Here is a 72,089-nt window from a genome sequence, read left to right on the forward strand (position 1 = left end):
GGGTGGTTTTGTATGCTCTTCATCAGGTTGTGGAAGTTCTCTTCTGTTCAGAGTTAGTTGAGTGTTTCTATCATGGAAGGGTGTTATAAAATGCCTTTTCTACTTCTATTGATATGACTGTGGTTTTTAACTTATATTCTTTTGTTAGGGTGTATTAATTTTTGGGTGTTAAACTAACTTGTCTTGTGATATGTTTTTCTGGTTTTGGCATCAGGATATGTGTTGTGAAGTATTCCCTCCTTTGCTAGTTTTAGAAGAGTTTGCAAAGAATTTGTGTTTATTCTTCTTTAAATGTTTGGTAGAAATCAGCAGTAAAACCCTCTGAGTCTGGGTTTTTCTTTGCAGGTAACTTTTGATACTAATTCAATCTCTATTTTTGTGTCTATTCATAGTGTTGATTTCTTCTTGAACCAGTTTTGATAGTTTGTGTCTTTCTAGGAACCTGTCCATTTTATCTAAGTTATATAATTTATTGGCATACACTTGTTCACAGTATTCCTTTATAATCATTTTTTATTTCTGTGAGTTTGATAGTAATTCCCCTTCTTCCATTTCAAAGTCTAGTAATTTGAGTCTTCTTGCTTTTTGGCCAAACTAGCTAAAAGCTTGTCAATTTTTTGGTCACTTTTTAAAACAAAAATACTTTCACCTATATTTTCTTCATGTTCCTCTTTCTTTGTGTTCCTCTTCATGTGTGTATAAATGTGTGTATACATGCTTTACACTTTTAAATTTAATAAATTAATTTTAGTATATAATATGAGGGATAAATCTCACTTTTTATTTTAAAATAGTCAACCAACAATTCTAGCACCACTAATTAAATAATTTATTTCTCTCTGTCAATTTGAAATGCCATTTAATTATAAGCTACATTTTTATATACACTATGGGTTATTTCTAGGCTTTCTATTCTTTTGTATAATTATATCTATCAATTCTTATAACAGATATCACATTACTTATTTTGCTTATGATTTTAGCATTATAAAAACCTCTACTAGTTGGAAGAGAAGCTTCTCATTCTTTAAAATTTTTTTGTTGACTATTACTACCAATTTATTATTCCAGCTGACCATTAGAACCACTTTGTCACATGATCTCTGCTCCCCTCTCCAAGGTTTTTTTAGGGGGGAGATTTTATTTGTTATAAAATGAATTTATATAATATTCTGAGAAGGATTGACATTTTTCAATATTGAATCTATACTACATCTTGAGTACTCTCCTAACTTTTAGCCTATTTTTATCCTTGCTGGTCACTAGATTTCTGAGCTTCCTGAATGTGGCCATGTAATTTTCCTTGAATTTTTCCTATGGCAATATTTCTCAGATAGTCTCTTTCTCCTTCCCCTCCTCCCCAATAGAGCTTTATCTCTAAATAATCTTTCTTGACAACCTATTTCCTTCTCCTTCATGCTTTTCATGTTAGAATGATTATCTTTGTTTTGATCATATCAGTTTCCTTCTTTGAAGCCATGGTGACTCCCAATTTAATTGTCATCCAAGATATCTGCCTCATCCACACCTCCCACCCCAAGCCCACATACTATTCCCCCAGCCCCAAATTTGTATTCCTCTCCTACAACCTATCAGTTTATAATTTCTCCTTTATTGCAGAAATTAAATAGTAGAAATAAACAAAACTATTTATATTTCTGTTTTTAGTGGAGCACAATTCATTGCCATATAAAATTCACCAGTGTTTACTTGCAGATGATCATACTGATATAATGTTTTATAGTATTTATTACTCATGTCCATAAAAAAGCATATTCCCTCCATCTTCTAAACTCTTGGTCAAAATACATCTCAGAAAGGAAGTTTTTCCATTTTAATGTAACTTGCAATCATTCCAGCTGCTTTTTATGATTATATCTATCCAGTTGTAATTGATTGTACAAGAGATGCCTTATTTAAGAGAGTACAATGTACAAGCATGTATAATGTATATGATTGCATTTATAAATTTGATTCACCAGTGAATCATAAATTTGATTCATTTAAATGTTAGCTTATATTTTCTGTAAGCTATAAAAGTTTAAACTAGGAAATATTGTTTCTAAGAGTGAAGTCTCTATGTACTTATAAATCAATGATTATAAATAAATAAAATGAACTTCCTCAAAGACATATGGAAGAATATAAACTTTGGTATAATTTAATCCCAAAATTAATTTTTTCATGCTTTGATAACGTATCTTCTTTATAAAGCTATTCTTGGATATTCGTATTTGCTAAACACCTACTGTGGGTATAGTTTTAAAAAATCCTTCTGTTAATTCAGTCCATGCAGTTCATTCAGGGATAATGGATTAAAACTACTATGCCATTAGGAGACTTTCTGTCCTAAATTCACTGGGTATGTGTATTTACATAGATAAAACATTAAGAACAGAGAGGGACTGCTCTATCCTATAAGAATAAGGGCAGACTTCCAATAGATGACACTTATATTGAGTTTCAGAAATGAAAGTTAGGTAGACAGTGGGGTGGGAGAGGTGAGCATTTCAAAAACAGCAAAAAATGTATGTGGAGGGATCTGAAAAAAATATTGCACATGTGAGAAATTGCTAATATTAATTACTGCTGGAGCAAAGGATACACATGGGGTTATATGGGAGAAATGGCCAGAAAGCTGGGCTATGGCCAAGTCATGAAGAGCTTTGTAAGCTATACCAGGCATTTTGCCTTTATTATATAGGCAATGGGAACTTGCTTGCAGTTTATTTCCTATAAGTACATTTTGAAAGAAAGATCCCAAATCCTACTTCTTATATAATGGGCAAGATAACTACAAAAAAAGCTTTAGCTTCCTTCTTATGAGAAGAGTGTCAACAAATCAGGTTCATAACTGACTTCAATTTTTCTGGGATCCTTAGATTTTGTTCCTTTGAAAAGTACTTTTATCTCATTTTCAAAGATCCAAAGTATAGAATTGTAGTATAGAATTGTTTGTTTTCTAGCAGTTATTTTTCCCTTCACAGATTGTCCCTGTCTTAGAATGTGCCTTTTGAAATGGTGTTTTCCAATTTGATTCTCAGGAGTAAGTCGCCAAGCATGAAAAACATGCGTTTTTTTCTTAGAAGTAAGTGAATTTTCCTTCTTTCCTGATGCACACAGTTTCAGGATGTATCAACACTGAGAGCCATTTTCAGTCAAAAGTTTTTTTGATCTCTGGCAAGCCCCAGAAGGAAGAGGAGATTAATGTTACATGTCATTCCCAGCATCAGATTGGAGGAAGGATTTGTAACTGTGATGAATGTTTTAGTCTCAAATTTAAGTGAAAGCAGCACCTTGGGCTACATCTGTGAGTGTAACAGGGAGGACTGAGAAAGCAGGAAGGCCCTGAAGCTGGGGCTGGAGGCACACTGCTTGCCTCCTGGTGCAGTGGGGAAGGGAGCAGAGAGTGTTCCTGAATTCTTTAAATCCATGAAATGTTTATTAGTTATTTTGCATAAATGTAGAATTGTTTTCTGAGCTTTTTTAGGGCTGAGGGGTAGTGCAAAGTCAGGGAGACTAATAAGGAAGTTTTGTGGAAATGATACCAACTCTTGGAGAATGAGGGGTGGAAACTTAAGCTCCCGTGTCTTCATTGCTAGTGATGAGCTCTTCGTAGAAAATGAAGGTTGCACTGCACATCAAATCTGCAAATCATTCATTTGCTCAGAAGCTCTGGGTGGCTAACACTCTTAGCCCACACTGTGACAGAGAAGGGAATAAAGAGAAGAGGCAAGGCCAAGAGCAATTAAAGAGTGATTTTGTGCTTCAAACAGGTATGGAATGGGGTGTGCACTGGTGATGACTGAATGAATGGATTAGCTTTTGCAGGAGAGGAAATGCATACTTTGTAAAGTGGGACGTGCCTTTGGGATTTTTTAAAATTGTTTCTTTTAATTTTTACATAAGACTCTTTTCAAAATAGCAGCTTAATGTATCCTAAAGATGATGACGGAAAGATAATTTGTTTGAATTTAAATTTGGACCAGAATGTAAGAAGGGCAGTGATGTCTCCTCAGGGTCTTGGCATGGTAATGGTAATAGAAACCACAGTGAGCAAGTGCTAAGGAAGTGGTGAAGTTTCAGAAGTGAGTAAGGATCACTTGTACAGTCGTTATTTCCACCCAGAGACTCTCTCCTTGAGCTCTTTTTGGCTCAAAACTTGAAAGGATTTGTATTAATATGGGAGGCTATTTCCTTGGAAAAGCCTCTTAGGCCTTAAGTAATCTGCAAGACACTGTTTTGACAAGGTTCATGAAAATGGTGTCAGAAAAAGGAAATTACTTGCTTTAATAACTCTGCCATTATTGCTGCTAAGTGTTTTGCATTCTATTTGGTGATTTGCATACAGATGGGGCCAGATGGACTCAGAACTATGATCCTTTGTGTTTCTTCCCATTTCTACCACCACAAGAAAATGAGTTAGATATGCAGATCAGGTTGTCCTAAAATAGCCAGTGATTTTAATTAGTTTTGGGAAAGAAGTTAACCTAAATACAGCATTGGGATTAGATTTGGAAGGATATTATTCTGCTTATGGTTTTTTTTTTAAATTGTGAACTAGCAATGTTTTATGTTGCCATAGGATTTTAGAGCTGAAGGAGCTTAAAAATCATATAGGCCAGGTGGATGTGTTTTTCCAATACTGACTTTGAGTTAGCGTTTCCCACTATATTGTTCTTTCTCTCTTTACAAAATGTAAAGCACAGTGGCTATAAGTTTGGCTTCAGAAACTTAATAAGTAGATTCTCATGACAAAAGAAGCAATTTAGATTTCAGTTTTTCTATGGATGTTGCCATCAATTCACATGTTATTACATGAATGCAGAAATTGTTGCACTGGACATCTCAAAATTTCTCACTGTAGACTTGAGGACCCTTGAATCCTTGAAGGCTTTTAGGAACACATCTTGACATTTTAAGCATATGGATCAAGAACCACACCAAAGTTAATCTTTTTGAGGCTCAAACTCCTCTGTGTAAAACGGAGGATTAAATATTATCCTTTCCTCTTTGAAGATGCTGAGTTTTTTATTTGCCGCTTCACCTGTCTAGAATGCTCTCTGGTTCTTTTCCTCATCTTTCCTTCCTTGAAGACCCAGCTCAAATCTCTATATAGTTAACCAATTTCCTCAGCTTCCTTTATATTACTATTCAATTCTTTTGCAAGTAAAGTCACTACACAATAACTGTTTTTACGCTGGTTATTGCTTGTTATATAACTTTTAACTTTTTGATGCCTTATTTTAGGGTCTAGATTACAAACATTTAGAATGTGTAAACCATGACTTCTCCAACTTTACATTTCATAGAATACATTTCAGAGTGCTTGGTACAAATGATATGTTTAGTAAATAATTATGATTTTGATTTTGTATTGCCATAGGATTTTAGAGCAGAAGGAGTAAGACCAGTTGAATCTGGACTTTCAATCTACTGACTTTGAGTCACTGCTTTTCCCACTCAATGGTGCTTTCTTTCTTTACAAAAACATTTTTACAAAAGCTTAGCAAGTGAAGGCTTACATTAGGGCATTTATATTTGAAATACAGTTAATTATTTTTAACCAGATATCTTTTATTTCTTAATTTGAGCAAATATTTATATTACTTATATAAAATTAATATCTATAATATTAATTTACTTTGGGTTTTGTTTTGTTTTTGTTTTAGAGATAGAGTCTCATTCTGCCACTGAGGCTGGAGTTCAGTGGCTTGATCATAGCTCTCCGTGACCTCCAACTCCTAGGCTCAAGTGTTCCTTCAACCTCCACCTTCAGAATAGCTGGGGCTACAGGCATGCATTACTGTGCTCAGGTAATGTTTTTATTTTTTTGCAGGGACAGAATCTTGTTGTTTGCCCAGGCTGGTCTTGAACTCTTGGCCTCAAGTAATCCTCCTGCCTTGGCCTCCCAAAGTGTTGGGATTATAGATGTGAGCCACCATACCTGGTCTACTTTATGTTTTAAATAAACTCTAGTAATATAAAAACCCAATTAATTACTGTTTTGGGTGACAGTTTCCAAGCTCAAAATTTAAAGACCTCTTAAATCTGTGTTGAAATATAAAACTCTTTATATTAAAATTAAAATTCTGCTGACAATAACATGTCAACTCTCATGTAAATCAAAAAGAAGGTAAATGTATTTTTATTGAGGAGACTAGAAAGCAAGTCACTTCAAAAAAGGTCAAAATAATAGAACACATTGTTCTATACCCACTAGATAAAGTAATAAGTACTACAATTACTACAGAGGTCACTACTATTCATTAGGATTTAGGATCAAGGGAAACTTTACTCAGGTGATGGGCCCTAAACTTTTATGGGATTTATCTCTCAACCTCCGATTCACATGCATTTCATTAAGGCATGCAATATACTTGCTATTTTTTGCTTACTGGGTCCAATCAGCATAGTATCATCAGTGTAATGAACTAGTATATTCTTTTTTTATTGCTGCTGTAACAAATTACCACAGTGTTTTAAAACTATCTATTATCTTTGTTTTAGAGGTCAGAACACCTAACATCAAGTTGTTGGTAGGGCTACATTTTTTCTGGAGGCTTTAGGGGGAAACTCACTGTCTTGCTTTTTTTCTAACTTTTCTGGGCTACCTGAATTCCTTAGCTGGTGACCCCTTCCTTCATCTTCAAAGCCAACAAGATAGCATCTTCAAGTCTCTCTCCCACCCTTTCAACCTCTCACACTGACTTCTCATGCTATCTTCACATTCTATCATCACATCTCCTTCTCTGTCTCTCCGACTCTGACCTCTCTGCCTCCTTTTATAAGGACCCTTGTGATGACATTGAGCCCACCTGGATAATCTAGGATAATCTCCCCATCTCAATATCCTTCACTTAATCACATCTGCAAAATTTCTTTTGACTTGTAAGGTAATGTAGTCACAGGTTTTGGGGATTAGAATGTAGCATCTCCGTGGGACCATTATCCTGCCTACTACAACCAGTATGACATTGCTTGGAGTGTTAAGATGACCAGATCTCTGTAGATCATATTATGGCATTGACCAGAGGGAGTTGATGTAGTTCCGAGGTATACTGATATTCCTCACAAGTAAAAACAAACTCTTTTTTTCATGATATTTACAAATTTGTACACAGAAAAAGGCATTTACTAGGTCAGTGACTGCATTCCAGATACCGAAGTCTGTATAATTTGCTCCAATACAAATATTATTTTTGGAACAACAACTATAATGGAGTTACACCTGGTTAAGTTTATGATAATCCATGCCAGCTAATTCTCCAAGATTAATTCACCTTCTGCCCCAGCCAAACAGACTAATTAAATGAGGATGCTCCCTTCACATAGCATGCAGAGATCCGGCTCTAGAGATGGGTCTATTGACAATAAGGGACGGTGGCGATAATAGGCATACTCCTTGGGGGGATAAGCATTGAGCATAATGGGTACCCTGCCTGAGCAGCTGTTCTGGGTGAGGTTATTATACTGCTTTTAAGCAAGGGAAGGCTACTTTCCTTAGACTTAGATGAGAAAGCTGCGTCCACTGGCAAAAGAGACTCAGAGTTACCTGAGTATTCAAAATTCTCAGTTTTATTCCAGCCCAACCAGACGTCCCTGTTCGTCTTCTAAGCCCAAGCAGCATAACTTTCAAGAGACACTTTGAGTGACTGTGAATCCTGCAAATCACAAAATTATACTTAGTATTTGCTTTACAGCAGTACTGGTCATGTGGCTAAGAGAAATTAGATTCTTTTAGGGATGCCATGGAAGCTTTTTAGCTCTCTAACATGACTTGAAATGAGTATAAAAACCCAAGATTCTCCTTTTCTTTAAGCAAGCTGGTGCACTCAGAAGAATTTCTTCTAGTTATCTCTGTTACCATAATGGTGAAGTGCAGCAGCCACTTGGGCCACCAAGGTGCTCCATCACAATCATCCAGAGGTGATCACTTTGCTAACTGCAATGCCACTGCATGTTGTGGGCTATTTACATCCTATTTCCTTTTGGCTAGGAATTTATTAGTATTATAAGTCTAACGACATGATCCAAACCAAATCCTAGCAGTAGCTTCCACATTGCTTGAGAATTTGTTAAGGTGAAAAAATGAAACCCTGCCCCAGACACACCCAATCAGAATCTAGGAGTGGGGCCCAGGGATCTGTGATTCACAAGCCCTCTGGGTGATTCTGAGGCGTGACAAAGACTGAAGAACAGGACCACCCCTAAGGCTGAGTGCGCAAAGGGAGAAACGTAGAGGAGGAGACCTTGCAGAGCTGAAATTTAGACCCCTGGGAAAGAGGTGCTAGTTGGTGGTGCTGAGGTCTCTTAGTTCAGAGAAGGTTCTCCATGGGTTTGGGGTCCAGACCTCTGAAAGAAGTGGCACTCTCTAGATGGTGCTGATATCTCTCTGGGAGGAGGAGGTAATGAGGTTGGTTCTACAAATGTTGGAAAAACTGCAAAGTGATTCAGCTACTGCTACAGGAAGGAACTCCCACTGCTGAGGGGAGGAAGCATGGCTGGGTTGATGCTCACAGGAACTTAAGCCAACAAGTCCTTTCCTCCTCCTCTAGATCTGTGTTCTTTCTCTGGTGCTTTTATTAGAAGAGCCTAATGTATATCCTACCTGCAATGCAGAAATGTGGTTTGTAGAGTCTCAGCCCAGCATCGCAAAACAGATTATAGAAGAGTGGGTTTGAAGCTGAGAGACAATAACTTAATAACTGACACAGTTAATTGTTGGTGCTTCCTATCTAATTTACTCACAAGAAGAAACACAAGAAGTTCTTAGATATTAATAAAATTAAATTTTGAAAGGATAATTTCCTACCAGTATTCATTCAGCCAATAGATTAGTTTCATAAGTAAATAAATGATTGTTTCTTGAGACTTCTGCATGAGGCCCTATGCTATGTGTTTACCACCCCACAAGACAGAAAAGGGAAGGGGGATTTACTTTACTGGGAAGGGATTTTAGTTAATGTGTATTATGATACTGCAACTCAGTCATATCATCTATAATATCCTTATGTTTGAACTGTGATTTAAAAAATATTATATAGTAAAATAAAATGCAAAAATAAATTGGAAGAAGCTGATAAAATACTGTAACTGCTATCTTGATATCTATTATTTGTGACTATCAAAAGGATTGTAATATTCTTATTGATTTTAGTAAGTAAATGGTATAAATGTATACATATGAATAAATTTAGTAGTAAAATATTAAGAGTACAGCAGATGGCTGCTCTCCAGAGCATATCCAGCTATATGACTTCTCCGTTGATTGCCTGATACTTGTATCACTGAAATTCTTGTACAAATTCTTTGGTGAAGAACCAAAAACAGACTTGAAAATAAACAGCTCATTGCTCAAAATCCCTTCATTAAAAAGCTGGTGATATAATAAAATCATTTTATTTGTCTGGCAGATTCCCCAGTGAGAAAGAACAGGTTTTCTGAGGTTTCACTGGGTTCAGGAGGTGATTTCTGAGACTTTGTTTAGAAGTGGCTTCCCAGGGTTTGGCTTGAATTTACAATATATGTTTATTTGAAGCCTCCAAAGACAGATGTATATGAACATTTATCTGTCATCTTGTAATCAAGGGGGAAATGAGCTACAGATTTTCTGATTTTCTTTTTTTTTTTTTTTTTTTTGCCAGAGGCAGTAACTTTACACTAGCAACATAAACACAGATGCAATGAACCATTCCATCTAAACCTCTTCAAGAGTTCATGGATATTTTCCCTTGAGATGACTGTTCTGGAGTTCAGTTTGGGTTTAAAATATGTTTTTTTTTATGTATATCTCCCTCAATACAGTGAACTTGGTTCAATAGTAAAGTCAGCGTGGGCAATAAAAACTGGACTTTAACCTTCAGCTACAATGAACTGTAATACTATTACCTTAAAATGATAAAGTACTGTGATATTTAGAGCACATTTTCTTGCATTGTCTTTTTTTGATTATTAAGACCATCCTATATAATAGAAAGGGCAGCCATTATCACCATGGTTTCACACATGAAGAAAATGGACCTCCAATAGGTTAAGTGATTGACTAAGGACATAAAATGATATATGGTAGATTTAAAACTAGGTTACAGAACTAACTTTCTGAATACAATTTATGATTTGTAAGCATTTTGGAATGTATTTCTAATAAAAATAAGAAAAACTGAATAAGTTCTTTCCCCAAAATAGTATGGAATCAAGGAGAGAACATTGATCCAGAGACCTGTTTCCAATACTAGTTTTGCCACAGACTGATTTTGGACAAGCTGCTATTCTTTCAGGTCCTCAGTTTGATCATTTATACAAAGAGAGTTTGAACTAGATGATCTCCAGTATCTCTTGTCTCTTTCAGACCTAACATTGTATGAAAAAATTGCTGTTCAACTACCTAAATTCTAGATTTTTCTAAATGACTGATTCTTCTCCACCATTCCCTCTCTACTTTTACCTCCTGCCCCCTCGCCCCCCCCCCCCCCACTAACTGAGAAGGTAATTTCATACATTTGAATGTGCAGGCTTCAGAACCTCAACTATAAAACATATTTCCCCCATGAGCTTGCCACTGTGCTCCTTCTTATCTAACTCCACTGGAATTTCCCCCCAACAGAGGCTCTTTTCAGGGTTTAAGAGCAAGTTGGCAGATACCGTGTGTTAGTTTGCTAGGACTGCCATGACAGAATAACACAGACTGGGTGGCTTAAACAAGAGATATTTATTTTCTCATAGCTCTGGAGACTAGAAATGCAAGATCAAGGTGTTGACAGGTTTAGTTTCTTCCGAAGCCTCTCTCTTTGGCTTGCAGATGGCCAACACCTCACTGTGTCCTCACATGGTCAACCTTCAGTCCATGTGTTATTTGTGTCCAATCTCTTCCTCTTATAAAGACATTAGTCATACTGGGTTAGGGCACACCAGCACGACCTCATTTTAATCTTAATTACTTTTTTTAAACACCCTGTCATATTCTGAGGTACCAAGACTTAGGACTTCAACATATATCTTCCCAAAGGAAGACATAATGCAGCTTATAATGTACTGATTCTAGAATGTCTCCCCTAAAACATTCTCTAGGAATGAGGAAATAAAGCCATAATATAACCACCAAGATGGAGGGTAGATATAATTGGGGAAAATGTATGTAATATGGAATGCCAAGTTGCTGATGAAGTGGATTAGGACACTCAAAAGACAAACTTTGCTGAAAGTAGGCTTTGCTCTTGGATGTCCTGATAAAGGTGATGAATTAGATGGAAAGAAATGAACTTACCTTATTGATGTATCTCAAAACTAATTACTATCTTGTATTAATGCTTCAGAGGGATCCTTTCAGTAAAACGAGGCAATATTCTATTTTTATCCCTAGAATTTACTGTTTTTCCCATCCAAAATACATATACTTTAACCATGTTTTGTTTCAGAACCATAAGAAAACTTTTAGGTGAAGATTTCTCTTTGTCATAGAGACAGCCTAGACACTACCAAAATATTTTGCTCCTTTTTGCAATTACTGGGAATATTAGATTTTTTGCTATATATTTTTTCTATGTTCAATCTGAGTAAAAGATAATTCAGTTGTCTCAAATAGATTTGTGAAAGTTTTCAGTTTCTCATTCCAAACACAGACATATGTGTCATGACTCAAAAAATGGCTAGATTGTGCTGTCCAACATAGTAGCCATTGGCTACAAGTGGCTATTTAAATTTAAAGTTGCATTAACTAAAATTTAAAAAAATGGAAGTCTAGTTCCGCAGTTGCACTAGCCACATTTCAAGTGCTCAATAGTCATATGTGGCTACCACATTGCACAGTACAAGATAGAGCATTTCCATTACCACAGAAACTCTATTGACAACTCAGACCTTGATTGTTTTCCAGGTAGAAACCTATTGCTAAAACACCACCTCATTTAAAGGACCCAAAACTTGTACTGTAAAATATTTTGTTCCTGTATCAGTTAGCAATGCATTCAGCTATAAATAACAAAAAGCCAACTGTGATGCTTAAAGAAAGAAGAGTTTATTATTCCTGTCAGGTTCAGCTGCTCAGCAGTGTCAGGACCATGTCGCTGTGATTTTCTTGGCCTTTCCCTCAGTGTTGTAAGATGGCTCTTGGCTCAGGTCATTACATTTATATTTAAGGTAAGAAAGAAGAGGAAGGAAATGTGCAACATTGGTATTAAGAAAATGAAAAACTTTCCTAGAAATCTGTTAGCCAACATTGGCATATATCTTGGCTACAAGGGTTTCCCGTGCCCACTCGCAGATTGATGGTTAGGGTTAGTGGATTAGAAATCATAGTTGGAGCTGACAACAGACAAACAGTGTCTGCCACAACTTTCTAGCAGGATTTATGAAATTTCCCAAAACATCACAAGGGTATTAACAAGAAGCAAGAGAATATATCCTATTTATTCCTCTAAAGAGGACAAGTATTTAAGGTCTGTTCTTTTTGCTATTCAACAATTCACATTCTCATATGGACAAACTATTAATAGGAATAAGTAGCTAGCTACTTCCATCTGAATTACATATGCTGACTGTGATAGTGATTGTGACCACATAGAGCAGTTGCGAAACTTTGCTACTGGGAAGTAGTTTGATAAAGTGGAAAGTGGATATTTATTTCTCCTGTAGTTGAATTAGTAAGTTGAACAAGTCACTTATACTTAGTTTGGTCATCTATAGGATAGAGATTATTGTGAGCATCAAATAGACCAACATGTATAGAGTGTGTGGAGTAGCCACTTCACAAATGTTACTTCTGTTTCTTGCCTCTTCTCATATGTTATATATAGAGTGGTCCCAAACAAGCTCTCAGAAATTATCACAGTGAATGTTATAATATAGACTGTTCATACATACTCAAAAAAATAGATCTTAAGGTCTTAAGACCTTTTTTCATCTAATAATATCAAACTTATCACAATTGTTCTTTTATTTCCTTGAAGTAAAAAATTACTAAGAAGGACTAAAAATTTATTTTTTCCCCTCACATTTCTTTTATATACTTGACCTGTAGATCTGGACACAATTTACCATAGGTTTGACCTCCACTCAGGGAGCTTCAGAAATTCAATGGCTTCAGAGAGGAAGGAAGCACATGTGGAGGAGAAAGTGATAGCAGAGACAAATGTAGGGAATTATGACAGGCAGCCTTTCCTCATCATGGGCAACTTCACAAAAGAAAGAGACTGTCAAAAGAAACCAAATGGGCCCCAGAAAAAGCCTCTCTAGAGAGAGAGGACAGGGCTGATGAAGATTTACAGAAGAATAAAACCTTCCAATATTAACAGTAAGAGCCTTGGGGTCATACAACCACCTTTTTAGGGTCAGCAAAGAAGAGAGAAAAGTGGGTGGTTACAGGAATTATTTGAATTACTACTGTTTTTTTTTCCTTTGAACATAGTGGCCAATTGGGGCTGCAATCAGTTTGATTATACCTACATCAAAAGAAGTAGTACAAAGGGAACAGGTATCTGAGGAAAATCTACTGTAAATAGTTGCCCTCATGGAGAGGACTCTGAGAATCCACGGTTTCTCCTGTGAGATTTAATGCTTCACAAATTACAGGCTCTTGCAATATATCAAGGATTTTGAAGGTCGACAAAGGAGCTATTTCTTCTTTGTTCCTATTATTCAAATGTAAGTCTTCCCAAAGCCTGTCTTAGGCACCCTACTTCTCTGATGAGATTTTTACTTGAAACCCTTGGTACGTGTAGACAGCAAGAAGGAATTCACAGAAGGGTAAGTAGAATGACTGAATGAGATGAGATTAAGAGTAGTTTGAATAGACAGTGAAGAAGAAAATGGTAAGCATTTTGTTCTATATTTGGAAGGCAATAAACAGCAAGGGCCAAAGGGAATTATTTGCTGTGTTACTTGGGGCATAATGAAGTATAACAAGGTAAAGTGAAACTAAAGAGAATTTAGTGAGTATTTGAAATGTCTCCTGCCAGGAGCCACTACAGGTTAGCCTTCTTAGAGCAGGCCTCATTTAGCACAATGGGCTTTCTCTGTGATTGAATGCCGTCCATTACACTGTCGAATCCTTTCTTCCAGAAAGGCACTGTGAGCAGTTTAACTGGAGATTTAGGATTAATTTAGGCTGCTCCTAGAAATACTGTTGCAAAAAGCAATTTTCCATTGTTTTGCATATTCAACAGTTTAAACCTGCGTGGCTTTTCTTTTTTTCTTCTTTAACAAATACTGTCTTGGTTTGGGTACCCACAAAACCAGAGCTTGAAACAAGGATTTGGGTGTCTGTAAATTATTCAGGAAGTAAGAAGGAAGGGAGGAGAGTGAGACAGGGAGAATAAAAAGCCAATAAAGGCTGCATTATAAAAGTTCTTTACTACTGTGGGCGATGAGGGGCTCCACTTAAAGAATGCCTTCCAGAATTATGTCTCTTAAGCATGAGAAGAGGCTAGAGTATTTATTTATTCACTGGCTCTCATTGCCACTGGTTGAGGTTGCCCTCAGAGATGTTAACTTCAATAAGCAATTCCAGGGACTGATTTCCCACAGATTTGGCAAAAACCCCTAAGCAGAAAAGTAAAGGGTTCATGGAATAGGATGATTTCAAACTGCATGGAACTGTCCAGCACAACTGTGGCTAAAATCAGAGGTAGGCCAAGCAGTTGGGACTTACGCACTAGCAACATCTGCTACAAACCTAGTTTGCCTCCTTAAAGTCTTAACTTATCCTCCCCAGACTTGGCTCGGAGGAGGACCAAGCACTTTACAGGGTGACTTTGACTCTGCAATGTGAGACATAGTGCTCTTTTTCAAGGCCTGCCTTTTCCCACACTTGCAACATCTGCATACTCTTTCTTTTTTTTTCCTTTTCTGTGTCTTCTTTTTTATTTTATTTTATTTCATTATATTATGGGGGTACAAATATTGTTGGGGTTACATATATTGCCCCTGCCATTTCTCTCCCCGCCCCCCGCCTTACCAAAACATCAAGCGTGTCCTACCCCCAGTGCATACTCTTTCTTACAAAGCCCCCTTGGGACTTCATTAACTGCCAGACCAGTTTTCCAGTTTTATGCAGAAGTTATAATTCTGTTGTCATTAACGTTTTCAAACTTGTCTCATCTAATGCATTACCCAAAATGCAATTACTCCATGATTTTCAGAGCAACTGTATACCCAGTACAGTGATTTGCATCCAGTGTATATTAAATAAATGTGGGTTAATTAGTTTGTTTTTCATTTCTATCCATTTTAATTAAAAAAGCAATATGTGCACATGGTAAAAATTCAAGCAGTGCAGAAGTTTATACAATAAAAAGTCATTTTTCTTTTTACCCTTGACTTCCAGTCTGTTTTCCCTAAACCATTGTTAATAGTTATTTATTGTTCAAGAAGTTGTCTGTAGATATGTAAGCATACATATATATATATATATATATATCCATTAAAAATGCAAATGGGATCCTGTATACATGAGTACTTTATTTTTCACTGATGAAATATGTTGAAGATTGTTCGATATAGCACATACATCCCTACCTCATTTATTTTACTTTTTCTCTAGATTTTTTGAGGTGCAATTGACAAATAAAAGTTGTATATATTTCAGGTATTCAACATGATATTTCAATGTATACATACATTGTGAAGTGATTACCACAATCAAGCTAATCAACATATCCATCACCTCATATAGTTAGCATTTCTGTGCATGTGTTGAGAACATTTAAGATCTACTTTCCTAGCAAATTTCAAGCATACAATACACTACTATTAACTGTAGTTACCCTGCTGTACATTAGATCTCCAGAACTTAACATCTTATAACTCATGAAACTTAGGGAATTTTGTAACCTTTGGCAGAAATCCCTCATTCCTTCCCCTCTAGCCCCTAGCCCCTGGCAACCACTTTTCTACTCTCTGTGAGTTCAACTTGGTTAGATTCTATGCATAAATGCAGTCATCATGCAGTATCTGTCTTTCTGTGTCTGGTTTATTTCACTTAGTATAAGGTTCTTCAGGTTCATCCATGTGGTTATAAATGGCAGGATTTCCTTCTGTTTTTATTTATTCTCAACAGTTGCCTATAGAATAGTCACTTTTAAAATTTTATTTATTTATATTGATATATAATAAATGTAGATATTTTAGGAGTACAGGTGATATTTTGATACATTCATATAATGTGTGAAGATCAAATCAGGGTAATTGGGATGTCCAGCACCTTAAATATTTATCTTTTCTTTATGCTAGGAACAATTGAATTATTTTCTTCTAGCTATTTTGAAATGTGCAATAGAATATTGTTAGCTATATTTACCTTACTGATTTATTTAACACTAGGTCTTATTTTTTGTATCTAACTGTGTATTTATCGCCATTAATCAACCTCTTTTCATCTTCCCCTTCCCTCTTATCATTCTTGGTTTTTGGTAACCACCAATCTCCTTTTAATCTTCATGGGATCCATATTTTTAGCATCCTCAGGAGTGAGAACATATTTGTCTTTCTGTACTTGGCTTATTTCACTTAACATAAAGATCTCCAATTCTATCTATGTTGTTGCAAATGGCAGGATTTCCTTCTTTTTAAAGGATGAATAGTATTCCATTGTAATGTATACCATAATTTCTTTATCTATTCCTTTGTCAATACTTAGGTTGATTCCATATCTTGGCTATTGTGAATAGTGCTGCAATAAACCTGGAGGTGCAGACATCTCTTTGAGATACCAATTTCAATTCTTTGTATATATACTCAGAGGTGGGATTCATGAATCATGTGGTAGTTCTGTTTTTAGTTTTTTGAATACCTCATTTATTTAATAGCTACATGGTATTACATTGTACAGATGTGTTATTAATTAATATGATTTTTCTGCTTCCCAAAGTACTTCTAGAACTTTAATAATCACAACATAATAATTAATTTGCCCATTTTGTTAGTCAGGATAGACTCCATTATATTGTGATATAATAGTTTTTTATTGTGATGACAAATGACCACAAACTTAGCTGCTTAAAACAACAGAAATGTATTATCTCTCAGTTTCTGTGGGTCAGAATTCCGAGTATGGTTTACTGGGTCCTCTGCCCAGGTTCCCATCAAACTGAAAATCACGGTATCAGCATGAGCTGCAATATCTTCTGAGGCTCCTGCTTCTCTTCCAAGCTCATCGGTTGTTAGCAGAGATCATTGCTTTGCAGCTGTATAACTGAGGTCCCCATTTGTGGGGTGCAATGTGGGGCCGCCAGGAGATCAGCTACTTCTCCCTGCGAGATAACCAAGAAGCCTCCTGGAATGCATCTGCACTGGAGCTTTGAGAGCCCTCCCAAGGCAAGGCAGCCCTTGATATGTGAGCTAACCAGTTCACATATTCCTTCAGGGCAAAACCCTGCAAACTCCTGTTTCTGTCTTTAATATAGCAATATTGGGCGATACAATAAAATAATGGTCTTATGAGCCACATCCCATCAATTCCTCAATCATATTTCTAACACCCATTTTCTTGCTAGTTATCAGCTGGAGACCACTCTGAGCTCCTAAAGCTGCCCTCCTCTATTGGCAACTAATAACATGGCTATTTGCTTCTTCTAGACCAGGAGGAATGTCTGCTTGTGCTTTTTGAATATTTTAAGGGCTCATCTGATTAGGTCAAGCCCATGTAGGATAACCTCCCTTTTGATTAACTCATAGTCAACTGATTAGATTAGATCTTAATCATGCCTGCATAGTTTCTTTTGCCATATCATGGGGGTTGTATCCCACCATGTTCAAACATCTTGCCTACCCTCAAGAGGGGACCATGAGGCCCTTTGAAAATTCTGCTTACCACATGTAGTGACAAGTGCCTTCTCCAAAGTATCCATATTTTAAAACAAGGAGGGTGTATTTTTACTCAAGCTACATGTTCATCATGGGTTCTTAAAGGTGTTTTGCTCATTGCTGTCTTATAGGGACCTATACAGGTGGAATGCCTGCCCTTTGAACATGGTTGATGGTCAGGCCAGTGGGAAAGATAAATCTGGAGGGTCTTGCCTTGACAATTAGGTGCTTTACTCACAATTCATTGGCCAGAATTACATGACCCCATCCAGTCAAACATGGATCAGGAAGTATGATATTTTTATGTACCAAAGAAGATGAAATACCTGGTGAACCACTTTCATCTATTTATATGTTTAGGTTGTCACTCACAGGTGGGCTAATGTGGTGCTTAATCAGCTTCTTCTAGAAGATCCTCTTAAGCGTTTGGATTTGATAGCATTTGTGCTCCATTGTGAGACCTCTCATGACTAACTGGTGGTAGATTTCACAGATTATAAGGAAAGTGAAGTATTCTGGTTATGTTCAAAGAATGATCTATTTTCATTTGTGAAAGTTTCATGTTTGAGAAACTTGTCAGTTGAAGGCTGTTTGACAGTAATTACTTTCTTAGCTCCGGGGCTTACTATGTAAGTTTCTGTTGTGCAATTATTGACCTTGATGCAACCAAATCCCCAGGGAAGGGATGGGTGACCCAGAGAGAGCAGGTAGCAAGTAGGAGACATGGTGAGCAGGCAGCAAAACCTCTCAGGAGTGGAAGAGGCCAGGAGAGGTTATCATCTCTGAGTCTAGTTATCTTCTCTGAAAATATCTTTCTCTGAAAAACTTTACATAGTTTTTCTGATTTTCTTTCTAGAGTCAGAATCTTAGAAGGATCTGTAAAGACCAAAATTCTGTATAATATGTAATAATATTCTTTTTAAGTAGACATCTAGTCTCTGTGTGAACATATTAATAATACATTGCCTCAGGGTAATGAGGTCTCTGTTTTTAGATATTAATACTTTTAAGTAAAAATTTCAATTACATACAAATGTAGAAAGAATTGTAAAAGAAATCCTGCATAGTCATCATCCAGTTTAAGCAAGTATCAATGTTTTGCTTTTCTTATTTTATTAATAGCTTATCTTGCATCCAAATTGTCTTTGCTGTATTATTTTAAAGCAACTTCTACATATCGACTTATTTAACTCATATGTACTCTAGTGTGTGTATGTAATATATAAAGACTTCCTTTACCCATTACTTACCATACATTTAATTTTGATGTTTTAATTTCAATATATTTAGGGGGTACGAGTGGTTTTTTGTTATATGGATGAATCGTATAGTGGTGAAGTCTGGGCTTTTACTGTACCTGTCACCCAAAGAATGTACATTGTACCTGATAGGTAATTTTTGACCCCTCAGCCCACTCCCAACCTCCCCATTTCTGAGTCTCCAAAGTCCATTATACTATTCTGTATAATCATACATATTCATTGTTTAGATCTCACTTATAAGTAAGTACATGTAGTATTTGTTTATTAATTCCTGAGATATTTCACTTAGGATAATGGCTTCCAATTCCACCCGAGTTGCTATAAAAGGCATTGTTTTATTCTTTTTTATGGCTGAGTAGTACTCCATGGTATGTATATAGTTCTTTATCCACTCATCTATTGGTGGACACTTAGGTTTATTCCATATCTTTGTAACTGTGAATTATGCTGTGATAAACATACAAAGTACAGGTGTCTTTTTGATAGAATTACTTCCTTTCTTTTGGGTAAATACCCAGTAGTGTGATTGCTGGATCCAGTGGTAGATCTACTTTTACTTCCCAGAGGAATTGCCATTCTGTTTTCCATAGAGGAGCTACTAGCTTACATTCCCACAAACAGTGTATTAGCTATCTTTTTTCACCACATCCACACCAACATCTGTTGTTTTTTGACTTTTTTTTTTATTTTGGCATATTATGGGGGTACAGATTTTAAGGTTTCAATAAATGCCCATTTCCCCTCCTCCCCCCAAAAGTCTGAGTCTCCATCATGACCATCCCCCAGATGGTGCACATCTCACTCATTATGTATGTATATACCCGTCCCCCTCCCCCCTCCCACCTGCCCAATACCCTATTACTGTGGTACCTATGTGTCCACTTAGGTGCTACTCAGTTAATACCAGTTTGCTGGAGAATATATCTGGTGCTTGTTTTTCCATTCTTGGGATACTTCACTTAGTAGTATGGGTTCCAGCTCTAACCAGGAAAATATAAGATGTGCTATATCACCATTGTTTCTTAGAGCTGAATAGTACTCCATGGTATACATATACCACATTTTATTAATCCATTCTTGGATTGATGGGCACTTGGGCTGTTTCCACAGCCTTGCAATTATGAATTGTGCTGCTCTAAATATTCGAGTGCAGGTGTCTTTTCTGTAGAGTGTCATTGGATCATTTGGGTAGATGCCCAGCAATGGGATTGCTGGATCAAATGGTAGATTCACTTGTATCGCTTTAAGGTATCTCCATATTGCTTTCCACAGAGGTTGAACTAGTTTGCAGTCCCACCAGCAGTGTAGGAGTGTTCCTCTCTCTCCGCAACCACGCCAGCATTTATTGTTTGGAGATTTTTTGATAAAGGCCATTCTCACTGGGGTTAAGTGATATCTCATTGTGGTTTTGATTTGCATTTCTCTGATGATTAGAGATGTTGAGCATTTTTTCATATGTTTGTTGGCCATTCTTCTGTCTTCTTTAGAAAAATTTCTGTTCAAGTCCTTTGCCCACTTTTTAATGGGGTTATTTGATTTTTTCATCCTAATTTTCGTGAGTTCTAAGTATATTCTAGTTATCAGTCCCTTATCGGATGCATAGGATGCAAAAATTTTCTCCCATTCTGAAGGTTGTCTGTTTACTTTCATGACTATTTCTTTGGCTGTGCAGAAGCTTTGTAATTTGATCATGTCCCATTTATTTATTTTTGTTGCTGCTGTGATTGCCTTTGGGGACTTCTTCATAAACTCTTTGCCCAGGCCGATGTCTGGGAGAGTGTTTCCAACTTTTTCCTCTAGAGTTCTAATAGTTTCAGACCTTAGGTTTAAGTCTGTTATCCAGCGTGAGTTGGTTTTTGTGAGAGGTGAAAGGTGTGGGTCCTGTTTTAGCCTTCAACAGGTGGCTATCCAGTTTTCCCAGCACCATTTATTGAAGAGGGATTCTTTTCCCCAGCGTATGTTTTTGTCTGCTTTGTCAAAGATTAGATGGCTATATGAGGATGGTTTTATATCAGGATTCTCACATCTGTTCCACTGGTCAATATTCCTATTTTTGTGCCAATACCATATTGATTTAATTACTACAGCTTTGTAGTATAGTTTGATATCTGGCATATCAATGCCTCCCATTTTGGTTTTTTTTTTTTTTAATTTTTTTTTATTTTGGCATATTATGGGGGTACAGATTTTAAGGTTTCAATAAATGCCCATTTCCCCCCCTCCCCCCAAAAGTCTGAGTCTCCATCATGACCATCCCCCAGATGGTGCACATCTCACTCATTATGTATGTATATACCCACCCCCCTCCCCCCTCCCCATTTTGTTTTTGTTGCCTAGAATTGCTCTTGATATTCGGGGTCTTCTTTGGTTCCATACAAAGCCTAAAATTATTTTTTCTATATCTGTGAAGAATGCTGATGGGATTTTAATAGGTATTGCATTGAATCTGTAGATCAGTTTGGGTAGTATAGACATTTTGATGATATTGAGTCTGCCGATCCATGAGCATGGTATGGATTTCCATCTGTTTACATCCTCTGCTATTACCTTCCTCAGTGTTTCATAGTTCTCCCTGTAGAGATCTTTTACCTCCTTGGTTAAGTATATTCCTAGGTACTTTAATTTCTTTGTTGCTATTGTGAAGGGAATTGAGTCTTTGATTTGGTTCTCAATTAGATTGTTGTTGGCGTATATGAATGCCTCTGATTTCTGTGTATTGATTTTGTATCCTGAGACTTTACTAAATTCATTGATCAGTTCCAGGAGTTTCTTGGTTGAATCCTTGGGGTTTTCTAGATACAATATCATATCATCAGCAAACAGTGAAAGTTTGATCTCTTCTGCCCCTATTTGGATACCTTTGATTCCATTTTCCTGTCTGATTGCTGTAGCCAAGACTTCCAGCACTATGTTGAACAGAAGTGGAGATAGTGGGCAGCCTTGTCTGGTTCCAGTTCTAAGTGGGAATGATTTCAATTTTTCCCCATTCAGTATGATGTTGGCTATGGGTCTGTCATATATGGCTTGTATCATTTTTAGGTATGTCCCTTCTATGCCTATTTTCTTAAGTGTTCCTATCATGAAAGGGTGTTGAATTTTGTCAAAAGCTTTTTCTGCATCCATTGAAAGAATCATGTGGTCTTTGTTTTTGCTTCTGTTTATGTGGTGAATTGCATTTATAGATTTACGTATGTTGAACCATCCCTGCATCCCTGGGATGAAGCCCACTTGGTCGTGGTGGATTATTTTTTTGATAAGTATCTGGATTCGGTTAGCTAAGATTTTGTTGAAAATTTTTGCATCTATATTCATTAGGGATATTGGTCTGTAGTTTTCTTTTTTTGTTGCATCCTTTCCTGGTTTTGGTATCAGAGTAATATTCGCTTCATAAAAGGTGTCGGGGAGGTTTCCGTTCTTCTCGATGTTGTGGAATAGTTTCTGCAAGATAGGTACTAGTTCTTCTTTGTAAGTATGGTAAAATTCAGGTGTGAAGCCATCTGGATCGGGACTTTTCTTTTTAGGGAGATTTTTAATTGCTGTTTCTATTTCAGCTGTTGAGATTGGTCTGTTCAGGGAATCTATTTCTTCCTGGTTGAGCCTAGGGAGGCTGTGTGTTTCTAGAAATTTGTCCATTTCCTCCACATTTTCCAGTTTGTGTGCGTAAAGATTTTTGTAGTATTCATAAATTGTATCTTGTATCTCTTTGGGATCAGTTGTGATATCTCCTTTTTTATTCCTGATGGAGCTTATTAGAGATTTCTCTTTTCTGGTTTTCGTTAGCTTAGCCAATGGTGTGTCAATTTTGTTTATTTTTTTAAAGAACCAACTTTTTGTTTTATTAATCTCCTGAATAGCTTCCCTGTTTTCAATTTCGTTTAGTTCTAATTTGATCTTGTTGATTTCACTTCTTCTGCTGGGTTTGGGGTTGGTCTGTTCTTCTTTTTCCAGCTCTTTGAGTCGTTTCATTAGATTGTCTATTTGTGATCTTCTTGTCTTTTGGTTATAGGCGTTTATGGAGATAAACTTTCCTCTCAGAACTGCTTTAGCTGTGTCCCAGAGGAGTTGATAAGTTGTCTCTCCATTGTCGTTTTCTTCATAGAACTTTTTTATTTCCGTCTTGATTTCTTCATTTACGAAGTAATCATTTAGTAGGAGGTTGTTTAATTTCCACGTTTTTGTGTAGAAATGTGAGTTTCTGTTAGGGTTGATTTCTAGTTTTATTCCACTGTGATCTGAGAAGGTACATGGTATGATTTCTATTTTTTTAAATTTCTTGAGATTTTCTTTGTGTCCTAGGATATGGTCAATCTTAGAGAATGTCCCGTGAGCTGATGAGAAGAACGTATATTCAGTGGATTTTGGGTAGAATGTTCTGTAGATGTCTGTCAGACCCAATTGTTCTAGAGTTTTGTTTAAGTCCATTATTTCTTTATTAATTTTCTGTTTGGAGGATCTGTCTCGTGCCGTCAGTGGGGTGTTGAAATCTCCGGTGATTATGGAGTTGCTATTAATCCATTTGCTTAGCTCCAGTAAGGTTTGCTTTATGAATCTGGGTGCACCTAAGTTGGGTGCATATATATTTAAAATTGTTATCTCTTCTTGTTGGACTGTGCCCTTCACCATTATATAATGACCCTCTTTGTCTTTTACTGCTTTTGTTGTTTTAAAAATTAAATCGTCTGAAATTAGAACTGCCACACCAGCCTTCTTTTGGCTTCTATTTGCTTGGAATATTGATCTCCACCCTTTTATTTTTAGTCTATATGCATCCTTGCAGGTTAGATGTGTTTCCTGAAGACAGCATATACTTGGCCTGTATTTTCTTATCCATTCAGCCAGTCTATGTCTCTTGAGTGGAGAGTTTAAGCCATTCACATTTATTGAGAGAACTGATAGGTAAGGTAGATTACTGATCATTCTGTTGGGTTGGATGTTATTGCTATGATTTCTATCTTGAGCCATTATAATATCTGGCCTTTAATATCTTTGTGTTTTGGTTGTTTTTATATTCGTGGGTTATTATTATGATGTTCCTTGCGTAACGCTGTTTTAAGTACTTCTTGTAGGGCTGGTCTTGTCTTGGAAAATTCTCTGAGCCTTTGCTTGTCTGAGAATGTTTTTATTTCTCCTTCATATACGAAGCTTAGTTTTGCAGGGAATAATATTCTAGGCTGGGCATTGTTTTGTTTCAAAAGGGTGAGAATGGGGCCCCAGTCTCTCCTTGCTTGTAAAGTCTCATTAGAGTAGTCTGATGTTATTTGAATTGGCTTTCCCTTGTATGTTACTTGCTTCTTTTGTCTTACAGCTCTTAGAAGGGCCTCTTTAGTTGATACTTTGGTCAGTCTGATGACTGCATGTCGTGACGTCTTCCTGTTTGCATTGAATCTCCCAGGGGTCAGAGAGTTCAGAGCTTCTTGAACTTGTATATCAAGATTTTGAGCAAGGCCTGGGAAATTTTCCTCTATTATATCTTCAAACAGCTTGTCCAATCCTTGAGTGTTGTCTTCTTCCCCTTCTTGTAACCCTATGACCCTCACATTAGGTTTCTTCACATAATCCCACAGCTCTTGTAGGCTTTGCTCTTTTCTCTTGTTTCTCTGCTCTATTTCTGTGACTGATTTATTTAATTGGAGGGTGTTATCTTCAAGCTCTGAGATTCTTTCTTCTGTTTCTTCTACCCTGTTCTTGAGACTTTCCACTGTATTTTGTAGTTCCTTGAATTGATTCTTCATTTCCAGGAGTTCGGTTACACTTTTCTTCATTGTGTCTATTTCTTTTCCCATATCCTGGAGACTTTTTGTGGTTTCTTTGTGTTGGTTATTGAGTTGTTGTTGCAGCTGGGTGTGTGTTCTTATGATCCACATACGAAATTCCTCTTCTGTCATATTGGTTGCCTGATTTTGGTCGGTGTCCGTTTCTAGGGGGCTGGTGCTCCTCTTTGGTGGTGTGTTTTTTGTTTGGTTCTTCATATTTCCTGAGTTCTTTCACTGATTTCTTCCCATGTCGATCAGTTGTTGTTTCTTTCCTTAGGTTATTGTTTGGGTATTCACACACCTTGTTTAGTTTCTGAGGCGTTAGGTGGTGTTTGTGGGTGAAATTGGACCACTCCCTGTATATTGAGTCAGTGGGTGCCGTGGAAAGGCTGTGCAAGATGCTGTCCCTGTCAGTAGGTGGCGTTTGCTTGGAGGAACAGGCTATACTGTTGATTTTGTGTCCTGTTAACAGCTCTTGTTCTGGGCGGATTTGGGTTGGGTAAGCCTGCCCTCAGGCCATTAGCAGGGGTCAAAGTTCTGTTCTCTGCTTCCAGGGAAAGCTGTCAGGGCGGGGCTGGAATGGTCCCGCTCAGCCAGAAAGTCTGTGTGTGGGGGTGGGGCTGTCTGAGACCTGCAGTCTGGAGCAGGCCTCGCTTCTTTCCACCCTCCCCAACTCCGCAGCTACTCCTGGGCCTCTGCCAGCAGGCCAGACCACAAGCCACTAGGCCTCCCCGGACTGTGATGCCGGCGGGGAGGTTCCCTGCACAGGAACGCCACCTGGGTTGGGCTCACGGCCTCCTCCTGGGAGGAGGATTGCCCTCTAGGAAGCCAATCCGCCCCTAGAGGCACACACACCTCAGTAGGCTGTTCACGTATAACCCTTCTGTGTCCCGGGCAATGCTAGCCCTCGGTGCAGGGGATCTGGTCTGCAGGTCCGACCTCTGGGTCCCAGAGTTCAAACTGTATCCCCACCAGGGAGAGGATTTCCGGTCCCAATTCACCCACAGGGAGCCCAAGCTGGGTCTATGTCTCTCAGCCTCTGAGTCAGCACCGTTCTCCTGAGAACACGGTGCCAGCAGCACCTGGGAGGCAGGGCGGGTAGGGAGCTCACAGTCTTAGTTCCCCTGAGTCAGGTGTAGGGTCCCAAAAGGGAAGGTCCCGTTCCCTGGAGGTGCCTCTAGCTGGTGGCTCTATTGTCTCTCTGGGCAGCCACGCGTAGGGTCGGCGGAGGGGAGGAGGAGGCAATATGGTGCCTGCCGCGCGGCTCGGGTCTGTGCACATGGAGGTGCCCGGAGGAAGTTGGGAACCTGGTGCCACGTCTGCTACATGCTCACCCTTGGCAGGTGGCGAGGGTCTCTGGGCTGGTGTCCGCAGGTCTCTCTACCAGCTGGGGAGCCCACCAGCAGTCCCAAATGCAGGGGAGGGGAAACAGCAAATCCACCTACCCTTGCCGCTGGTCTCCGGGCTGCTCCGGTGGTCTCAGCCTCCAGTTTTCCTCTGCAGCCTCCTCCCGTGGAGTCTCCTGGGGTCTCAGGTACCCCTCCTTCCAGCCCTTGTCCGCTGTATGCTCGTCTTCTTGCTTCTTTCCTCTAATTTCTGCTAGAATCTGTCTTTTCTGCAGAGACACTCTGTCTAGCGGTGTCTTGCTCTGCCCCCCCCCCTTGTTTTTTTTGAGACAGAGTCTCACTTTGTTGCCCAGGCTAGAGTGAGTGCCATGGGTTCAGCCTAGCTCACAGCAACCTCAAACTCCTGGGCTCAAGTGATACTGCTGCCTCAGCCTCCCGAGTAGCTGAGACTACAGGCATGCGCCACCTAGCCTGGCTAATTTTTTCTATATGTATTAGTCGGCCGATTAATTTCTTTCTGTTTATAGTAGAGACGGGGTCTTGCTCTTGCTCAGGCTGGTTTCGAACTCCTGACCTCGAGCAATCCTCCCGCCTCGGCCTCCCAGAGTGCTAGGATTACAGGCGTGAGCCACCCCGCCTGGCCAGTTTTTCTTTTTTGTTGTATCTTTTCCCTGATATCCTGCTTTGATATCAGGGTGATACTGGTTTTATAGAATAAGTATATAATAAGTATCTTGTTCTCAATGTTGTGCCACAGTTTCAGTAGGATAGGTACTAGTTCTTTTTTGTATGTCTGGTAGAATTTGACTGTGAATTCATCTGGTTCTGGGGTTGTTTTAGTTGGAAGTTTTTATTTATTTATTTATTTATTTATTTATTTATTTAACTGATTCAATCTTGCCACTCATTATTGGTCTGTTCAGGATTTCTACTACTTCTTGATTCAAGCTTGGAAGGTTGCATGTTTCTAAAAATGTATCAATTTCCTATATATTTTTTAGTTTGTGTACATGGAGGTTTTCATAGTAGTCTCAGATGATATTTTGCATTTCTGTGGTATCAGCTACATTGTCTCCTTTTTCATTTCTGATGAGCTTCTTTGAATCCTTTCTCTTCTTTTGTCAATCTAGCTAGTGGTCTATCGATTTTATTTGTCTTTTCAAAGAAACAGCTTTTCATTTCATTGATTCTTTATAGTGTTTTTCTGGTGTCAATTTTATTTATTTCTGTTCTGATCCTTGTTATTTCTTGTCTTCCACTAGTTTTAGGCTTGGCTTTTTCTTGTTTTTCTAGTTCTTAAGGTGTGACATTAGGTTGTTAATTTATAATCTTTCTGTCTTTTTGATGTAGGCGTTTAGTGCTATGAACTTCCCTTGTAGCACTGCTTTTCCTGTATCCAAAATTTTGGTCGCTTGTGTCACCATTATCATTCAGTTAAAAAATATTTTTCATTTCCATCCTGATTTCATCATTAACCTAAAGATTGTTCAGCAGCAGGTTGTTCAGTTTTCATGTATTTGTATAGTTTTGAGAGGTTCTCCCGGAATTGATTACTAGCTTTATTCCACTGTGGTCTGAGAATATATGTTGTATGATTTTGATTTTTTAAAATTTGCTAAGGCTAGTTTTGTGGCCCAAAAAGGTCTACCTAGGAAAATGTTCCATGTGCTCATGAGAAGAGTGTATATTTTGCAGGTTTGAGGTGGAATGTTCTGTAAATGTCTTTTAGGTCCATTTCTTCTAGAGTCCTGCTAAGTCTAATATTTCTTTGTTGATTTTGTGCCTTGATGATCTGTCTAGTTCTCTCAGTGCAGTGTTGAAGTACCCATTATTATGTTGCTGTTTATTTCATTTCTTAGATTTAGTAGTATATGTGTATGAATCTGGGATCTCTGGTGTTAGGTGCATATGTATTTAGGGTTGTTTATATCTTCTTGTTGAATTGATCCCTTTATCATTATGTAATGATCATCTTTGTCTTTTTTTTACAGTTGTTGATTTAAAGTGTGTTTTATGTAATATAAGAATAGCTACTCCTGCTTGCTTTTGGTTTCCATTTCTGTGGAATATTTTTTCTCCCTCTTTACCTTAGTCTATTAGTCTCTTTATGAATTAAATGGGTTTCTTGGAGATAGCAATTATTTGGGTTGTGTTTTTTTTAAGCCATTTCATCAATCTATATCTTTTAATTGTGGCATTTAGATCTTTACATTCAATGTTAATATTGATAAGTGAGATACTGTTCCAATCATCATGTTGATTATAAACTAGCTGCTTTGTGTTCTCCCTTGTGTTACTGTTTTATAAGAGCTCTGAGTTTTTACTTATGAGTGCTTTTACACTGGTGACTATAGACCCTGCTTTTCAGTGTTTAGATCACTTTTGAGTATTTCTTATTAGGGCATGTCTAATGGTGACAAATTCCCTTAGTGTTCACTTGTCTAGGGAATGTTTTATTTCTCCTTCATTTGTGAAACTTAGTTTGGCAGGATATAAAGTTCTTGGTTGACAGTTATTCTGTTCAAGCAGACTAAAGATGTCATCCTAGTCCCTCTGGTTTATAAAGTTTCTGCTGAGAAGTTTGCTGTCAGTCTGATGGATGTTCCTTTGTAAGTTGCTTGATGCTTTTGTCTTACAGTTTGTAGGATTTTTTCCTTCATTTGATTTTGGCTAGAATGATGATTATGTGCTGTGGTGATGTCCGATTTGCAATGAATCTTTCAGGAGTTCAATGACCTTCTTGTATCTGGGTGTCTAAATCTCTAGCAAGACCAGGGAAGTTTTCCTCCATTATCCTTTCAAGTAGGTTTTTCATATTTTTTGCTATTCCTTCCTCTCCCTCAGGGAGACCTATGATTTTTATGTTTCTGTGTTTTACATAATCCCATATTTCTTGGGTACGCTATTCATTTCTCTTGATTTTTTTCTTTATTTTTGACTGGCTGAGTTAATTTGAGAGCCTTTTCTTAAGCTCTGCAATTGTTTCTTCTGCTTAGTCTAGTCTGTTGTTAAAACCTTCCACTGTATTTTGAAATTATCTAAGTGACTCTTTTATTTTCAGAAGTTCTGTTATAATTTTTTTAAAAAAATCACTAAATTCTCTTTAGTGAATTTTTTCCTTTACAAACTGAATTATTTTTTTCACTTGTTTGTGTTGGTTGTCAACTTTCTTATTGATCTCATTGAGCCTACTTGTGATCCATAGTTTTAAATCCATGTCTGATATTATAAAAATTTCCTTTTGGATATAGTCCATTGCTAGAGAGCTAGTGTGATCATTTGGGGGTGTTAAAACAGCTTGTTTTTCATATTGCCAGAGTTCCTTCTTATCTGGAACCTCTTCCAATTCTCCTGTTCTCCTGCTTGGAACTTTGCTGCTCAGTGCGGAGAGGGAGAGATACACTGCCTTTTGGCTCATGCAGGTAGATATCCACTGTGGTGTTGCTGGCAATTTGGGTCAGTTGGACCTCAGACCCTTGGGAGAGTATTCAGGTGCCAGAAGTGGTGAACTAGGTTAGGTAATTCCCAGTTCTCAGGCTCCAGGCTTGAGTCCTGAAGGGACCAGATCAAGATCAGGCTGCCAAACTTGCCCCAAGCCTCCTGAGTTCAGGCCCTGGCTGTGATAGTGAGGAGTGTGGTGATCTCCTTCTCCAGAAGAATGGTCAGACAAGAAAGAATGGATGTACTGTGAGGCTATCACAGGAAGGGAAGGCGTGTCTTGAGGAGACTGGCAGAGGCAGGCAGCTGTGAGACTCACCAGTTTCTCACACCTCCTCTTGGCAGTGACATCAGTCTCTGTCCTTTGAGGGCACAAAAGTGTTTAGATTCCCAGCTCCTACCCTGGCCCAGCTGCAGGAGAAGTGGTGGAGGCAGCTCACCCCACTGTGTGCAGGGCTACCAGACTGGACTGGTGTGGGCAATGGCTGAAATTCCCTGGCCGGGGGGGGGGGCTATAGTTGTGCCAGGGACTTGCTCCAGGGGTGGTAGGCTCCTCCCAGAAGAGACAGGCAGCTCAGGGAGAGGACTGCTAGCCCCATCGTCTCTCATGGGAGGCAATATTTTTTGTCACTGGGGCACACACAAGCACTTGCTATGGCTTTTTAGAGGGAAAGGAGTGAGCTCCAAGCTCAATGGAAGCGTAGGTGTGACAGGTAAGGTAGCCACTCCCAAGTGCCCTGGCTTAATTGTTCCCTGTTCAATTGTCACTGATCCCAAGTGGAAACAAGTATGGCAGGGGAGGGGAGGAGGTAGCAATAGACAGGGGACAGGAGGAGAAGGAGAAGGCCCCTGAGTGGTGGTGAGCTGGTGCCCTGGTCCCTTTTGTCCTAAGCAGTACTCTGGCATGTGCACTCTCCTCTCAGCTGGAAGCAGTCTGCCCTAAATGCCCAAGCTCCAGGACACCCACAGTTCCCCCAGGAGTCACCAATCCCCCAAGGCTGTTGTGGTTGTAGTGGGTGCTTGGGTATGCTGGCTGTGAATCCAGTGATGTAGAGACCCAGGAGCTGAGATTCCCAGGTCAGGGGAGCTGCAAAAATGTTGTCTGTCCATGAAAGGAGGGAAATGAGCCACATCCTCTGTGCAGAACTTGGGCATGGTGAGCAGAGTACTATTGGGGGTACACACCCCTGCAATCCTAGAACTCACTATCCCATAGCACAACTGCACCAAAAGCTTGTGCTTGGGAGAGAGTGGGCTATGTCTGTAGCATTAGGTGGTTGAAGGAGGGGAGGCCCTTGTCTCCATGTCCCTTCCTGGGATCCAGTGCTGCTTCTGCTCTGGGGTGGGGAGACTCTCCTACCTTACAGACTCCTCTCTGCACTTGCCTCTCCACTGGGAGGGGTGCACACAACTTAGGATCATGAGCTGGGGCTCACAGGTGCAGGAGAATGCATGTTCCACCTTCCTCGCTTCTAAAAAGTGTTGTGGTACCCCCTATCCCCTTGGGGCAGCCTACCCTATGGATTAGAACTCTGGGAATTCTGCTGCTCTCCTGTGTATCACCCTTTGTGCTCGTCACAGTCCAAGCAGGGGCTGGGGAATGCTTCTGTGGAATGCAATGGCAGGGAGAATGAGAGGCTGTGAGTTCCCTGGCAGGATAGAGGCCTTCAGCATGTGTGCATGCAATGTGGCACCCGCTGTCTTAGCCTGAGTCTGTGGTGGGAGGATGCAACTCTCTTCAGGCCCACAGCCCAGTGCCCTGCTCCCAAGAAACTCTCAAGTCACTGATGGCAGCAGTGCCTGGATGTGACAGGAGAGAAGGGCTCTCTGACTGATTGGGACCTGGCAGACTGCCACAGGTGTGAGGGGAGGAAAAGTAAACACTCCCACCTATACTTTCTGCTGAGCTTCCGAATCCCTCAGCGGTTGGTCTCTGCCAAAATCTTGCTCTTTCTTATTCTGCTCTGCAGCTTCCTTCTATGAGATCTCCAGTTAGAGTAAGTTCTGGCTCCTTTCCTTCAGTATTTCACCTGGGCTATGCTTTCTACCTGAAACTTTTTCTTCGTTTTGGGACAATCTGGTGACTAATGTCTCTGGTTGGCCATATTGCCCCTCTTCCCATTTTATTTTTTGATAACTCTACTGATAAGAAATTTCTTCCTTGAATATTATGCTAAAAGTTGGCTTTCTATAAATTTGGCTCATTGGCCCTGGTTTGGCTTTGGGACAATGTATATTAGCCTATCTGTCAATGAATATCTCATAATCAACAAATATTTTGTACAGATTACGATAGCTGCCTTTCCTGCCTGCCTATCCCCAAACTTTTTGCCATTATACATAATATATTTTATATAACCACCATGCCTATGATGAGATTTCTTCGTTTTTTTAGCCACGCTTCTCTGAATACATTCAAAATGGCCAATGTCTGTCTTAAAAAGAGATATCAGAATACAACTGAATCCTCTAGAGAAAGTCTGACCACTGAAAAGTATAGTGCTATTTTTCTTGGTCTGGATACACATACAAGGCAAATTTATTAATAGGAAATATAACTTGTTGATCTGTATTGAGCTTTTAGTCAACTAAAATAGCTTAGCATTTTTATATAAATTGTTACAAAAGGACTTCTTTTTATACCTAGGAAATTGATCTCACTGAATCTAATTGCAGGCTTAACAGTTCTATCCCTTTTGGAGTTTACCTTATTAGATTCTTCTTGTCTTGGTTCTGTTATCTAACAACGTAGCCAATTCTCTTGATTCTATGCTGTATACAAATTTAACAAACCTGACTTCTAGATCTACACATAGTTGATAAAGAAGCAAGGTAGCTGAGTGTAAATGAGCCTGGACTACCCTCAGGCAGCCTGGGGTAAATCTTGGCTCTATAATCACTAGCTGTGTATCTTGGGTGGGTGCCCTTACCTTTCTCACTTTCAATTTTTCATCTTTACAATGGAGAATATAATAGTAGGGTTTTTGTGAGGAATAGATCAGTTAGTGTGTGAAGGTCTTAAAATTCCTAGCCCTAGTCAAAACTAAGTATTTGATATATGTTAGCTTTTATTAATCAATTAAACATGTTGGAAAGAGCAGGTCAAGGGAAGATCCCAGAGGTCATAGATCTGTCTTATTTGGGAAGTCATTCAAATAGCCATGATTCCACCTAAATGTTTTATTTATATACTAAATATTTCTGTCTTTTATATAAGGCTACCATATGAGATGCTATAAAAATGCCTTGTTGATATCGATATATTATTTTTTTGAGTGTTTTAATTAATAACATTAATTAATTAGAACCCAAAAAGTAATTATTTAAATACACTTAATTAATTAATTTTGCTTAATCAATATGGTAGCTATAGCAAAATATTAAGTCAGTTGATTATGCCTTGTCTTTAGTGCACCCATAGTGACTCCAAGGTTCTCGATTCTTTTCTTAGAGCTCTTAAACTTATTTAATATGTTCTAGAATTTTACTTGAAATCTATGTTAAACTTGATGCTTCTTATCAATACTCCCTTCCTTCTGAAAATCAGATTGTAACGATGATATTGGGCCTGAAATAAACACAAATATCTTTTCAACCACTCCTTAGGCCCAAGCAACAGCATTTGGGGCATGTGATAGGGGAGAGAGGATGGTTGCTTTGGGAGTTTATATAGAAATATTATGAAATCAGTAGACAGAAATTAGGTGGTAAAAAAGTAGCTTAGACAAGTTCATAAGCCCAAACTGGTAAGTTTCTCCAAAAAGCAATAGTTGCCCCAACTAAGAAAGTGATATCCCAGGGAAGATGGTTTTTAAAAAAGCAGCATGGGACCCATGGAAGAAAATCTGTAGAATATGTTCCATGCAAAGAAGAATCAGACTAGCCCTGAATAGTCACACTGCTAAAGGTATCATTATATCCTTTTGACGGAATAATTATACTTTTATACCAGAACTCCAAATGCTTTGCAGTTTGAAATCAAATTAGATGTTTGTTGTCTGTTTTCACTTATTATGAGAAGAACTGTATGGTTTTCTGGCAAATATGTAGGATAACCATTCAATAACCATTATAAACATTGCAATTGTTTGACTTAACAGAGAGGCCAAACAGCATGCCAGAATTCACTTTTGGGAGAAAGAGGAGGTGGGAGATGGGGTAGATATAAGAAGCTTGTAACTGACAAGTAGGAGAGGCATTATTTTTTCTTTTTCACAGGTAAGTATAATACAGTCCAATTAGAGGGATGTTTGGTTTCCAGTTGAGAAAGACACACTATATCTCCTAAAAGCTATTTTTTTTTTTTTACAGATTCCTGGTACTTATGTCACTCCCTTCCCTCTTAGGCTCATGGCAGCTATTGACAAAGAAAACAGATGGTGAGCGCTATATTGATTATGATTCTGTTTTTGGACTTTTTTTCCCCCATTGATGAAGTTTGAAATGTAAAGCTGGTCTTAAATGTACATACTATTCCAATGATAAAATCAAGCTAGAAACAACAACAGATCAAAGAAATCATTATTAAGGGTATAACAACTCAAATCCAGATAATTGAAAAAACCTGACAACATTATAATCATCTGCATTTCAACAAGTTTTGGTGATAGCTTGGCTTTGGAGAATATCAAATCCACTGAACCTCTTTTCTTTCAAATATCTCCAGGTCCTAAAGAGAATCTGCTTTACTGTGACTATCAGGAAATCTAAAAGGCAGGTGGTAACACTGACTAATCATACTGCAGAGTGAGCTTTGTCTTATGTCCAGGATGAAGCAGCAGCATGGGTTTATTCATTTGTACTCTGATCAAAGAATGACAAATGGGCTGGGTGCGGTGGCTCACGCCCGTAATCCTAGCACTCTGGGAGGCCGAGACAGGCGGATTGCTCAAGGTCAGGAGTTCAAAACCAACCTGAGCGAGACCCTGTCTCTACTAAAAATAGAAAGAAATTAATTGACCAACTAAAGAAATGTATATAGAAAAAATTAGCCGGGCATGGTGGCGCATGCCTGTAGTCACAGCTATTGGGGAGGCTGAGGCAGGAGGATCTCTTGAGTCCAGGAGTTTGAGGTTGCTGTGAGCTAGGCTGACGCCATGGCACTCACTCTAGCCTGGACAACTAAGTGGGACTCTGTCTCCAAAAAAAAAGACAAATGTAGCAACCAAATAACGTATTACACAATTGAAAAATATTGCAACCCTGTATTACTATAATTACAGAAAAATTACCAACATTAGTTTTTAATTATTTCTATGAAACTTTATTTTAAAAGTGGTTAATGATTCTTTTATTCATAGCAGGTAACATAGCTAGTGTATATATAATGAGATGCATACAATTCTTATTTTTTTGTAAAATGTACCCATTTTCAATTAACTTTTATAGCATCTTAAATTTAAGGAACTCTCCAGTTATTGATATATAGCTAAATGAATTATGAACTCTCTTTGGTGCTTAAGACAACGTTCTGGTGCAGAGTGAGCAAACCAGGTAAGCAGTACCTCTTATTGAATTAACAATGTTTATTCTATGTGCTATGTAGATGAAGGACTCCTATCTTCCAATTCATTTCTCACTTTTCATGATTTCAAAAATTGCCATCAGACATTTTTTATCCTGTCTGATTTAATTCATTGGAAGCCAGGGGCTTGAGCTTCCTTATTATCCCTCAAATGTAATAGGTGGAAAGGGCATAAACCAAGATCCAGGAGATCAGAGTTCTATCCAAACATTCCTATTGATTTACTCCTGACTTTGAAGAAGACATTTAATCTCATAGATTCCTTATCTGTAAATTGAAAACATTCAACTGTATAATTTTTTGAGGCTCCTTCTAAAATCAAAACCCTACTTTAGTAGTTTTTGGTTTTTCTTTAACTGTATTTATTCTATTCTTTCCAGGTTGACAATTATTCTTTATGATGGCATAAAAGGAAGCAAAATAGTTGAATATTTCTATTTCATTTCTATCATCAGTTAAATGCTATACCATCTGCTCTAAGATTTAGGCCAAGCTCTACTAATTTTTTTCTCTTTGCTCTAAGCCTAGCTTTAACAAACAAAAAAAGGCTTTTTGGTGGCTTTATTATTTTTTGCTAAGCTTTGCTCAAAGGGTTTATGGAATCAGACAGAACCAGGGCTTGAATCCCAGTTCTGCCTTATGCTTGTTGTGTGAAGTAGGCAAGTCCATCAAATTCTCTACAATTCAGCTTCCTCATTTATTAAACTGCTACTTTATGTGATTGAGGGACATGAAAAATAGCATGGAAAGTGTTTATGCAATACCTGGCACAAAGAAACCCCTAGAGAAATGTTATCTGCTTTTCTTATTTTTACATGTTGCCATCATCATCATTATCATCATCATTGTCGTCATCATAATTGTTGTCATAATTACTCTGGATTTTATTTTTAAAATACTGTTACGGGTTTTTCATCACTTTCTATTAAAAAGCACCTGGATTTGGATGCAAGTCCGGCAAGCATTGCTTAAAAAGCCAGAGAGAGACAAGTGATAGGAAAAGCAGGTTTATTCAAGAGTGGGCACCCTGAGGATATGGTGGACTATTGCCACGATGACCATCTCAAATTCCGCAGGATGACTGAAGGATTTTAAAGGGGAAGGAGTTTGGGGAAACTATGTGCAGGAGCTGGCTATGCGCAGGTCAGCATGTCTTGTCCTGATGGTTATCGTGAGTAGTGGCCATTTGATGGTCTGGCCTGCATCAGCTAGACCACAACAGGGTCGAAGGTTGATTGACTGTTCAGCACTTTTTTCTGGGGGATGGGGTAAGTCCTGCAATCTTGGCTTCAGGGTTAGTTGTTTAAGGTCAGTTCCTGGGGGTTCTTAAGCAAGCACACAATTCTGCCTTGTATAATAAGAAAGAGTTATTAGTTAGCTTTACGTTGGAGTGACTGTTACTGTTACACTATGATACCTCATACATGTAGATAATTTCACAGTTTACAAGGTATGCTACATGTCTTATCTGATCTTTGCAATAATGCTCTGAGTTGAGAAGGATTCATATTTCCACATTACAGATAAGAGATCCTCAGAGTGGTTTAGTAACTTGTCAGCGGACTAACACAGAAGGCTTGTGTCTCTGTCTCCTTTTCTAACCCTACAGTGCTTAGCACAAGAAAGGAAGTAGGACGATGATAGATAGCATCGGGTGGCTTTGTGACAGAGTTGTTGGTGATGAACATTAGTACTGGAAAGATAAAAGCTATTTTAAAGAAAACTTTATGTTGTGAGAGGACACTGGTATTTTATTACAGAGCATACATTTCTTGAAAGAGAAACAGCATAAGTTTTTTTTCCTTCTATTATGTTGGCTTGTAAGTAGGGGGTTTCTCTCAAAATTTATTTATTGAGTAGCATAAATATGATACTTATTAAAAAGACAGTATTTAATATAGGGTTTTAGAGTTGTTCAGAAAGGTTCTGGAGGTGGTGGTTGGGAGGTAGGGAGGGGTCACAGGGCATAGAAAAGGCCTCAAATTGTGTCTGGGGACATTTTCTGGGGAAGGACACAGGCAGACTGGCATCAAAAGTCACACTGTGATTCATTTCTTGCACTTCCCTTCTTATTCGTCTTCCTTGAGTCAAGAGGAAAACAGTTATTCTTTTCCTCTAGGGCACTTTTCTATAAGAAAGTTTCCAGCAATTTAAAGAAAAAAATGAAAAAAAGAATCCCAATACAATGAGGTTTTCATAATATTAATTCTATGCTTTGACTTAAAAAAAATTAGTTAAGAACTTCCTATTGTTTTGTTGTTTAAAATGTTGTAAAAATGTCTTTTTCTGGCCGGGCGCTGTGGCTCACGCCTGTAATCCTAGCTCTTGGGAGGCCGAGGCGGGTGGATTGCTCAAGGTCAGGAGTTCAAAACCAGCCTGAGCAAGAGCGAGACCCCGTCTCTACTATAAATAGAAAGAAATTAATTGGCCAACTGATATATATATAAAAAAATTAGCCGGGCATAGTGGCGCATGCCTGTAGTCCCAGCTACTCGGGAGGCTGAGGCAGAAGGATCACTGCAGCCCAGGAGTTTGAGGTTGCTGTGAGCTAGGCTGACGCCACGGCACTCACTCTAGCCTGGGCAACAAAGCGAGACTCTGTCTCAAAAAAAAAAAAAAAAAATGTCTTTTTCTGAAATGACTATAATTTGCTAACTAGACCAAATAAAAAGTTGGTAAATATGGATTGGCTACCAACATTCTTTTAAAATTTTATTAGTTATTAGAATCCAAAACCCTGAGGTTTGAGACATCCAGGTAGAGGTGTAGCTCAGGCCAGGATTATCCATGCAGTGTAGGAGGCCTTTGGCATGCATTCAGCCAGAGCCCCTGCACTGACCACGCTCTCTTGGCTGCCATGCCCTCTGAATAAACATCCATCCGAGTGAGTGAATGGAATGCAATTTAGTTGAGTTGCTCCTGAAAAGCTGTCTGAGAGACTGTGAAATGTGACTGCTTTGATTGACGCTCCTATTTTCTCTCCCCCCAAAATAAGTTAGATTGGCAGTATTCAAATGAGACATAAAATTATCTATTATTGGCTGATTCAGCAATAAAGCCAGGAAGCAAAATTTGCCAAGTGGAAAATATTCTAAGGCTAGGAATGAGAGATTATGAGTATGAGGCAAGTCTTAACTAGCTGAGGAAATTTCTCCGTGCCTGCAGCTGATAAACTGCTTTTGTAACTGGATGCAAGGTTGGTCACACTCAGGACTCCATTGCCACAGACACTTTTAGACAGATAGCATTCAACCAGGACTCGTGCATACACCCTGAGTACAAAGATTTTCCAAGTAGTTACTGAGGCTTCGCCATTAGGGAATAACTCAATGATAATTTATCTTTGATATATTTGATTGCCACTTCCATTACATATTTATTTCAGATTTAAACATAAAAATCAAGTGAGCTAAAATTATCTGAAAAGAATTTTCTTGGTTCATTCCTTCCATTTTTTAATGGGATTGAAGCCATGCTAGCCTAAACCTCTAATCATATCAGGTGTACTTCAAAATTCTACAGAATTAAAAATAGGACTCTTTTTTTTTTTGTATCAACACCTTGCCTATCAAATAACTTTTATATTCTGGAACTGATTTGGGGAGTATCTGTCCTAGTTTTTTCTGCTTACATATTTTTTTCCTTATTGGAGGTGGCAACTTATAACTGCTTCTCCCTCTAATAACTGGAACTAAGAAATATGATGTGGAGGGAAGGTTTCAGGCATTCCCAAAGGGAAGTGACCTGGCATCTAGTCTATCCCATTCAGTTTCAAATGGCAGACATGTACCCTCCTTCCTCATCACCTAATAATAAAGCCAGACAGTACATCAAGGCCTCAGACAAAAGGCCCATTAGGCATGTCTGTGATTAAAGTTGATTAACTAGAAGTCATTGGGAATTTTGAGTCTAAGATCAGTGGTGAATCAGACCCAATTTGCATAAACTACGAGGCGCTTCATTAAGGCTAATCATATCCCTCTGTCCTTTGGTAATAAATCATCCTTCTATGGGGCTCATTTAGATTGAGCTTGAGAATTTTGCCTTCATAATTCTTCAATACTGTTAAGATCACTTTAGCTGTGCTCTTTGGCCTCATTTGCTAGGGTAGTACCTGTTGGAGCCCCACCTCAGTGCTGCATCCTTGAACAAGCTTCCTAGAAATCTAAACTATGATTCATCAGGGTCCACATGCCAATGGGCAAGACCCCTAAGGTAATGAAGCACCAGAAGAGCAAGTCATCCTTGTTTAAACTGACAAAGTACTCAGGCCACACAATGCTTCATGCTGAGCCAACTGGTCATTAAATAATTTTACATACCCTCCTTGAGAATGAGTCTGTTTAAATCTAGGAAATTGACCTGGGTTTAGCTTCCAGAGCTCTCATGTGGATTGTTCCTTCGGTGAAGTCACTTGTGAGAATGATGAGCTATTGCCTATTTGAACCAAAGGATTATGCTTGCTTATTTCCTGTCATTTGTATAATCTCCCCGTGTGCCTGGAATATGCTGCCCACTTTCCTTGTAGTCCCTTGTGTTTCTGGCTGTTGAAGCACTTATCACACTGCCATATAACTTCTTTGTTACTTAGTTGTCTCTTCCACTCCTTGAAAACAAAGATTCCATGCCTAGCACATAACAGATAATAAACATACATTCAAAAAAATGTTGTGAATTATGAGATGGTGGCTATAATGGCATATTATACAGCCTATGAAAAGGAGGATGTTGATCTCTATATATTGGCATGTAAAAGATGTCCATGTATTTCTTAATATAGTCAACAAAAAAAGTAAGATGAAAAACATTATGTACAGGATGATCCCAGTTTTGTTTTAAAAAAGTGCTTATATGTATATTCATAGAAAAAGTAAAAAAGTATAAATACTCAGAGTAAGACTTGTGGTGTAAAAGTAGGGCTTTTACTTTTGGCTTTATAAATTGCTATATTTTGATTTGTTATATTGAGTCTGTATTACTATTGAAAATTAGAAACCCAATAATCAATTTTAGAAAACCACAAGACTATAGATTCCAGTAGCAAATTATTACCAGTTGAAAACCACAGTACTAGTTTCCTAGGGCTACTGCAACAAATTACCACAAACTGGGTGGTTTATCCTTTCATAGTTCTGGAGGTGGAAAGTCTGAAAAGAAGGTTTTGGTAGAGCCTTGCTTCCTCCAAGGGCTCTAGGGAAGGATCCTCATTTGCTTCTTCTAGCCTCTGGTGGTTGCCAGAAATCCTTGGCATTCCTTGGCTTGTGGATGCTTCACTTTGATCTCTGCCTCTGTCTTCATGTGGTGTTCTTCTCTGTGTCTTCACAGAGCCTGCTTATAAGGACACCCGTCATTGGATTTAAGGTGGTCCATCCTAATCCAGTATGACTGTCATAACTTAACTCATTACATCTACAAAGACACTGTTTCCAAAGGTCACATTCTGAGGTTCTAGATGGGCATGAATTTTTGGGGGACATTCTTTACCCCAGCACATACACTTACTATAGAGCACTTACTAACAAGGGTCAGAATCAATGAGCTTTATGTGTCAAAAAGTCTTTTTTCTGAAGGCTGTCACCTGGTGGATATCTCACCATTGCAGTTCATGGTACCCAGTGGACTGGCACAGGATGGGTGGGGTGATATTGCTGTCACAGATTTGGAGAGCCTACCAAGCTTTAGGTCATCTCTCCTCCAGCCTTAGACGTGAACTCACTTTACTTCTACCACCCCAGGTTTGAGATGAAGCAGCTTTTAGTTCCTCTTCTGGTCTCTAGCTTTGCTTTTGGTATGAGGTTTTGTTTTGATAATAACAAGAGAGCTTTGGGACACATTTAATTCCCTTATTATATTCTTTTCACAAATATGAGCAGCACGTATTACCTACAAGGATACAGCATATATAAATGCTCTTTTAAAAACAATATGAAATCTTATGTTACCCAAGCAGGAGATCTGGATATCATTAAAAACCTATATAGCGGCAGTCCCCAACCTTTTTGGCACAAAGGATCAGTTTCATGGAAGACAATTTTTCCATGGATTGGGGGGTGGATGCCAGGGTGGGTAGTTAGGTGGGGTGGTGGTGCAGGCAATGGGGAGGGGAATGGCTGTAAATAAAGATGAAACTTCATTCGCTTGCTGCTCACCTTCTACTGTGTGCTTCTCCCACCCACCCCCAAAGTTTCATGGAAGACAGTTTTTCCAAAGACAGTGGAGTGGAGGGGTGGGAGTGGCAGAGCTCTGCACCTGGTCCCTAACAGGCCATGAACTGGTGTCAGGGGACTGCAGCTATATAGGCAAAGCATATGAGAGTCAGGGCAGAAGGAAAGATCGTGGACCTTAGTGTACAATGTTACCAACACTGTATTTTTCCCATTGGTAAGTTCCTCCCAAGAAACTGGATTCTTGAATTTATTATCAGTTAAACTACAGTATTTAAGGTGGAAAATTCATTTGTACCAATTTACTGTTTAGCTTTTCCCCAAGCCTCAAATTAGTTATTAATATTTAATAATCATGCTATTTGCACAGAGTACTCTTAGTATAATGCAAAAATGGAGAAAGGAAGAAAATGCAAGTGGAATTCTGAATTTAATTCATGAGTTGTAGTGGTTTTTTTTTCCTGTTACATACATAGTATTTGTGTCAGAGTCAGAAATAAGAGTTAAATTTGAAAATTCAACAGCTAAAAGAAAATTGGTTGTATGGCAAAGCTACTTCCCAGAAAATATGTAATTAAAGGACCTTCTTAAAATAGCAGCCATAATATTGACATTTCATGGGAGGCCACAGTTCATTACTGTTCTTTTTAGTGTGGTTCATCCCTGAGCACTGTTCTGAGAATGAGAATCTTTTGGCAGAATGAGCACATCACCCAAGGACTTTGCATCCTATTCTGCAGAAAGGTTCAGTACATTTCTGGAGTATGCAGAATAGTTGTATCATGTTAGGTGGAAGTATGACCTTGCTATTATCTTTATTTGAAGATTAAGTATGATTTAAGGAGATGTGTATTGGTACCAAGTTGAAAAGGGGTGGACCTGTGATGGTTAATTTTGTGTGTCAACTTTGCTAGGCCATGGTAACCAGATGGCTGGTCAAACATTATTCTAAATGTCTCTGTGAAGGTGTTTTTTTGTTTTTTAAGATGAGATTAAAATTTAAATTAGTGGACTTTTAGTAAAGCAGATTACTCTCCATAGTGTGAGAGGGTCTCATCCAAGCAGCTGAAGACCTGAATTGAAAAAGACTTGCCATCTTTGAAGAAGAGGGATTTCTGGCAGCAGATTGAATTCAAGATTTGAACTACATCATTGACTCTCCCGAGGCTGGCCTACCTGCAGATTTCCAACTTGCAAACCTATAAAATCACATGAGTCAATTCTTTAAAATCTCTCTCTCTCTGTCTGTCTCTCTCGTTTCTCCACATCCTATTGGTTCTTTTTCTCTGGAGAACCCTGACTAACACAGATTTTTTGAGGCTATAGAGGCATAAGAAACCTTCCCCTGAGTTCAGTATCTCAGGACATGGCAGACACTGGTCCCTTATTACTGCTATTGTCATGTTTAGGCAAGAAACTATACTGGAGGTCCAGGCCTGGGTTGTTTGTTTGGCTAAGGAAAGTTGGGTGGAAGCTTCTACTGAAGGGTAAATGGATCATCCTCTAGATTCTTAAGCTGCTGTTCTCAGATTCCCACATTCCCCGTAATTTCCCCAAATAAGAATTGGGACTAGATATTGGAGCCATTTATTAGTGTGAGTAATGAAGCTTTCTTAATCAAATAAAAGTTTGGTTATTAGTGTCACAGGCAAGGTTCTTGCTAACGTCGCAGAAAGGAATTTCAGCACATGCACACAACTGGGCAATAGTGGCATGTTTATTGAGTGAAAGCAGACAGGCTTAGGAAAGGCTCATGTCAAAGCAAAAGAGTGCTCTCAAGAGAGTGGGCAGGGTCGAAAGGAGCAACTGTGCTGTCCCCCCGAGTGGCTGCTGTTTTTACTGTTGAAGTCAGAGGAGGCTGGGCAGTCAGTGTGCGCTCTGTTCTTACTCATACGTAATGGGGAAAGGTCACTTTGTACCTGTGCAACGCTGGGGAATTAATGGCTCTTTTCTTCTCCTCAGGTCTGTTTGTGCAAGGACTGTTTCTTGGAGCCATTTGACTAACTTTTCCATTCCCTCCTCCCTTGCTCATACCTAACTGACTACCTACTCTAACATTAGCACGAATTTTACATTACGTTTGTTTAGATGTCCTAGTGTTTAAGATAGGAGTGCCATTATCTCCTTAATGTCGATACAGAAACAAACATGATGGCCTGCATGTTCTTCTCCCATAAATAGAACCACACTAATACCTCAGAAAAAGGAAGCACGTGCCCAAGGCTAATGGGAGGAGGAGCTGGAGACAGGCTGGGTGGATTCAAATGGATCTTTCGCCTTTTCCTCACGCAGTTCTTCCCACCTGGTTGGCTGGGGCACTGCAGTCTTCATTAAGCTTCCTAAATGTAAATGGATTTTTGTTTCTACTCCAGAGGGCCCTCAGAGACTGCCTATAGCTCTGCTTTTTCACAGGACGACTCCTCGAGTCACTACCTCTGCTTCCTCACCTCACTTGTCGCCGTAACTGACCCCATTCAGGCTCTTGTCCTCATCATCCCATGGAGACTGCCCTAGCCAAGGTCCCTTGTGACATTCACATTGCCGGATCAAAAGTTACTTCTACATTCTTATCTTCCTCATCTCTCAGCAGCACTAACCATTTTGCTATTTTGGAAACATCCTTTCTCTAGAGTCTACCATTGAATAGAACTGAAATTGGCTTTTCTTCCTATCTCATTAGCTATTCCTTCTCATTACCTTTGTTGGTACCTCTGCTGCTAAACCTTGAAAATTCAGGGTGTCCAAGGGCTCAGTCCTGTGCTCTATCTACCAGCTCTGCATAAATAATCTTGCCTGGCATATGGTTTTAACCTTCCATATGCCTCCCAAATCCACACCTCCAGCCCTGGCCTTTGCCCTGAAATTCAGGCTTATATACCCAACTGCCTACTTTACACCTTTGCTAATTGTTCCCTTTGTTTGGAATGCTATCTCTGATCTTTTCGTAGCTGGTTTCTTGTTGTTGTTTAGATTTCAACTTATATACTATCTATTAGGACAGATCTTCCCTGGAAAACCTTATCATCTATCATCAATCACATCACTCAATTTTAATTCTATGCATAACTTGTACCAGTATATAACTTTCTTATTTACTTATTTATTATCTTTTTGTTTCCTCCCATTAAATGCACATTCCCTGAGATTATATGAGTGACTAACACAGAGCAGGAGCTCTATCTTAGTCTGCTCTAGCTGCCAAAACAAAATTCCATAAATTGGGGGGCTTAAAAAACAAATCTATTTTTTCGTGATTCTTGAGACTAAGTAGTCCATTATCAAGGTGGCAGCCCATTTGGTTCCTGGGGAGGCCTCTCCCCTTGGCTTGCAGCCTGCCATCTCGCTTTGTTCACATGAGGCCTTCCCTGAGGGTGCGTGCTCAGTGGGGAAAAAGAGAGATTTCTTTTGCTTTCTCTTATTATAAGGCCATTAATCCCATCACGAGGGACCCATCCTCCTGACTTTATCTAACCCTAATCCCCTCCCAAAGACCCACCTCCAAATACCATCACACCGGGGGTTAGGCCTTCAACATACAAATTTTAGGGGGACACAAACATTCAGTCCATAACAAGCCCAATCAGTATTTCTTGAATGACTTGACTGAAAGGTTATTACCTGTAACTCATAATTTAGCATTTAAGTTTCTACTGCTATCTGATGTTTTACTATTATTCATGTATTGGTCTGGATGTCTATAGATTTTATATTACTTAAGGAGAGGGGTTAGGTACAAATGTTGTTTAGCATGCTACCCCACTTTTGGGGAGAAACACCGTGAGGCCACAAAAAAGATGAGGTTTAGTACTAAAAGCAACTATTAACAGCTGTGCATTGAATACTCACTATCCAGCACACTTCATCTCTATCCTTACATTAACCCTCCACCCACCAACAATCCTGTTATTTTGACATTTCTATTTTAGGGACTGTCTTTCCAATCACAGCCCAGATCTCTGTCACTCCTTCTGCCTGATGTTCCAGCAAGAATGACCAACTTACTGGAACCAGCTTATAGCCCCTTGGTTGTTTTCTTTTGAGGGTGAGTAGAGCTAGAAGGCAGTACAATAGCAGGAGCAATATCTTATTGCTTATTCTTCTTGGTCTTTATGTCTCCTTTACTTATGAAGGATAATTTTGCTGGATAAAGAGTTCTAGCTTGGTGGTTTTTCTTTCAACACTAAATGCTTCATGTCATTCTCCCCTTGCTTGAATAGTGTCCACTGACAAGTCCACTGTAATTCTTATCCTTGTTTTTCCATAGGTTAGACATTTTTCTTTTACCTCCCTGGCTTCCTTCAAGACTTTCTGTATGTCTTTGGTTTTCTACAGTTTGTATATAATATACCAAGGTATAGTGGTTTTTTGGTATTTATCCTGCCTGGTGTTCTCTGAGTTTCCTGGATCTGTGGTTTGATGTCATTAATTTTAGACATTCTCAGCCATTATTACTTCAAATATTTCTCCTGCTATGTTTTCTTTGTCTTTTCTTTCTGGTGTTTCAATTATGTGTATGTTATACACATAATTATCTTTGAAATTTCTCTTTGAAATATCTCTTTGAAATTATCTCATTGTTCTTGGATGTTGTGTTCTATTTTCTTCTTTCATTCTTTTTTCTTCTTGCATTTCAGTTTTGGAAGTTTCTATAGACCTAACTTTGAGCTCACTTAAAACTTAAAGCTGTAGTTTTAGCCATGTCCAGCTGACCGATGAGCCCATCCATGGCATTCTTCAATTTCTCTTATGGTATTTTTGATTTCCAGTGTTTGCTTTTGATTCTTTCTCAGATTTTCCATCTCTTTGCTTATATAAACCTTCTGTTCTTGTACGTTGTCTACTTTTTCCATTAGAATCCTAAACACATTAATCATAATTGTTTAAACTCCCAGGCCTGATAGTACCAACATCTGTGTAACGTCTAGGTCTGATTCTGCTATTTGCTTTGTCTCTTCAGATTTTTTTTTTTTGGGGTATTTTAGCATATCTTGTAATATTTTCATTGTTGTTGAAAGCTGACATGTTGTATTAGGTAATAGGAACTGAGGTAAATAGACCTGTAGTGTGAAGCTTTATGTTTATTTGGATAGTAATTGACTTGTGTTTAATGTTTGTGGCTATAGGTACCAGAGGCTTCAATTTCTCTGGTGGTGTTGTTTTTGTTTCCTTTGTTGTCTTATGTTTCTCTAAAAATTCCTCCCTAAATAGAGTCTGATTCTTGCAGCTCTTTCTGCTAAATCCACTGTTATTTTCCTGGAGGCTTGTTGATGTGGTAAATTATGGGGGAGAGGAAACATTCTATAATCTAATGATTAAATCTTAGCTTTTTAGTGGGCAGGTGTCTCCATGCTGTGACTTTTGCAGGTGTTTCTTAGCACTTCCTTAACTGAGAGGAAGGCTAGAGGGGCTATAGTGGGAGAAAATGTACTTCCTGTAGGTGGGACAGGGCTCTGCTAAAGTCTTTGTCCCTGGAGACTTTATTGTGTAGAATACTCTGGGCATATTTCACAGCGGTTACTTTTCCCCTGCCCTTGCCATAGCTGGGAGGTTGATCTTTCTTGACTCTTGATCCTGAGAACCTGGTGGAGTTCCTATAGGTGAAGCCCATAAGAGGGCCCCCTAAGGACTACAGTTCCAAGGATTTTCTTACTTTCAAGCTAATCCATACTTATCCTCCAGAAATTCATTAAAATGACCATTTAAGTATTCCTACCAGTTTATAGGCCCAGTAGCATCTTCTCTAGGTGAGCAGGTATCAGTTGTATCTCTCTGAATCTACTTGGATCTCCTGTGACCTCAATCCTCTGATGGGTCCAAGAAAAGTCACTGAAAATCATCTCTTTTTTGGGCATAGGTTGGAAGTAATGATTTCCAAGCTTTTTACATATTGGACCCCAAACTGGACGTTTGGGTATCTTTTACAGCATTTAGCACTGTGCTAAACAGGCATAGGCACACTAAGTTTCCTGGGATTGTGTTTGCACCAACACTATCCAGCCCATTTCCCTACTACTTCCCACAGCTGCACTGGACACTCTTCCTGCCAAGGGAAGAGAGTTGGAGCTCTTCCCTTGGCAGGAAGTTATGCTTCAATGACTGCCAGTCCCTGAAATACAATGCATTAACTAAGTACTTGGAGTGAGTGATGGATGACAGTGAGGTTTAAGAAAGAGATTGTCTAACTCAGCCTTTTATATCCTTTTCCTGGGCATATATATTTGTATTATGATTAGAACCTAACCTCTCTGTTAGGTTGGTGCCTCAGCCTCCTCAGGAAGGGCCATTTCTGGCACCTAGGTGTACAAGAGCCTTCCTTGAGGCCTTGGTTTCTCAGATATAAAGACTGACTCTGAAGCCTTTGATTTTCCTAACTTTGATTTTGCTTTTTGCTCAATGGTAGTCTCACCTTCCCTCCCTCCCTCCCTCCCTCCCTCCCTCCCTCCTTCCCTTCCTTCCTTCCTTCCTTCCTTCCTTCCTTCCTTCCTTCCTTCCTTCCTTCCTTCCTTCCTTCCTTCCTTCCTTCCTTCCTTCCTTCCCTCCTTTCTTCTCTCCTTCCTTCCTTTGCTTTCTATGCTTTTCTAATACTAGCATTTGGAATGTTTGTGATAAATTAAATATTTTACTCATTAATGTTAGCTTTTAGCAGCATAAGACAATTTAGCCAAAGGCCACTGCCTGGTGAGATTTTTCAATACTAATTGAAATGCAAATTAATACAAGCAATTTCCAGGTGCTATACATAGTCTTAAAATGGAAGGCTTTAAATGACATTTCCTTGGCAATATGTGTGAATCCCCCAAATTAGGCATTCTCTTTATTCAATAAACTAAATCAGCATCTAAAGCCCAATTTGAGGTTTTAATCACGTCATCATTCTTAATTATAGCCACCTTTGAAATAAAGATGACCTTAGCAAGTAACAGTTACCTAAATATTAATAATTACTTCCTACTGAGGAATATATGTTTGAAAATGGAGACAATGTATATGTTGGGGATATGTTCAGAGGATGAAGACCAATATGACATCTTAGGGAGACAGATTTTTCCCTCGGAAGGGAACTAATATTCATGGAGTCTTTTTTGTGTCAAACACTTTATATTCATTCATATTCAATGAATTATTGAGTACTGCCATGTTTTGGCTGGTGTCTTAGTTGTAGGGGGTTCAGTAGGAATAGAAGAGATGACGTCCCTGCTCTTGTCAATCTTGGGGAAATTGCCAATGGACAGTAACAATAAACAATAGACAAAGAAATGAAATGAACCCAGAGTGATAAGTGCCCTGATGTGGGATAGAGAATGGCCAGGTGAGTAGGGTAGGAAGAGAGTGCACATTAGATTGGGTGGAACAAGAAAGTCTTTTTTGAGAAGGTGACATTTCCATTGAGAAATTAAAGGGAAACCAACCACTCACTACTTTATAATTTTCACAAGAACCTCAGACAAAGGTAACATTAGTTCAACGGATACAAGCAAAGAAATGAATTACTCAGCTAGGTTAAGTAACTTCTCTAAGAGTGCACAGATTTCCAATCCTATTCCATCTGTCTCCAAAGCCACTCACTGCCCACCACATCCCACAGGTCCTTGTCACTCAACAGCTGTTTCAAGCTTGGGGAGAAAATAAGCTCTCTTTGTTTACCTGATTTCAGACTTTAGATCTCTAGGAGCAGCCAATTTTCAAAGAAAACCAATGTCAAGTCATCAATTTTCTCAGTAAGAATTTTAAAAAGAAAAAAAGACAGCCACCTAATTTTTTATTATCTTTCCATAAAAGAAGATATTTTTTTTTTTTTTTTTTGAGACAGAGTCTCACTTTGTTGTCCAGGCTAGAGTGAGTGCCGTGGCGTCAGCCTAGCTCACAGCAACCTCAATCTCCTGGACTTGAGTGATCCTTCTGCCTCAGCCTCCCGAGTAGCTGGGACTACAGGCATGCGCCACCATGCCCGGCTAATTTTTTTTTTTTTATATATATATCAGTTGGCCAATTAATTTCTTTCTATTTATAGTAGAGATGGGGTCTCGCTCTTGCTCAGGCTGGTTTTGAACTCCTGACCTTGAGCAATCCGCCCGCCTCGGCCTCCCAAGAACTAGGATTATAGGCGTGAGCCACAGCGCCCGGCCCAAAAAGAAGATATTTTAATACCAAAAAAGTTAAAAGGATATTGTCTTAGATTAAAGGACATGACTTCATATTGAATAATATTAACTTTATGAAATACGTTATTTTTTTTCTCTATTTTACTTATTTCACAGAGAACCACTAAAGCTACAATAAAAATGGACCCATTTGGGAACCGAAGGGCTCAATGTCTTTCAAGGCTATCTCCAACCTTGAGCATCTCAGCTTGATGCTAGCTCTTGTGTGAAGGGGCAATGCAGGCAGATGCTGTGGGGTAAAGATATAGACTCCTTGCTAAGTGAATCATCCCAGAAAGGACAGGTCATTTTTTTTTTTTTTTTTTTTTGAGACAGTGTCTCACTCTGTTGCCCGGCCTAGAGTGCTGTGGCATCAGCCAGGACAGGTCATCTTGACATAAATATTTTCAGTCTGAATCTTTTCCCTTAAAGTGTTTATCTATTTAGAGAATAGGAGATGATGCATTCTCTGTTTATTTGATGGTTCAAATACAACTTAAAGCTCTTTATAAAATAATTTACAATTTTTTTCTGTAGGAAGTTGCTCATGTTGGTTTGAATAAATTAAGAAAGTAGATTCATTACTTTTTCTGTTAATTAAATTTGAAGTTAGAAATGATCACTTTGGATTCCTATTAATAGGAGTGTGTGTGTTTGTCATGAATATTCAAGTATTGATCAATTTGCAACAGTGTATTTTTCTTCTTAAGCTTACAATGTGAGTAAAATTAGGATATGTACAAGAATAAATACTATTTAAAATTCTGTAAAAATATAATGATAATTACTAGGAAATAATTTTTTAAAACAGCAGCAATAGCATCCTTGAAGCCATTTTTGTAGTATTTCAAGTACCTAATTGTATCAGTTGTTCATCTCACTGAGAGATAGGATAAGAAGTGTTGGGTTAAAGCTTCAAGCATCAATTGAAACTTTAGTATTGTACATAAATAAAAAACAAAATGCTTAGAATTAGTTTGAAGGCTTTCCTCTGATTGATGTTTTATATATATATGCATTTTTAATTTTCAAAAGAAATTAAGGATGGTAGGAGAAAAGAGTAGTAGGAAACATGTAAAGAAGCTAAATCACCTGTAATCCTACTAGCAGGATCAGCAGTACTAGCAAGGTTTTGATAAATTCCTTCTAATCTTTTAAAATGTTCTACCATAATGTTCTACACTTTCATCAAATAATATGAGTTATTTTCCATGTTACCAAATGTATTTCATACACATGCTTTTGTATGACAGCCTAGAAATACTAAACATTTTCTAATTAGTTGCCTACTCTTAGGCATTAAATTTGTTTTCAATTCTTCCTTCTTAAAAATAATGGTGTAGGGGGAATAGGCAAGATGGTTGACTAGAGACATCACTTACTGGACTGTTCCAGAAGAAAGGCAGAGTTTCAGATAAAGGAGGGGGAGAAAGGATACAGCTGAGGTGTTAGGTCAGAGAAATAAGTACTGGAGCCTGTACACATGTTTCTCTAGGGTACATTATACATAGGAGAGAGATTGCTGAGTCATAGGATAGGATGTCTTTGTTTTTTCTAGATAATGCCAAATGGTTTTCCGAAGTGGTTGTACCTATTTATATTCCTGACATCGGTGCTTGACAGTTTCCTTTCTCCTCACCCTCAACAACACTGGTAATAGCAACAGTTTCTGTGGAGAAAGTTTCATAATCATTGTGTAGCCAAACCAGGAGATAGGAAGAGCCCCTCAAATATGTCTCCTGAAGAGTTATGGAATACGATTTTTAAAGGAATTTTGGTGGGTCAACTGATTGGTTAGGTTGGGAGAATGAAATTATAGGATTGTAGAAACTGTATTCTTGTGCTGGGTCAGTTGCTTGGCAGGGGTCACAGGACTGGCTGGTGTCAGTGGGCCAATTTTAATGCAGAGTCTGGAAAATATTTTAGAAAACAGTCTCAGGTTCAACACTGAACATGTTATCTATAGGAGTGATTAAGGGAAGTTATAGGACCTTGTGACAAAAGGTTACATGGATCTTAAACAGTAAACAGCTATAAGAGAGTGGGATATGGGGAAATAGCTGGTTAATGCTTAGCTGTGCTTTTTCAAGACTTATGCCCTTGTTAAAATTCAGCAACTTGGTTGTAATTAATTTTATAAGGATGGTTTCAGTATTGTCAGAATTTTTAATTTTTTCTACTTTGGGTGTGAAGTGACATCTAATAATCCTTATAGTTCATAGATATGAAATATATTTATTAGCCACTTAGATTTCTTCTTTTCATAAAGTATCTTCTCAGATGGTTTGCCTGAATCTACTGCTTATTAGCCAAATAACCTTAAGCAAGCCATGTCTTAATGTCCTCATCTTTAGAATGGGCTTAATAAAATGTCACTTTTGAAATTTTAGCACAGTTGGGTCAATTTGGCATCATTACTTCTAGCCATGACTGGGAACTACCTTTACCTGAATCACCTGTCCTGTATGGTTCCAAGTTACTGTGAGTCAAAAGAGGAGCTCACATGGAACTGGAAGGTAGAAGTGAAGCAGAGCTATCTGGGAAGATGGAGGGGACAAATCCACTGATGGGTCGACACAGAGGTGTCTGGTGGGTCTCAGGATGCCACCATTGTTTACCTGCTTTGTATCCAACTCATTTTCCTGACTGCTGGCCCTGCTGATCAACAGTAGTCCTAAGCCCCCACCAGGCACTTCGTTCCAGGTCCACAAAGGTGATAATTTCCAGAAGCAGCCACTTCCCCAGAGTAGACACTCCCTAGAAGATGTGGAGTCCACAGGATTCACATGGTTGCTGAATTTCCTTCAAGTTCTTCCTGTCCACTTGAGCTAGCACTTCAGGCTAACATAGTTCATGACAATTAGATCATCTTACTCATCCTTCCTAGGCTTTTATTTGCCCAGCTCCTACCATGTTTGTGTGAACTTTAATTTACCCCTTATTTCTATAATATTTGTAGTAGATCTGATATCTTGATTTAACTGTTACTGATACAATAGTTTTGACAGTGAAATAAAATAAACATGCAAAAATTCTTTAAAAGCTCTAAATTACCATTTAAATATAATTATTGGGCTGAGCTAAGTGATGTATCACAGTGCCTCTTACATAAAGAAACAGATTAGGTGACATTTAAAATGGTAAGGAAAGCAAGCCGGCACTGGCTGTTATTGGCATCATGTTTCATGAAAATATTTTATTCTTTTATTTGTCTGAGTAGCATACTTGTTATCAAATGGGTGCCAAAATTTACTCCATCTACCCTTCATTTTCAACTGGATTGCCTGGTAAGAAAGAGGTTGTAAAATAGACCTAACGGGCATGTAATCTCAGAAACACTTGTCAGGCATCCTCAATACTTAAAACGTAGAATGTAGTCAAATATTCACATACACAAATCAAGAACAATCAAAACAATATAGGCACAAGGTAAAAATATGGGATAATTCTCTATTGCAAATTGCCCATTTCTGGCTGCCTGTGTGATACATTAAGGTTGAGCCTGGCAATGGGTCCTTTTCAAAGTTTGTCAAAGACTTAGGCATTGTTGATATTATTTGTGACAGTTTTCTCAAGGCCGCTGAGCTAACTTATAGCTTTATAAAGATAATATTGTTCTGATTAACAGAGAAATAATTGGTTAGCCAAATAGTGGATTTCAGCAGCTGTTTTCATTACTTAATAGCTGGAATAGCAGTAACAGGACTGTTCAACCATTCAAAATCTTACAATTGACACTTCTTCAATGATTGTGAGGCACCTCAGGGAAGCTTAGGAAAGACTTCGTGAGCTGAATTATTATATTCAAAGGTTGGTTGGGATGGTAGTAGTGAGGAAGGGTGCTGAGTAACATAATATCACTCTTCTAAATAGGACTTTGGTATTAAAAATTATAACTTATCCGTTATAGTATATTAAGCTTCTTTCTTCCCTCATTATCTACTTCTCAGTTAATTTAATAATATGTGCGTGAGACCCTGATCTATACCCCATGGATGATTCCAGTGATGATTTCTGTCACCAAAAAGGTTATGGTAATGGAGGAGAATAAAGATCCACATAATTATAATTAGGTCTACCATAATGATCTAATCCAGTATGACTGAAGTCTTTCTAAGAAGAGGAAAATGCTGTTTGAAGAAAGAGACATACAGGGAGAACACCCTAGAATGGCAGAGGAAAACATTGGAATGATGCAGGTGCAAGCCAAGGTATGGAAATATTTGACAGTTCCCACTGGAAGCTAGGAAGAGGCAAGGAACGGTTCTACTCATAGTCTCAGAGCAAGCATGGCCCTGCTGACACCTTGATTTTGGACTTCTGGCCTCCAGAACTATGAAAGAATAAATTTCTAATGTTTTAAGATATCCAATTGGTGGTACTTAGTTACAATAGCTCTAGGAGACTAATGTACCTTATTTCTCTTTCTTACTTATAACATCTCTGTACTTAATCAGCAAATATTTATTGAATATCCACTCTGTATGGGTTACTCTGCTCCTTCACTTCCCAGCTTTCAGAACTGCCCTCTTAAGACAACATTTGACATTTAGAAGATTAATAAGTAAGAAGAGACAGCATAGCACTGGCAACTTCGTTTGATTCTTTTTCCCTCAGTTATATTGAAGATGTTCCCAGTAGTGTCATCTTTGAGAAAGAACGATACATATAGATGAATATTTTCCAGCATTTATGAGTTCTAGGCTCAAAGGTGTGCTAAAAGTGTCAAGTTGCTACAGAATCTTTAGATAAATGATATGCATGATGCCAGGCTTGGAAGGCTTGTTCATGCTAAAAGTGATAAGCCCAACACCACAAGTTATCACTAACTTGAGACCAGAGTCAGGGTCAGAAGGTATAAAAGATTCTCAGGAGAATAATGCAATCTGAGACGACCTCAAATTCTTTTAAAAAATTCTTATGGGTGAATTGTACCCATGCTAGAAAGAGTAATGTACAACTACTACAAGTGAGTATGCTGGCTGGATGAATAATGACGCCTATTAAAAAAGCTGTTGCAGTTGATCAAGCAGTACAAATATGCATCATGTATGGTTTGTTAACTTATTGCATTAGTTGTGTCAAAAGTGCTATCCACGATTTCCTCTAGTAACTAAATTTGTTGGATGTGGGATGTGCTCTGTGATAGGGCTGGTGAAATGGTTAGAATGTGGAAAATGCTAATGTTGAAACATTTCCTCTAAACTCCCAAAGTAGCAGGAATCTGTAACCATAAGTGACTTCATAAGGAATCAATCATAAAATTTTGGAATGAATTAAGTGTCATGCTTTTTTTGGTTAGGCCATTTTGTGAATGCCATAAAATACTTTTACATTTTTATTTATGACAAAAAGGTTGATTATGATGGCTTATTAGAAGGACTGAGAACCAAGGGTATATAAATAATATTTCTAGGCATCAGCAATTCAAATGATATAAGACTTGTCTTTGCAAATCATTTTGCTGAAAGCCTATTTGATATCTACTGAACTCTATATATTTGGACAATTCAATAATATACTAAACCTATTCCTTCCTAATAGCATTTTGATGAGTCAAATCTACCTTGCACAATTAATTAGACATACATGTCTTCTTAGTCCTAAAATTACAAAGATATGCACCAGAATTTCATTACAGTGAAGGGAACAAGGACTATAAAAGCATTTTTCACATTTCTGTTTTCTGAGTCTATTATATTTCCTTGGAGTCAAATGCTGCTACAACATCTTGATATAACAAACCAGATGGTATTAAATCTGTTTTTTAAGAGAAGGTAGAAGATGTCAGTCTTGAATGTGGATGAAAAGTTCTGAGTACTTTTCCAAAAAATATCAAATGGTGGTCGATTTAGTCTAATTAAAAAACAAATGAATTTAACTTCTGAAAACAGAAATCTTTCAAAATAGTTAGGACCCAGTGAAACTTAAAGTCTAGAAATGACACATTATGCATCACAACAAACAAGTCAGGGCTGTACTGTATTAGATTCTTGTGGATAAATACCTTTTAAAGGTTTTGCTGGACTATCTTCCCAGTGGGGACCCTACATTGGCCTAGAGAGTGCAGCATGAGAGGCATGGACATATGGACATTGAACAGTAATGGGGCAAGTTATATAAAATGTATAGAAACTAAAATACTAAGTTTTTTTTCCTACTAGTACTATGTTAAGTAATAGACACATGGGGGAAACTTTGAGATTGGTTAACCCCATGTTGGTTATTCAGGCAGTTTTCTCTCTGGTGTATCCTGACTCTGATATTGACCATGGCCCTAGATGGAAGCGTTTGCTCTAAGTGATGTAGGTAGGAAAACCCTAATGAGGAAGGAGACTGGGGAAAATATTGGGCTTAGGGAGCATGTGTCAGTCAAGATAAGAGGCCAGGAAATACTCATCAGTAGTTTCCAGGATCTTCTAGGTGATCCCAAAGTGATGACCAATTAGCTGTTCTTGAGTGTGCTGAGGATCACACAGAGGAAATTAATATAGCTGGATCTTAAATCTAACATTTATAATATTTTCACTAGAGCTTTGACTATGAAGAACATATACACATAAAAGATATTTGGTGGTATGAGGTAATATAGATAAGCAAAAAAAAAAAAAGTCAGATATATTATTTGTTAATCATTCAGTTTTTCCTGATGAAGCTGGTGTGGTTTCATAGGCCTCTGCTAGCAACCTACTGGCATTGGGACTTATAATGAACCTATTTTCCTCCTATCTTAAGATGTTTACCAGCTACACATATATGGCAGAAGGGATGGAGAACTTCACAAAGGCATGAATTCTTTAGCTCAGAGCTATTCAATTCTTAATGTTTCAAATTGAAGTAAAACTGACATTATATATAGCTTATGGTACTTTATCAAAGAGTTGAGCGTTGTATTGGTCAGAATCCTATCAATAAAGAGATGATGCACTCAAAGTGTTAATTGAAGAGAGAATAAGGGGACGATTTATGGAGATGTGGCCAGGTTAGGGGAACTAACCAACCAAGGATGGTAAGGTATGAAGCAACTAGCAACAGGGTGCTGCTATCATCTCTTTGCCTAAAGGGGTAAGGAGAAGCAGTGGAACTTGGTGAGAGCTATAGTAGAGGCAAGAAGCCACCTTAAGGAAACTGTAGGTACAGGAGCCAAGCCATTGCCAAAGTCATAACCTAGCAAAGAGGGTATAGGGTTTATAAACACCTGTATTTTACTCCTGCCTATGACCTCCTGGTGCCTTGATGATACCATCCCAAAGTCAGAGGGCAAGAGAGAGCCTGGGGGTACATTCCAAAGAGTTTAGCATACTCCTGTAGCACAGAACGAAGTAGAGAAGGGCAGAAATTGGAACTGGAGGGGGCAAACAGAGTAAGTGGCACAAACTTTATTTCAAATGTTTTGGGCTATGAACCCAATTGTAGCCAACTTTGGATTCTAGTCACTTCAAATTAAGATTGAGCAAGTAGATAAAAGCTCAAGCCTCCAAGTGTGGCATTTGGGGTCCTTTGCAATTGACTCCCAATCTTCCTTTCTAATCCTATTTACTGCTATTTTCCACATGAATCTTTGCTCTAATCAACCTGGTTCACTCTCATCTATCCCCCAAGCTTGTTTTGTTCATTTTTGTTTCTGTATCTCTGTTTCCATTCTTCCCATATTAAATATTCTTCATTCTCTATAGCTAAATTCAATTTATCTTTTGAGGCCACCTGGCAGAGGTTCTAAATCTTTTAGAAAACCTTTTTTTTTTTTTTTTCCCATCCACAATGGGTGATTCTTCCTTTGAAATTCTATGGCAATTCATGTCTGTATCATTTATTCAGAGTACATCTTATACTGTCTATTGGTTGTTTTCTTTAATAGCTATCCAATCTATCCATTTGAATCATCAGTAGTAAATAAATTTCATCTTACAGGTTAATTTCAATCACTGAGAAGTACTCTGAGGTAATGCTGGAGGCCAGCAGGATATTATCCTAAAATTGATTAGAGGTGTCTACATTAGCCCCTGAGAAATGAATTATGGCTTGCGTGTCACAAATTTGCCATTCTTGAATTAGAGTACAGTTGGCCTCTGTATCAGTGGGTTCCACATCTGCAGATCTGACCGAGGATCAAAAAATATCTGAGGGAAAAAATAAAAAATAATAATATAATAATAAAAATCAATACAAATAAAAATATAGTATAACAACTATTTACATAGCATTTACATTGTTTTAGGTATTATAATTAATCTACAGAAGATTTAAAGCATACAGAGAATGTGGTAGGTTATATGCAAATACTATGCCATTTTATATCAAGGATTTGAGCATTCACAGATTTTCGTATCTGTGGGGGTCTTGGAACCAATCCTTCTCAGGTACTGAGGGACAATTTTATAAGCTTTTAGAGGGTGAGACTATCATTTATCATCTTGGTTACCCTCTGTAGCTAGCACAGTGCCTTGAATAAAGCCGATGCATAATAAATATTTGTTGATTGATTGTTTTGGTTATCTAACAGCTTAATGCAAATGACAGTGCTAGTGTGAGTGAAAAATGTTGAACACTGACCAAGAATTTTTATTCCTTTGGTTTCTTCTTTGAGAATATTCTTTGACATTACAGGGAAAATCAGAGTTGGAGAATGTGCAGCTAAAGGTTGAATCGGCTCTCAAAATATCGCCCTTGTAGTAATAAAATAAAGCATTGATGCTGAGGTCAGAAGAGCAAAGTAAAATAAAATGATGGCTGAGTACTACAAAGGGAGAGAGCTGTGAGTGGCTCATTATCATAAGGCTGCTTCTAAAAGCTGGCTCATTGATTTAATGATCATGCCATACGTTGAGCGGCTGAATGTTCACTGCAGTTAAAAAGAGATTTGTCCTCATCAAAGAAGTGGGGGAATGCAATTCCAGCATACAGTTTGTAAGCCAAATTTTATGTCTTAAAATCCAAAGTGATTCATTATTTATGTCCTCATGCTTTTGTTCCGATCTTTCCTTAAAATATAAGCACAATGTATTCTTCTTAGAACTTTCTTTTTGTCCACATTCAATCTTATCTCTTTTTTACATGATTATTCACTAGAATTTAGCCTCTTCTAGGGGCCTAGTAACATTTTCTTGTTACCAAGATGCTGTAAAGACTGATATTTTGTGGTAAGCAATAATTACCATTTATGAGAAATTTATTAACAGGTTTTGCCTGGATCAAGGGATTTTTTTTTGTTGTCATATTGGAGTAGGGAATATCTCATAGATTTGCATATTTAGTCCATTACCAAGTAAATGACATAAAAATGTGTTTTAGTGGATTCAAAAGAGAATGTAATTTCAGTTTATATTTTTGGAGAGCAGGTGTCCAGGGCCAAAGCACATTGCTATAGGATTAAGAATGTTGTTTATGTTACACTGACATTTGCTGTGTTTTTAATGCTTTCCCCAAATGATTTCTTCTGACGTGAAAAATGCTGAGAAAGCTTGAATATCAAATGCCTAAGGGTGAGTTCCAAACCCCACCACCATTTTACAGACACACACACACACACACACGCACACACACACACACATACATGCTGTGTATGGACATGTGCATTACAGGTTAGCTTTTGCTATTAATGACAAGCATGGGGCTGGGCTATTTGCCACGATCAAAATTGAAAATTTAGAACTCTTGACATTTCTCATCAATTTCATCTTTCCCATTTCCTCAAGCTAATGAGGGTGATGGTTTTATTTGACACTAAAATATTTTTAAAATGCCTTAATCTAACAATGTGACAGGATGAATTGAGATTAAGAAAGTGGTTCTTTAATGAAAGCAAATGTGTTTCTAGGAAGCCTAAACACAGCTCATCTTGTCCCCATGCATATATCTATATGAGTGCCCTATAATAATTAATATTTAGGAGCGCAAAATAAGAAGGACAATTTGAGCTCCAAACCCTTAAGGAATTTTATGTTTCTGTGAAATATTTGTTTATGTTACTTTTCTCTTGATTTGAATGTGAAACCAATTTTAGTTCTCTACACCATGGTATTTGCTAGCCTCACTAGGGTGGATTAAACACATAAAATGTATTAAGAAAAGCCACAAGCAAAGCAATGTGCAATTTTGTGAAGATCCATGCAATGCATCTGTAATACACTCACACATTATTATCATCTAATTATCTTTTGGTGATTATGATCTAGTGTTTATCCTTGGGAAGGAAACCTGCAGTATAACTTTAGTCTGGATCTGTAGACCTAGATCTTGTTCATGCTTGGCTGAAACAGCAATTCAAGATCTTTTGGCTTGGGGGATAAAAATGTAAATTGGTTTTTTGGGTAGCCTTGAGACAAGGGTACCTTCCCAATGAGTAAGTTGCTAATCTTAAATAATGATGATTCTTGGTCTATTCTTAAGTTTAGTCAGATAACCAATGCTCTAAACCACATTTAGCCTTTAGAGCATGTGCAGTTAGAATGATGTTTGATAGCAGTTGAGAATGACTTTGAGAATAAAATAAATTGCTTATACTAGCTTTTTTAGTCTTTTTTTCCTACTTAGAAAACACTGTCTACATTTCAAAGTTAAAATAGCACCATCATTATTTTATAGACATTCATTCATTCACTTTTGAAATAGTTATCCAGTGCCTACTATATGATAGTTATTATGAAGCATTATAGAAGAATAAATTATATTACCTGCCTTTACAGATCTTATTAACTGATAGAGAAATAAAGATAAGTATGTGTGTGTAATGCACAACATATTCATACATACAGATGTCACAAGCCCAAAGTAATATTATACAGTGTGAAGTAGTATGGTAATAAAGGGGAAGAATGGGTCATTTGTAGCAGTGGCAGATAATCTATTAAAATATTATCATGTAGCAATATTTTTCCTACCCTGTTAGCTGAAGATAACTTTTAGTGACTTTTTGCAAGCGTGTGTATAGGGCTGGCTATAAGACACTTCCCTTTCTGCCTTGTTTTGCTCTAAAGCATGAGCTCATTGAAGATATGATATTAAATGTCTTTGTGTCAATGAGAAAAGAGTGACTCATTTCTTCAAAACCAAAGTAAGCAGTGGGAGAGTGGGATAAAGGAGAATCTGGGGCGGGCCCTACTTAGTGAGAGTTCCTCCAGGGAATGATGGTCACTTAGAAGGGATATTTGTGAGCATGGTTTACTTAAAGAGACAGGGGCACAGGGACTGAGCTTCTGCCATTGAAAATATTCCTGGATTGTACACAGGCACAGGAGTGGAAATCAGGAACTATGTCAGCTGGGCAGTAGGTATTAGACCATAAACCAGCATGAACCCATTGTATAAATGGAGGATTCTCCCTGGCCCCATACTCTTCAAATAAGCTGGCCAGAAGAGCTCCAGCAATATTTGAGAGGGATGGGGGCTCATGGTCTGATTTTATTTGATTTAAAGGAAAGGAAATAATGTGTTTTTCTTTTTTGGTTCATATGAGCTTGTGGACTGAATTTTATATCTTCTATAGGTAGTAATTTACTAGGGTTTACTACCAGTCTCTGCCCAGACCAGATCTGCTTCATGGTCTGGTTGTAGTTCTTTAGAACAGGGACCAGTGAATTTTGAGACAATTGCTGATAAATTGATTAGCATTCAGAGACGAGTGTGGCTTCTTAGGAGTCACTGATTTGGGGTAAACCAACCAGTATATTGTAATGAGAATGACTTAGAAAACCCTTGGAAAATTATAAGCTTTTGGCAACAGGAAGGAAAAGAGGAAAAATTTACCTTCTAATACTTTGCTGATAGGATTTGTGTCTCTTCACAAAATAATAATTTGAAAGGAAGGATTCATAAAAGATAATCTTTAACATCTTTATGTTGAATTTGGTTTTCTAAGAAGGGAAACGATATTTGGCAGCCACAGTTACAAAAACATGTGGTAGAAGAACAATTACCATCCCCTAAACCTCCTACCTGAGGCACAGACTATGCAATGGGATGGTGGTGGGGAAGGCTGCTTGACTGAAGAGGGTGATTATGACCTTCCAGAGGTAGAATCTGTGGACATAAAGATGCCACTTAGAAGAAGAGCACACCTTAGAGGTACTGCAGCAATGGCAAGTGGTACTGAGGCCCAGAATAAGCAACATTTGGGGATATCTAAGCCCATGACCCAGATATCAAGACCATCATACGTTTAAGAAAATATTTCAGGGATTGTGTTTGAATATTTGTGTATTTTGAAATGGGCTTTGAGTCTGTTTGAAAATGTACCAAGTAATTGTTCTAAATACCCATCAGATTAAGATTAGAGACTTGGTTAGAAAGAATTCCAGCCCCAGGATCTTTAGATGTAGATGTGCAGATCTAGTCCTTGGTTACTTCTCCAGACATAACTGCTGATACTCTGTTCAACTACCCAAGAATCTTCCTACCTCCATCTCAGGGCCTTTAAACATGACATTGCCTCAGCTTGGAACATTCCTTTTGCCCATTCTACTTTTACCTAACACCTGGTAAATCTTGCAGTCTAGCTTATATATAATTTTCACCAAGTTTAATCTCCAGAGACTCGATAAGGTGCTCTGTTACACATTGTCATTGCATGCTGTATATTTGTGTTGGGCTTATCATAGCTGTAATTAAAATTTTGGGCAATTGTTTTTCTTAACATATGTCTGTTTTGCTAGATTCTAAGTCCCACCAGCTTAGGCACTGTGTCCTAGTTATCACTAAATCTTTGGTACCTAGGATAGGGCCTGAGTCAGAGCAGAAATTCAATAATTATGCCTTGAATGAATGAATGACTTTGACTGAAACATGGGTGTGCCATAGAAAGTTCTGGGAGATAGGACTAGAGAGAGGGTGAAATAAAATTTTGGAATGTTCTAAATACAAATCAGTGGAGTTCGGTCTTTTTCTATGTCACGAAGCACCCTTGCAAGTTCTCTGAGCAGAGTATTCTCCCACACTCAAACAATTGGTGGGAGGTTACTTTTGGTAAACACTTTTGAATTGTGCACAGTCCCCGAATACCTAAGAGATATTGACAGCCAGATGTTTATAAATCAGAAAAGTAGAGTGGAGGGAGACATTGACTTTTATGCAGTCACAATCTTTGCCTCAAGTAGCAAATCCGTACCACAAGCAAAGAAAAATAAAAGAACAAAAGGAAGAACTTTCCATAGAAAGTCTCTGTGAAAAAGCTGGGTTTTTCTGAAGTTGGTTCAGTCTAAAATTTCAAGACAATGGAAATGACTTAGCAGATGATTTTATAGAGCAGTGGCTCAGCTTTTAGTACAATTGTATGGAATGGAAGTTCCCTCTCTGATCTTTCTAAGCAGAGAGTAATGCTATATCCTCAATGCCTTTACAGCCTAATCTCTGTTTTTTTTACCTTATCTGCTGATGACTTTCAGTATGCTAATATCCCTGTTAATGAGATCCAAACAGTACTCATCATGCATGAACAACTAGGATCTAATTATTGCAAATACCCCATCCAGTGACTTTTGTGGCAGTACTTATTTGGTTCTATAATCACAGATTAAAGCAGGGTAAAGTCCTGTATTTTCTATTTCCAACAAAAAGTCCAACTCCAAGTGTCATAGTTTTTCACTGTCATGTTATGAATGACCTCACTTCTCAAGGCTCAAAGAAATATACAGAGAAACATGGAGAGCAAGAAAAAGTGAATTAGACCCATTACCCACAGCCAAACTTCAGCCACTTTTACATCTTCTTGGAAACTGTCTCTAGGCCTTAAAATGTCTCATAGAATAAAAAGAAGAGAGTAGTAATAATACAATATAAAAATAATGTTAGTTATTATTGAGTGCAGCAAAAGGTGGTTTAAATGCCTTCTATAGATTTCTCATTTGATCCTCATAATTATTATATGAAGTAGGCACTAATTATTATCTGCATTTTACAAGTGTAGAAACTACAACTCAGAGAAATGATTAGACTTTGTTTGGAGCCAGGTCTGAGCCTCTTTAGCTCATAACTTCATGGGTGGAAGAGGAAGCTGAAAAGATGAATTATGTGGCCCTTGATCATCAATCATCTTTAAGGAAAGTTAGAGACATGGATAAATAAGAGAGCAGGTTTTTTTTTTTTTTTTTTTTTTTTGAGATCACTGAATATTATGAGTTAAACATAATAGATGTGGTGGGCACTGTCTGGTGGAAGGGCATGCCTGGAGCTCTGACTCAGGTGGTACAAAGGCAATTTATGTTACCAAAACATTTGTAACCCTGTAACACTCTGAAAAAACATAAGTGAAAAAAAAAAACCCAAAACACTGTAAAGGAAAACCTAGAAAGAATCACAAATCAAATATGAAGTAATACTTAACCTGAGACTAGATTTGGCCATGTAGGACAGTAGCGTTTGGATGAGTAAGGAAGAGAACAGATACAAGGTGCTCTGCTTCCCACAGTGGTATTCATGGGACTCTTGAATGTGAGGCTAAGGAATTTGGATTATATAGAGTAAATAATGGGAGTTGCCAATGCAATTTAAACAAGGAAGTAACTATTGAAAGAAATATGTTTGGAAGACTAATTGGCAAGGTAGTTTAAAGTGGGCTGAATGATGTAAATTAAGGAAACTAATGACATAGCTGTTATATTCATCCATGAACAAAAAAAAAGAAAAAATGAAATAAGATGCTGGCAGAGTAAGTGAAAACAAAGGGATAAGTAGAAGAAATGTTGTGAATTATTTACTTAGCTTGAAAATTCTACAAATATTATACAATTACTACCTTAAATTAAAAACACTAGAGATCTAGATATGTTATGGCAGGAAATAGAATTTTGGATTATTAAGTTAATTTTTTAAGCACTTTCTTTAACAAAAATTATTATTTAACTTTTGTAAGCTTCAGTGTGCTAAAAATGTTTCCAGGCATTCTAAAAGTCATACAATTCAACATGATTTCTGCTTGGATTTATTTAAAATTGACCAAACTTTTTATTCTTATATTTTATGTTCTTTATTTTCAATCAATAAACCTTTGAGAGAGATAAATTTATCTGAGGGACTATGTCTCCTACAGCACAGAGGCTTATTATGATGAAAAAAAGAATAAAAGGCCAAGTGATCATTTGAAAATAAAACAGTTGCATTTTCTGGTTAAATGCTGATTTGTTGAGAATTATGCTGGTGTTATTTATCAGAATTGCCACAAATAGCAGTAGTACCATTTGTATTGTTTCTTGTACAAAATGCCATGGTTCAAATTCTGGTTTAAATGACAGCTTAGAGAAACATGTGTAATTTATTCATTGTAAACAGAGGCCAAATTACAGGGTAACTAAAAGAAAAATAAGTTTAAGCAGAATACATGCTGACCCTCAAGAGGATGAGAGGCTATCTAGTATCAGCAAATCTGGTCAGGGTTCGCGTAGGAAGATTCAGTGGCTGAGTTACCTCAGAGTTAACTATTTCTGCTTATTCTTTAAGGAGTGGAGGTACCCCTATTGTGTATGTGGCCCTGGAAGTCTTTATGAACTTTCACAAGTCTTTTTTAAAAGGGTTTTAATTTACAAATGTTCACACACTCAATAAGAATTTTTGAAGCCCTTGTTATTTATAGAGACCTATTACATATAGGCATTGGAGGGAATATAACAAGAATAGAAGAAACAATCCCTGACCATAGGAAACTCCAAGAAAGTAGATGTTTTAAAAATGCAATAAAGATTTTTCACTATCTATAGAAATCTACTTGGAATGTGTTAAAGACTTAAAGGTAGGACCTGAAACTATGAAAATACCAGGAGAAAACATTGGGGAAATGGTATAGGACATTGGTCAGGGTAAAGATTTTCTGGGTAAGACCTCAAAAGCATATGCAACTAAAGCAAAAATTAACAAATGGGATTATATCAAGATAAAAAAGCTTCTGCATAGCAATGGAAACAATTAAGAAGGTAAAGAGACAACCTATGGAATGGGAGAAAATATTTGCAAACTATCCATCTGACTAGGGACTAATATTCAGAATATATAAGGAACTTAAACAACTCAATAGCAAAGAAACAAATAATCTGATTTAAAAATAGGCAAGAGACCTGAATAGAGATTTTTCAAAAGAAGACATACAAATGGCCAATGGTATATAAAAAAATACTCGACATTATTAATCATCAGAGAAATGCTTGTCACAACCACACTGAAATATCATCTCATCCCACTTAAAATGGCTATTATAAAAACAAGACAGGAAATAATAGATGCTGGTGAGGCTGCAGAGAAAGGAGAAAACTCATACACAGTTTGTAGGAATGTAAGTCAACATAGCCATCATGAATAACAGTATGGAGGTTCCTTAAAAAACTAAACATAGTACTACCATGTGATCCAGCAATTCCACTGCTGGCTATATCTCCAGTTAATAATGTATCAATATTGGTTCATCAATTGTAATAAATGACCATCCTAATGCAAAATTTAATAATTGGGGAAACTTGGGGTAGAATATGGTATAGGAGCGCTCTCTATACTTTCTGAACAATTTTTCTGTAAACCTAGAACTGCTCTAAAACATAAAGTTTATTAATAAAGAAAAAACTGAAATTGAAATATCCCTAACTAGAGTGACCAGAACCAAAAGAAAAAGAATATGTGTGGAGACAAAAGTGACTCCATCTTGGTGGCTAATCTCCCATGCTGACTTCTGATTAATCCCAATCCTATAAATGCCTCTTGATTTCTACTTTATTTACTTTTCTTAATGTAAGAACATGTACTCACTATAAATCCTGCCTTTAGATTAAAGCAGCATTGATGTTATTGCACAAATTATAGGCTATGATACACATAGCATTCTTGCCTGTTCTGGAGGGTGGCCTTTAATTGTCTCTATAGAGCATGCATGTACCCCCTTTGCCTCTGGTATATAAGCCCTATGTCTGGGGAGTAAATGATCTACCTGTCTTGCTGCCTTCCAAGCCCATGGTTCCCTCTGTAAGTTGCCCAATAAACCACCCTTTACCAACAAATTGGATTTTTCTACCTCATTCTTTGGCTTCTTAGCTCCTTCTGTATTTGGGGGTTGTTTTGCATATATAGTCCTTTTATGGAACAATATGCATCACCAGTAAAACTCAGTAGAAAAAAAGAGTTATCACTGCAGAGAATACAGCTATTAAAAGAATAATGAGAATATTATAAATAACATTATACCAACACATTTAACAACCAAGAGGAAATATAAAAATTCCTGAAACATTACAAACTACCAAACTCACACATGAATAAATAGATATCCAGAAATAACCAATATCTAATAGAGAACTTTTGTAAAGGATACAAAATATAAAAAGATATAAATTGTGATATCAAAAACATAAAATATATGGAAGACAGAAGCAAAAGTGTACAGTTTTTGCATGTGATTGAAGTTAAGCTATTATCAGCTTAAAATAAACTGGTATAGCTATAATATATTTTATGTAACACCATGATAACCACAAAACAAAAACTTATAATACATACACAAAAGATAAAGAGAAAAAAATAAAAACATATCACTCCAAAAAGTCATCAAATCACAAAGACAGACAGCAAGAGAAGAAAAAAAAGAAACAAAGGAACTACAAAACAGTAAGAAATCAATGAACAAAATGTCCATAGTTAGTCCTTACCTATCAATAATTACTTTAAATGTAAATGCATTAAATTCTTCTATCAAATGACAGAGATGGGCGGAATGGATTTTAAAAAAAATTAGCTATGTGTTTCCCACAAGAGACTCCCTTTAGCTTTAAGGACACACATAAGCTTAAAGGGAACAGATGGAAAAAGATATTCCATGCATACAGTAACCAAAAAGAGAGTAGAAGTGGCTATACTTACATCAGAAATTACAGACTTTAAGTTGGAAAGTGCCACAAGAGACAATGCAGATCATTATATAATGATAAAAGGGTAAATTAATCAAAATTTATTAATAGTGAATATTTATGCATTCATCTTTGGAACACCTAAATATGTAAAACAAATATTAACAGAACTGAAAGAAGATATAACCAGCAATAGAATAATAATAGGAGAATTTAATACTTCACACTGAACAATGGAGAGATCATCCAGGCAGAAAATTAATAAGGAAACATCAGATTTGAACAATACTACAGAACAAATGGACATAACAGACATACAGACCATTACTTCCAGTAACAACAGAATATACATTCTCAAACACACAAAGAACATTCTCCAGGATAGTCATATGTTAGGCCACAAAAAATGTCTTAACAAACTCAAGTAGATTGAAAGCAAGAAGAAAAACATTTTGGTGCATTTTAACCTTAGCATAGATGATTTTATTGACCCCTTACAGAAACAGGATCTGAAGAGATTTAACTGGAGGCAAAGTGTAAAATATGGTAGATGAAAAATACAGAAAATGTCACAGTTATTTATCTGTATCCACTTCTTGTCTCAAACAAGGCAAATGCATATAGGCTTAAGATATCAAGGCCAAATGTCCAAGGCCTCAGGAGAGCTGGGATATTCTCTTCATTCTATGTAAGAGTTCCTTTCAAAGTGTTAATAAAGTTTGTTATTTTAAGTATTCTTTTTTAAATTTCAGGACATTACTGGGGGTACAAACATTTTGGTTACATAAATTGCTTGAATGTTTTACTTAGTCAAGTAAAGTCATGGTTACATTATGGCTTCCTTATATTGTAGTGTCTGCATAAGAATGTTCAAGATGATAGGGAGGATGGACTCGTGCAGGATTCAGAAGGAAAGTAGGCTATAGATCTGCCTCAGTGCATTATGGCCTAAAATGTAAGGTTATTCACATTGTTGGCTACATTCTTAGTTGCAAATGTATTCCATGTTTACTGGACTCTTATTCCATAGTTCTTATATAGTGAAACATCTTAAGAATTAATTCCAAGAGCTAAACAATGCACTTTCAGTCCTGAAGGAAATCTCATAGAGTATTTGGCATTGGATCAACAATACATATTCAAGTTAGTATTGTTAAGGCTACTCATTACACCATAGATTAGCTTTAGGAATGCCAGCTTCTTCCTGAAATTATATGATTAATTTTATCCTTTTGTTTGTCTCAAAGCTTATGTGGAAGTTCTATACTTAGAAGCATATTTTAATCCTGCAAACAATAGTGGTGTGTAAAACACAAAAAATAACTGAGTCTTCTCTATAGAACAAAGAAATAGATCAATATGCCCAGGATATTTTGTTACCACATCAAGCACATTTTAAAACAAATTGTCTCATGTTAGGCTGTCTAGTAGCTTTCATGAAAAAAAATTATTTTTAGCAGAATGAAGAATATCCTAGATCAAAAGAAACTTTAATTCGTAGCATTATGCTTAGGAAACTGAGGTAGATCTATGATTTCATTTTGCCAGACTTGAGTGTAACAGATAGGCTCAAAGACAGTAAAGTCATATAATGTCCAAAAGAAGAGTGCATCAGACTTTTTGCTCCCTCCTTTTTATCTTTGTATGAATTATATTTACATTTTTCTTATTATAAAAGTATCATGTAGTCATTGCAGAGAATTCATAATATACAGAAAAAATATAGAGAAAGAAATAAAAATCAACTACAACCCCTCATGCAGGCACAACTATGCCCTTGGCATGGCCAGTGAAATACCACATTCCTCCTGCACCCCCAAATCTGGCAATGTAATATGCCAACTCCTGTACTTTTCAGTCATGTAAGTCAATAAGCTTCACCTCCCCCCCCCCCAAGTTTGAGCTAAGTGTTTGTCACGTGAATCCAAGAAGCGTCTGGTTCATATGTCCATTGAGTGCACTCCTGAACTATGGAGCTACTACAAGCAATAAAACAACTATATTTCTTTATTAAACTATTCTGTCAGCGTAGTACTTTTCTGAGAAACATAGAGAAAAACCAAAGAAAATAGATAATTCTTGCCTGTCCAGGCCTATTTGGATCTCATTTCTATTATCTCTGTCAATTTAGTGACTCCTAAAGTTATAGGGTGTCAAGTGTAGAATGACTGTTAGAAATCCTCTAATCCAAGAATGTGAAATATGCGGCACTGGTGCTACAAAATGCCTCCTGTATTGTCCAGGGAGGACTGCTAATTGATCACAACACTCCATCCAGCTGAACCTAAATTTGGCCTTAGCGACATTGTCAGCAGAGCATCCCAGAAAGTCACAACAATCAACTGGAGTCAGTTCTCAAGACAAACCTATTTACTGCCCTGCTGAGTCCATTCCACTCATTTTAAACATAGGAAAACAGCACCAGGAGGTTAAGTGACTTGTTCATGATCACCCAGATAGTGAGAGTAAGCTGTTTCTCTGTTTATCACTAACTTCTTCTAGGTAGCTAAAATCTTCATATGTAAACATTTCTCAGTGATTATCATAATTGCATTGGTTTAGACAAATAATGTGGCACACCTTGTATTTTCCATTTTAAAACAGTTCACATCTGTTACAAGTTGTGTCAGTTTTTGATGTGAAACAGATAATTAAAAAATCTCAGTGACATGTATACAATAAAAAATGATTATTTTTCACATGGCTTTGGCCAGGTTGGATAGTTCTGCTGATCTCTCCAGACTTGACTGATAAGTGTTCAGCTGCAGGTTGGGTCTGCTCTATACGTTTCATCCTTCTTACATGGTGGGCTAACCTTGATTTGTTCTTCTCACAGTAGGGGATGTCTAACCACAGAATAAGTTCTCGAGTTCCAGTTTACTTGGTGTCTGGTTTAATATCCCATTAGCCAAAGCAAGCCACATAGTCAAGCCTAAAGGGAAGGAGTGGAGAAGCACACACCACTTCTGTAGCAGGAGATAAAAAGTTATAGAGCAAAGTGTTTAGATATATGGAAGAGTGAAACATTAGATTGCCAATAATGCAATCTACCATACAAATCAGGAAGGGACAACATAGGATGGCATGAAAACATATAAATGGAGGACTAGCAAACTATAGCAAACTATAAATGGCTAATCTAGGTGGTGGTGGGATTTTATTACTGAGGCCCTGTTTAAGGAAACCATGTCTGGTTGCCAGATGATGAGGTAAGAGGCATCCATGTCCAGGGATAGCTTGCATGAGTGTCCCCTGGAGGAGCAGAGCAAGGCCCAGAGTGTCAGGAGCAATGAAGGCACTCAGGTCATTCTGGTTCTGTGAGCCTATGTAAGGTGGAATGCCACTGATTGGTGTTAAGCAGAGAAGTGATATGATGTAATTTGCTTTTGGAAAAGATTTCTGGCTACAATGTGAGAACCAATTGGAGGAGACAAGAATGAATGAATCAGAGTAGATAGTAGGCAGATGCATTATTTTGGAAGAGACCTATATTTGAGTGGTAGGAGTGAGATAAATGAGCACAATCAAGAGGCAGTTTGACAGTAAAATCATCAGGACTCAGTTTCTTTTTATATCACTACACTGGCCCCTCTCCCTGCCCCTCGCTCTGCCACACTGGCTTTCTCTCAATCCTTTGTACTTCCCAGGCACCCACTATACCTATACTTAGTACACTTACCTCTCCGCTGTTTGTCTAGTTTAACTCTCACTCATCCTTCAGATCTATGTTCCAACATCACTTCTTCAGGAAAGAATGATCTAATATTCAAAAAAATATTATGGCTTCCATAGCATCACATGCTCCTTCACATGACATTTGATGCAGTAGCAATTTCACACTTGCTTTCTGATTATTTGATTAGAGTCAATACCTCTTCACCAAGCCCTGAGCTCCACAAAGGCAAACACTGCATTTGGCTTTATTTTTCATGTTTCCAGCTCTGAGCTCAGTGCCTATGTATGCAGTAGTTACTTAGTACACGTGGTTTGAAAGAATTAAAACGAATGCTTCTGAATAGAATTTTTGGGTATATATTAAATACATAAATGTTTAAGTTGATCAATTATTATGAGTGATAATACTTTTGAAGTTAATTTAAGGTTAGTAACCAATAGGACAGAATAGAAATAGCTAAAAATTAAAATCAGGAATAATTTTCAGTGAGAAAAATAAAATAACTAAGAGTTTAAGCCAAAACTTGAATGTGCTTCTCTACAAAAGCCTCGATGCTTGCAGCAAGGACACGTCTATGACCTGATGAATATGATCAATACCTTCTGAAGATTGAAGATTAAAAGGGAGCTACTGAGTTGCAATAAGAATCATATTAAAATTCATAGTGCTGCTAAATGACAAGAAGTCCGTTGGAGCAGAACCCAGGTCAAATTTACATTTGCTCCGGGGCCTTCACCTTGATGTCATGTTTTCTCCCCCTAGCCAGTGAACAGAGGCCACAAAAACCCTTGAAAAAAGGGTCACTCTTGAGCCTTGGGAGTGCAAGAAAGATATTAGACAGAGCATCCCGAGGTAATCATGGAGCAATCAATAAATTGTAAGACTTTGCCGTCAACAGACAGAAATCATAGCAAACTACCTTGTCCCAGAGGCCTTTTAAATCTCCATAAACTTTGGTTTCATCTTAATCACTAAACCCTAGAGACTGGTGCATTTGTTGTAAGGTTTATAGTTTTTTATCCCAGAAAAGTCCAAAACAAAACTTGAGATGGCAGGGAAAAAGAAATAGAATCTTGAGAAATAAATGTTATTTATAACTTAGGACTTTTTGATGGCATTTTTGTGTGTGGCTTTGAGAAGCACAGACTAGAAAAATTTCTCATATGAGTGCTG

This window comes from Microcebus murinus, chromosome 6 (assembly GCF_040939455.1).
Source record: "Microcebus murinus isolate Inina chromosome 6, M.murinus_Inina_mat1.0, whole genome shotgun sequence".
Lineage (NCBI taxonomy): Eukaryota > Metazoa > Chordata > Mammalia > Primates > Cheirogaleidae > Microcebus > Microcebus murinus.